General features: G+C 34.4%; 6 protein-coding genes and 1 non-coding gene across 8 annotated transcripts; 2 read left to right on the top strand and 5 right to left on the bottom strand.

Annotated features, from left to right (window-relative positions):
• The first annotated feature begins 18,141 nt into the window (after positions 1-18,141).
• Positions 18,142-25,422, top strand: LOC131626060 (uncharacterized). The gene is made up of 10 exons (XM_058896876.1): positions 18,142-18,622; positions 19,653-19,811; positions 20,964-21,047; positions 21,156-21,239; positions 21,703-21,798; positions 22,020-22,112; positions 22,190-22,333; positions 23,851-23,958; positions 24,216-24,267; positions 24,363-25,422. The coding sequence occupies exons 1-10, from the start codon at positions 18,293-18,295 to the stop codon at positions 24,383-24,385; spliced, it is 1,173 nt and encodes a 390-aa protein (XP_058752859.1). The 5' UTR covers positions 18,142-18,292; the 3' UTR covers positions 24,386-25,422.
• A 369-nt stretch (positions 25,423-25,791) lies between these two features.
• Positions 25,792-25,865, top strand: TRNAN-GUU (transfer RNA asparagine (anticodon GUU)). The gene has a single exon. It is a non-coding gene; the product is annotated as a tRNA-Asn (tRNA).
• An 89-nt stretch (positions 25,866-25,954) lies between these two features.
• LOC131626061 (protein PLASTID REDOX INSENSITIVE 2, chloroplastic-like) lies at positions 25,955-27,943 on the bottom strand. The gene is made up of 3 exons (XM_058896877.1): positions 27,665-27,943; positions 27,482-27,577; positions 25,955-26,322 (listed from the first exon to the last, which is right to left on the bottom strand). The coding sequence occupies exons 1-3, from the start codon at positions 27,887-27,889 to the stop codon at positions 26,125-26,127; spliced, it is 519 nt and encodes a 172-aa protein (XP_058752860.1). The 5' UTR covers positions 27,890-27,943; the 3' UTR covers positions 25,955-26,124.
• A 4,108-nt stretch (positions 27,944-32,051) lies between these two features.
• On the bottom strand, positions 32,052-32,516 carry LOC131626048 (uncharacterized mitochondrial protein AtMg00810-like). The gene has a single exon (XM_058896865.1). It carries the CDS (start codon positions 32,514-32,516, stop codon positions 32,052-32,054), a length of 465 nt encoding a protein of 154 aa, XP_058752848.1.
• Positions 32,517-38,350: 5,834 nt separating this feature from the next.
• LOC131626038 (uncharacterized protein At4g14342-like) lies at positions 38,351-41,415 on the bottom strand. 2 transcript variants are annotated; one of them, XM_058896854.1, is made up of 4 exons: positions 41,126-41,415; positions 40,873-40,958; positions 40,645-40,768; positions 38,359-38,704 (listed from the first exon to the last, which is right to left on the bottom strand). In XM_058896854.1, the coding sequence occupies exons 1-4, from the start codon at positions 41,129-41,131 to the stop codon at positions 38,657-38,659; spliced, it is 264 nt and encodes an 87-aa protein (XP_058752837.1). In that variant the 5' UTR covers positions 41,132-41,415; the 3' UTR covers positions 38,359-38,656. The 2 variants fall into 2 exon arrangements, with proteins under 2 accessions (XP_058752838.1, XP_058752837.1); XM_058896855.1 differs by lacking the exon at positions 41,126-41,415 and having other exon boundaries at positions 38,351-38,704; positions 40,873-40,964.
• Positions 41,416-43,054: 1,639 nt separating this feature from the next.
• Positions 43,055-43,993, bottom strand: LOC131626047 (uncharacterized). Its single transcript, XM_058896863.1, has one exon. It carries the CDS (start codon positions 43,991-43,993, stop codon positions 43,055-43,057), a length of 939 nt encoding a protein of 312 aa, XP_058752846.1.
• A 453-nt stretch (positions 43,994-44,446) lies between these two features.
• LOC131626046 (uncharacterized) lies at positions 44,447-45,874 on the bottom strand. The gene has a single exon (XM_058896862.1). The coding sequence runs from the start codon at positions 45,872-45,874 to the stop codon at positions 44,447-44,449; it is 1,428 nt and encodes a 475-aa protein (XP_058752845.1).
• Positions 45,875-72,089: the final 26,215 nt, after the last annotated feature.

Here is a 72,089-nt window from a genome sequence, read left to right as displayed (position 1 = left end):
ACATTGATTCAAAGATCCATATTTCTATTCTTTTTGGACAATGTCAAATGAAAATGTGTTTTTTATCTAATTATTTCTTTTATCTTTATGTATTTATTGTTAAAAAAATTTATAGGGGCACCACTCTTTTGATTCGCCCAAGACACCAAAATTCAAAGGACCGGCCCTGAGTGAGGTTTATGAAGATGATGTTGAACTTAGTGTGTCAACCACTTTTGTATTGCTTATTGGATTAGTTATGTGTAATGTAATGGAGTAGTTCATTGAATTATGACAGTTTGTAAAAGTTATGTGTAATGAAGTAGCTTTTAAGAATGTTTGTGTGATGTGTAATGACATTTTAATGTGTAATACCATTGATTTAAATGAAATGCTTAATGACTGGTATTACAAACATTATAAAAAATAACTTATGGCATAACACAAAGTGTTTCATGATAGACATTTCAAACATAACAAAAATCAACTTAGGCATGACACATAGTTTTATGACAGAGATTACAAACATTACAAAAAAGTACTTCAACATGCTAAATCTAATCTTGGATTGGTTATGTAGGAGTTGGTGCCTGTGATGAAGAACAAATTTTCAGTTTCAGTGTTAGTCTTCTTGGCCTTTGTCTTCTTTGTCTTTTTTCCATCAGAGTTGGTCTTTGTCTTAGACTTTTTGGTCTGATTACCACCTTTTAGGATAGCCCTGTCAACATCTCTCTTTCCCTTACAACTCCTCATGTTATGTCCCGTGGCTCCATAATTGTGACATGTAACAGCTGCAAGTTTTCTTGATAGCACATGTGGGTTTCTTGGTTCATCATTAGTCTTGTTCCTTAGCTTTTTAGGATGTCCAACTACCCTTCTCATCAATGGTGGATGAAGTGGTAATTGACATGTAAAGGCCAAATTTATGATCCATTGGTTGGGTATATGATATGTGAATAAGTCTGTTGAAAATTTGTTTTCCCCACACAGATACAACACAATATTAACAACATACACAAGCATATACAAACTGCAATTATGATATGTTGGTCATTACAAATATATAATAAGCAGACATATAGTCCTTTGTTTTTTGTTTTGTTTTGCCAAATACATGGTATGGCATGGCAACTAGGGATCCCAAACAATTCTCATTTCCTACATGCACAAGTTTCCATTTTCAGATTGACACACTAGGTTTCAATGCCATTTGTAACTCCAAAAATGGCCAAGTCATCATCTCCATGCCATGTAGGAGTCCATCCTCCTGCGACTTTCTTGTTTTTTTCAAGTACCAATTGAATGCTATAGAAAATTTCTCTAGCATACTTGTTCATCATTTCCTTCTAACTAGTAATCCTTTTAGTTAGGTAATGTTTAATCCCTTTCAATATCGCAAACATTTCACATTTGTATATCCCTCTTTTTGAATCAATGACTCTAACTGCATATACGACGTGTAATCTATATCCCATTTTCAATTCATTTTTGACATTTCCACATCCACATACTACTTAACTGGTGTGTGTACAAGTTCATCCATGTGGTGTATTCTTAACCTAACACTATGACTCTTAGCTGGCCTGGATAACAATTGCAATACATATATCAAATTACACACTAGGAAACCTATTTCATATTAAATAATTAGTGTAAAAGGGATCACATTTTAAAATAAATAATTAGTGTAAAAGATTTCAGATTTAACATTTAGGGGAAAATGGGCCATATATCAGATTTATCAATTAGGGGAAATGTTTAACATTTTGGGGAAAAGGAAATACATTTCACGGCAATGGGACTACAAGTCAGATAAACCCTAAATGCATTGACTTCGATTTCTTAAAAAGGAACATGTAAATACATGAGACATAATTTGACATCTTTTTTGCTTTTCGATGATGTTGGAATATTCATTTCCAAACTGCTTGTTCTTGATTAAGCACAAAAATCAGCAACAGACACCTGAGCAAGTGCGAAGCAAAACAAAGATTACTCTTTGAAGAATATCAAATGTGAAGCGGAAAAAATAATACTGGTTGAAGAATATCATATGCAAAATAGATCGAAGAAGGTGATAATGATTACCTTAGAGATTCAGCTTTCGTTTGAGAGCGTTTAAGGCAAGAAGGATTAGAAATGACTTTTAATATTTTGAACTCCTTAATAATTTTTTTCTTTTTAATATTTAACCACAAATTAAATAAGTGTTAATTGTTTAGTTGAGAATAAAAATAAATTGAATAATGATGTGGCAATAATAAAAAAAATGATAACTCATAGGTTTCAATGTCACCTCTGCATATGCATATGAGTCTAACATGTGATATGAGACCATAAAAAAACATAAAATAAGGTATTAAGGGAACATAAAGCTGTTTTTCTAATGAGGACTAAAAAATTATAAAAATAAATATAGGGGACCAAAACTGCATTTAAACCTCTATTTTATAATTTTATTCTTTATGAGTATGAATTAAGACATAATTGTAATTCATTTAGTCGTTGTAAAATCTATCGAAAATAAAGGTTTGCGAAATATTATTATTTTTTATAGTTTTAATTTTCTTATAATTTATTAATTATAACTAGTATCGTGGAGGCTTTTTAAGGAACTATTTTGTTTTATAAATTTTTTGATAAATAAAAAATTCTTTGAAAGAAAAAATATATAAAAATCATATTTGTATTTGTCAAATTTCTTTTGAGACATTTATAGCTTTTTTTTAATAACCATGTATTGAAAAAAAATCACTAATAACTACGTTTTGAAGAAAATTACGCAAATAACCATGTTTCAGAGAAATTAACATGGAGGAGGCAAGTGAGATGGTAACACCACTTAATTTTTTAAAGGAGGCGTCAAATGAGATAGCTTCTAGGTGCATGTGATTTTGAATTAGCCATCTCAGATGGCGCCTAGATTCAATTTCCTTTTTTCTTTTCTTTTTTTGAAAATTTTTTTTGTTAAAAAAAGAGACCGATACATAATTAAACGACTCCATTAATAATTAAAGGAAAAATACCCTTTTTCGTCCCTTAACTTTATCTCATAGTCCATTTTAGTCCCTTAATTTTTAAAACGTTCAAATAGATCCCTTAAGTATTAAAAACAGACCACTTGACTCCTTTTCGTCTGTTTCCTCCAAACGGGCGTTTGTGAATGTCGATGTGGCAGATGACATGGCTGTTCTTCTTTGTTTTCCATTAAAAAATAACAAAATTTTGCCTAAAAAAAGAAACAAACTACATTTTGATACAGCAGTAAAAGAATAAATTGAAAAATAAGAGATGAGATAACAACCAACAAGGCCGCCCCACTGTTCATCATCATGTAATACAATAAATTTAAAAGAATAATATTTCTCCTCTCTTCATAGTGTAAATAATATTTGAAACCCTATAAATGTGTTTCCATCAAATTACTCTTAATCTTCAACTATTTCGATTTGAAACAACATTGTTGTTTCTGATATTTTCAATTTGAAACAACGTTGTTGTTTCTGAAGAGCGAGAGTCTCCGGGAAGAAGAAAAGCATGAGGCAAGCTTCAAAGATCTGTACAGATCCAGAACTTGTAGCCAGGTCTCAAACATGACCATAGCCTTTAAATTAGTCTACTTACCTTTGGAGTATGATTTTCCAGAAACTTCTTCATCAACCACTTGCGATGAATCGGATGCAGCAGAAACCTTAACATTTTTCTTCTTACTCGACAACGGCTTTTTCTTCTTCTTTTTAGCAGGATTAATTTTTCGAATCCTGTTTTCCCTAAATCCAAATGTTGAGTTATGTACTTATTTTCCCTAAATCCAAATATTATTAGTCAATGGATTTAATGGGATGCTGGGAAATTGAATCTTTTGAGGGTATCATTTTCTTCGTTTCTGGATTTTTGGATTTATCGGAAGATGATGAACAATATAGATAACAAAATCTTTTCTGAGTTTGATATTGGTTACGTTAAATTAAGATTACACCTCATAGGTTAAATAAATAATCACCAAAAGTAACATGGATTGGTGGTAACCCAACTTGTGCAGCAACTTAGGTGACCTCGATTTGAAACTTGGTTGAAGGAAAATTTTTAGAAATTTTTATAGAATTTTGATGACCTTTGTTACAAACATATGACACCTCATATGCCACACGTATTAAAATATGCCACATCAGATGCCACACATGCGAAAATAAACGCCGTTTGTGAGAATTGGACGGAAAGGATTTAAGTGGTGTTGTTTGAAGACATAAGAGACTAAATTGGTCTTTTTAAAAATTAAGAAATCAAAATGAACCCCAAGATAAAGTTAAGGGACTAAAAAAGGTATTTTTCCATAATTAAACGATTACATAATGAGAATAAAAGTTACATATTATTTAGTGGTCTCCCGGGACTCGATAATGACTCGTTGTTCCGCACATGTGTCCTCACCTAACTCGTGGTGCGTTTCGACGAATTTCCTATTGCGGTTGGGTCGAGCGTTGTTGCAGTTGGTTCGAAGGCCTTGCATAGTTGATGCATTCAGGATCCATGAAATTCGTCAGATCGTCATATCCGGAAGATCCGCTTTCGAACTGTCGGTTACCCATGCCCTCAAAGTTTGGTCGTATTGGTTGGGGGTGGAGTTTCATGAGTGGTCTATAGCACTGGTCGTATGAATAACAGGGGTGTATAAGAAATGAATCTTGTGGAGTTTAGTACTGTGATTTTTGAGTGTATTTGTAACACCTCAAATCTACCCCGCAATTAACAAGGAAAATCAGAGTGTAAAAACTTAAAAACAAACATCACATTTGAGGGGTCACATATTCGTCTAAAACAACATCGCAAACCATGCTCCTAATCATAGATACATAACACGTATACGGATGAGTTATACTTCATTAAACATCAAACTCAAATAGTTCATAATATTGCAGTGTAATTTAAATAGCAACCTAAATCCAAATCCTAACATCTTCTTCAGCATGGTTCTAACTATCCAACATGTCTCAATCAAAGAGAACAACAACAAAATCCGACCAGATAAAATGACATAATCAAAACATAACGATATAAAGCAAAAAGCTTTACAAACGTCCCCCAAGTGCTATGTATCAGAGCATAGACACACCGACTCGAGCTATAAGTTAAACGGCTACTCCACGTCGTTACCTGCATGTTACCAACCAAGGTTAACATTCAAATAGAAGGGGTGAGATATCAAACAGTATAAATGAGCGTATGATAATATCCAAAGCAAGGAAAAGATCATACATGGTTCACCACTTCTCAATACATAACACCTTATAACATTTTTCATCGCAAAACAACTTACCAATATAATACACTTTCAAAACGACAACAATGTTATTAATTTATTACGACAACATAATCAAATTCACAATTATAATGTCATCAAGTCACAACAAACATCTCATCATTTCAACAACTCAAACACAATTCAAATGCAATTCAAATGTGACTCGACTTATGCAAATGCATGTGGTATCATTTGGAGTAAAACTCCCACCGTCTCAAAATTTCCATTGGGCACACCGTCGCTATTTGCCATTAAGGCCACTGTCACTTTATGCATTGGATGTGACTCAATGAATGTGACATCCACACAAAACAACATACATCGCAAATCTCATCAAGAATCAAACATCATCAATTAAATGTCAAAATTCAACAACAACAACAAAATCATCACCAATCATGGTAATGCATCACGTCGCTATGTTGTATCATCATACAACAATACTTCACTTCACAACAACAATCACCACATTCAACGATACAATTCAAGAAAGGTTAAAAAAGGTTTCCAAAATTTTTCAAGTCATATACATTAGAAGGATATCGATTAGAGCTTCACGGAGGTTCAAACGGCGCTTAAAAAAGAGTTACGGATCAAAAGATACATCAATTAAAAGTTCCTAAGTCAGAATATTCAGCGCTAAGCGCCCTCGTACCCGCACGACGCGCACTATGTTCTGCCTAGAAGGTCTGCGCAGACTCAACAGCATGCTACGTGCGCTACACCGCACGATGTGCCCTGTGTGTTTTCTGCAGAATTTTCTCTGCGATGACAACAAACCCATTACCCCCATTTTCAACCCAAAATCATTTCCAGCTCGGTTTTCATCACGAATTTCATGCTTGTAACACATATATAAAACATAGAGTCAATGATAAACATCAAATCATAACACATAAAGTAATTTCATGGATTCTCTTAAAATCTCAAAGTTAGGGTTTCACCAACATTTACATTCACACATTAATACATAAGTTATTCACATACCCACTCACAATCTTGCATAGAATCGTCATCTTAAGGTAGATTTTTACATCATTGATGGATTAACATATCAATTTCATCCCAATTTTCAACACACATTCATGGATACTAGACATAAAATCAAAACCCCACCTTAAACATCATCATACAATCCCTTATCATGAAAGAATTTCACTCTTACCTTAGGTTTTGGATTCAAGACAACTCTAGCTTCAATCTTAGATTCTCCTCTTCTCTTCACCCTTCTCTTCTTTCTCCTCTTTTCCCAATTTTCACAAATAAGCTTCTAACTCTCTAATTCTCTAAAACCCTTGTTTTTGTTAAACCCTTACTATTTTCTCATTATGCTAATGGGCTCTAATTAGTACCCATCAATTACTAACACCGACTTAGGCCCAATAACTAATAGCCTCACTAACTTATAATATTTACTAAAAATGCCCCACAAAATAACATAAAACCAAATAAACACATAGTTATCACATAATCCACATAATTGTCAATTAATTCACATAACACACAATAACATAAATAATTAAAGTAAAAACGGGCGTTACAGTATTGGTATTGATATTGTTGATCGTAACTTGGGTTGGTTGGGGAATATTCTTCAGGTAGGCCAATGTCTAGGCTAGGGTGAGATGGGTGTATTGGTATTGTGATTGGGTGTGGGGCATATGGGTATATTTGTATTGAGGTTGTGATTGCGGTTGGGTGTGGGTCATATGGGTGTATTGGTATTGGGGTTGGGTGTTTGTGGATTTGTATCGTCATGGTTTTTGGTGGGAGGTTAATGTGTGTTGTGCTTGTTGTTGAGGTTGTTGTTGGGTGGTGTATGATTGTTGGTAGTGTTGTTGGCGATTTAAGGATTGTGCCCATTGTGTGTATGGGTCGATCAAATACCAGGGTTATTAACCAATATGTACCAATGGATATATTGATCTGTGTGTCGCATATTATTCCGGTGAGGAAAACAGGGAATTGTAAGACATATCGGTGACGCCTATGCCACATCTTACACCACGCGTTAGACATATCGTACAAAATTTCATGCGGGAGATCAAAGACAAAGCTCTTCGGAAAACAGTTATGAATGCGGGGTATGCATTAACACAGCCTTCGTTCCAACACTATCGCAAGGAGATCAGATTGTCAAATCCAAATGCAGGTAGGTGGGTTGATAATATTCTAGTGGAGAAATGGACGAGGTCATGCGATAATGGACAACGATGGGGCCACATGACAACCAATCTTATTGATTCAATGAATGGTGTCTTCAAAGGCATATGGAACCTCCTAGTAACCGCTTTGGTCAAATCAACATATTTTAGGATGACTTCATTGTTTGCAAAAAGAGGTGAAATATGGGATGCGGTGTTATAATCAGGACAACTATGGAGTAAAAGCATCATGAAATTTATTAAGGAAAAAAGTGCCAAAGCCCACACTCATCATGTGACAAGATTCCACCGACATAACCACAACTTCATTGTCAAAGAGACAATCGACCACAACGAGGGACTGCCAAGACAAGAGTATAGAATTATACTACCATCTCGTTGGTGCGATTGTGAAAAGTTTCAAGTCTTTCGTATGCCTTGCTCTCATGTCATTGCGGCATGTACATATGCTCATCAAGAAGTATTATTACTTCTATATCTCATTTACAAGGCAGAGACTTTGCTCAACGTATACAACAATGGCTTTCCACTGGTAGAAAAAACTAATTATTGGCCTGCGTACGAAGGGGAAATAGTTTGGCACAACGATCAAATGCGAAGGAAAAAAAGGGTCATCCCAAAAGCAAGTGTATCACAATTGAAATGGACTCCCTTGACAAACTAGAAATAAAGTGTGGTTTATGCCGTCAAGTCGGACACAATCGAAAAAATTGTCCCACTCGTGCTACTAGCTCGACAACATAAAAATTGTATTCACAATATCTACACTTTTTAATTATCTCAACAGAACGTTTTTCATTACAAACATTTGTTACATCATACCAAACACAAACAAGACATTAAATGCCATAAAGACTAAAACAACAACACAAACACCAGATAAACCAACACATACTAAGAAATTACAATCGTCAAAACAATTTCATCAGATTCGTGTATCATCAAGATTACGTCTTTGTCTTTTTTGACTTCCTCCAACCAACTACGAGGTTTTCCAGTTGCAAGTGAACTGGTTGTTCTTCTTCTCTGGATCCTTCTAATTTGTTCACCATCTTCGATGTCTCCGTCTAACCATCGCATCAATTCTCTCTTCAGACACTCAATGGAATGAATGTGCCAAAATTTCATTTTCATCGGAGGTTCGGTGGCCGAGAAAATAACATACCCGTCCCTCGTGAAAATTATTGGAGATGTCATGACGCAAAATAAGAAGAGAATGTGAGAATGTCTGAACAATGTTGGAGAAATAGGTGTTTTATTTATAGAAAATAAGATTGCACCTAGAAGTCATCTCAATTGGCTAATTCAAAATCACATGCACATAGGAACCATCTTATTTGGCGTCTCTTTTAAAAAATTAAGTGGTATCGTCATCTCACTTGGCTCCTCCATGTCAATGTTTTCTGAAATATGATTATTTGTGTAATTTTCTCCGAAACATGGTTATTTATGTTTTTTTTTCAATACTTGGATATTAAAAAAAAAATCACATTTAAAAACAGTCTTTTTCTCTAATTTTAAAAGTTATTTACAATTTTTAAAAAAAAATATTCTGTGTTTGTTTTTATTGGAGTTTGTTTTTTAATTTTAAAACAGAATCACCAAATTAAATTGTTGGATAGGTCTTTTTTTTATTAGCCTTGAGAATCATGGTTTGTTATTGTTGTTGATAGAACTTGAAACACAGTTTAAGGGGACAAAACTGTCTCTTCCGAATTTATTTATTTCCAATTCCAAAACTTAAACCTAAACCAAACACACAACAAAGTTGGAGAAATTGACATGTGAAAAGCATAAGCTTTTAATCTTTGTTAGCCGGCACATATAGAAAGCTATGACTTTAGATGGTGCCTATTGTGGAAGCATTGAGATATATGTTGAAATCAAGATCCTTATAATTTCAATTTTGATTTCTTGGCGTGTGGAATAATTGTGCTGGCATCATTGAAACAATTCTTGGTGGTTAATTTGCTGTTGGCCCAGCTGCAAAATAAAAGCTCTAGAAACTGCTACTTCATGTGTTGGAGTTAAAGGTTAGAAAAAATGGAACATGATGATCTAGTTTGTAACATAATGGGCTCTTTGGGACAGTCCAATACTTGAAAAAATGGGTCCGAAAAGCATGTTGAACTTTGACCCAAAAATAAAACTCATGAAGCTGGTTGGAAAAAAAAAACGTGCTAGACTGACGTAATAACCAACTGCACCGCAAAATCATTCATGTCACCTTAGTTAATTATCTAAACTTTATATTTTTATTTTGTTTGCGTAATTAGCATATGAGCAATAAAAGTTTGGTTTTTGCATTAGTTAAGTTTAAATTCTATATTTTCATTTTTGGGTAATCGCCCTCCATATTACAGAAAAAAATTCTATATTTTCATGTAAACATTTAATATATCAAATATAATAGGTAGTGTTTACATTAAGATTTTTACACTTTTTAAGAAAATAATTAATTAGATTGATTTCAATGATAAAATGAGTCGTATTTATTAAAATAACCTTATTAATAATAGATAATGAAATACTTAAATGAATTAAAATACAATAAATAAGGGTAAGTTAGTGGAAACAAATAATAAATATTACATTGATATTCTAAATGGACAAATAATTTGAGACAAATAAAAATTGGAAAAAAGACACCTATTGTAAGACGGAAGGAGTATCCTACACTTACTTTTCTATTTTTTTATATACAAAAATAATCTAAATTTATTTGTTAATGAAAAAGTGTTGAATGCAACTAGATGAATATTTTAAGAAAATGTAATTAATTTAAAAATTTGTTGTAGGATAAATTAATAATGGGTGTTTATGAGTGTGGGTCGAACCACAAATTCGTCTATTTAAATTTGACCAATTCACTAGTTTTTTTTTACTAAATAAAATATTCATTCATTCCAATCGATAGAGTACATTGTTGCAATACAAAAATTGTCAAAAACAAAAAAGATTAATCTGCAAACAAACTCACATAATCCATGTTAATAGCATAAAACAGCAAATTGCATATGCCTACGAATATAACTATGACTATATTGAAATGTTTGAAATATTCATGCCTCCAGATCTGTAGCGTTAATGGCACCAAAGTCATAGATATGATCTGCACTAGATCGAAACTCATCTTTCAACCTGAAACAAAAGAACACTGCGTACAACAACAGAAAAACAAAATACACCGCACAAAGACGGGAAATCAAAACAAACAACGACACACTAAAATGACGAATTCACGAAAAAAACACTAAATGTATGTGAAAACCACTTATTTAACTAATAGATAAACAAGAACGATTTGGAGGGGTGATTTTGGATCAAAATTGATCCTAAATCACCCCTCTCTAAGGGATACGGAAGAAGAAGAAGAAGAAAAGTGACGACAACTATGGTTGAGAGAATGGCTAGGGGGATTTTGGATCAAAATCAATCCTATTCACTAGTTATTTGAAACTATTTATTTACGGGTATATCTGACTCTACCTGTAACAATCCACATAACATTAATTCGGGTATTGAATGTTTTTGAATCTGTAAGCTTGTTAACCCAACTCGTGCAGATAGAATTAATACTTTTATATTTTTATTTTTACTTTAAATGAAAAAGTAAAATTAATAAATGACTACTAGCAACATCTTTTTTAATTTTTCATTCACTACCATTACTTCTACTAGATCAATATTGGACCAATAAACTTATGTAATTATGAGCTTTGTAAAATTTACTATTATTATTAAGTGTTATGACATATAGATAAATTTATTACACGTGGGTGTTATCAATTAAAACATATATTAATTACTTATACTTGCTAAAAGTACAATAGCGAGAGAACAAAAATTTGCTCATGCGATGATGGTAAGAAGCCGATTTGTGTATATCTTTAATCTTAGAGGTTTGAGGTATTTATAGAGACCCACGAGTTTAGTTAAGGTTGGATTTCATAACTAGTGGCGGAACCAAGAAAACAAATGCGGGTGGACCACTAAAATAAACGATAATATTTAGGGGGCATGTCTGCAAACAATATATTCAATAGTATAAAATTCTTATGACGATATATCTTTTTAAGGGTATTAAAAAAAATTGGGGTGGGTTGTGGCCCACCACAGCCCTTGATATCGCCACTGCCCATAACCAATTTATGGAGAGCATGGGATAGAGAGGGTTCTCTCTCCCCAGATCTTGGGGGATGATTTGCCCTCCTTGATACCATTCGACTATCATATTCATGGGACAAATAGGTCAGATTATGGGTGAGAGATTCAAATTCCAACTAACGATTAGCCATTACCATTCAGGAGGGCACGCCACTTCGGGCGCCCACGTCTGCTTTGGGCGACTAGCCCACCTTTTTTGTCTTTATCTTGGCTTTAGGCCCAAATGAATGATATCAATCTACAGATCCTCAAGCATGACGTATTAGGAAGGGCGGAGTGATTTAATTTAAGTGCATCGTCATTGCGAAGTTTCACAAATTTTCTCCAGCGGAGTATGGGGCGTGTCCCTCAAGTATAGCTTGAGGCAACTCCCTTAATTGTCACCGAAAATAGCACGCGCATAATAAAATTTCCCCAATGATGGATTCTTCTTAGGAAGACAAAATGGTTGAAAACCCTATCCACTATGCACGTGTCAGAGGTGCAATGAATCGATGAGGCACTCATGATCTACTCGACCTAGGCTCCACTTCTATAAGAATGAGGTTTTGATTCATTTTTCAAATACGTTATTTTACCATTCTACCTTTTTGGTGTAAGTTGTTCAAACCATTTAAAGTTCAAAGCCCACTTTGTTTCTTGCTCACAAGTATAATGCCTTTTTTTCTTCTTCTCACCCTTTCCTTTTGCCAAAATGTCTATTCTTAAGGAATAGACGAGAATGGTAATACCATAGAGCCTTCCAATAGTAATGAGCTTATGAAGTTATGCATATGTTATATAGAAAAAGTTAGGTGAGTTCATGAACCATCAACCATAGGGTCTTAGAAATTAGGATGTTTGAGAGATATGAAAGTACATTTAATCTAATAGTAATGATGAATATCTTTTTTCTTGTTATTTTTCAAGAAATCCAAAGAAATCAATAACAATCAACACTTCTAAATAAATAGGTGTTAGAGATTTCGAAACCCACTACCTCCATGAGGGAGGATTGGCTTATTTTCATAAATACAACAACCTTTTTGGTACGGATGATGAGGGTGATGCCATCATGGAACCTTGTTATAAAGAGGAATGGGCTAAGATGGCTTTCCTACTTAACTTGCCTTACCATTTCTTCTATATGCATGTACTAGTCTTCTATGACCTAGGAGTTTTAATTCTTTTCACTCTATCGAGTAAGAGGTTCTTACAACTATAAATGTCGCCCCTCATAAATAAAACCAAACAGACGGGCTTTCATTATGGCCTTCAAAATTATTTGTCGACGGATGGATGTCAACCTTATCATATGCATTTTATTCTCCTTCTGCGGTACTAATACATGGTTGTGAGGTGGTTGGGTGGGCCTGGGCGCCTTGGTTGGAAAAACATTGTCCAAACCCCGCTATAACCACTACAAGTACTAAAAGGACAAATTCGTGAGGGTAGGGAGAAGTGATGATGCCTCCATGGTTACTTTGGAGAGGATGACGTTTATCATTTTCTTTTATGTTATACGGAGGACCCAAGAGCTATAGGTCGCTTTGATTATGATTACCTCACAATTACATAGAGGGAGGTGGTTGACCTCTTGGATGAGTTTGCTATCATGTGCTCCAGAGATATGATGGAGATCAATCGGGGGAAAGGTATAAAAACTGACGACTATCTGCGTAAGTTTAATTTATGTAGGCGTTATTAGTTAAGGCTTTCTTAATCACCATTCACTTATTACCCTCCATTTTCTTTGTTTGTAGAAAGTATGTTATTTATTTCAATTGTTGAGAGCAAATATCGTATCGCCAAGAAGAAGTCCAAGTAAAACTAAAAATGGATTGATTATCCAAAGAGCCATTCAGACGGTCTCATGACCAAAGGGGAAAATAGAGGTGTCGCAGTGGGTGATATTGATAACCCGCATCCCCTTAATTCCATGAACCCATGGGGGCTTGGAGGGATTTTGTCCTCAACTCCTGACCATAAGGACAAATTTATCGACATTTTAAAAGATGTAAATGAGGGTGAGAAATGAGACAAAATATGTCCCATTGTTGGAATTCTATGTAAAGATGTAAAAAAAATTGTAATTTAAAATAATAACGCATATGTAACTAGAAATGTGCTACTTCATTATCAAAAGGAGTTATACATATTCATTTTCAAAATACTCAAAAGACATAATAATGAAAGATACATTAATTGTACAAAACCAAAACATAAACCCTCGTCACATGGTACTCACATCTCCATTAGTATATTATCTTCAGCTTTCAAACTTATCTTGGACAAAATCTATAAATATAGAAAAGAACACAACACAAAACATATAGGGATTTTACATACAAGAATTAAAAATGGGGATGAGGTATAAATTAGAAATATATACGCCAAACACAAGTAACATTCAAGCGTATTATTCTCCCATATTTATCTCCTAAATTTAGTCCATCTATACAACTACATTCCTTAACTATATGCAGACTTATGCCACTAAGCGTTATCATGGACATCCTACCAATTTACCAGGAGCAATGCGACCTGGCTTCACATGGAGTCCAAGTATTTTAAGTCAATCGCCCCTAATAAACCATACTAAGATCTCATCATCTTGCCAAGCATGCAGTAACAATCTTCAATAGGATTCAAGCAGCTGATCAACCTCGTGTGCCCATACATACGGCAGTGGACTTATACATTCCTAAATACAATCTACATGCACTCTCAACCTGATTATGGCGACTCTATCCCTAAGTAGTAATTTAATTTTTAATAATCCATCATTCCAGTTCTTACATATGCTAAGAACCTAGGTCGATTGCCAATTATCATCAATAACCTCATAGTATCTTTATTATTCTTTGCTCTCACAAACCTTACATATACACAATAAGTTTAATTTGACTTCCAAGAAAGAGAGGCAGACCGTAAATGACATAGTTGGTCAAGTAATTCCTTAGCCTGAACCCAACCGAATACAACTATTCAACGTATCCAATTTTCTTTATGTTGTTGATGATTTAACAGTTAATATCTAACGATTTTATTATTTCTCACCTCAAGGAGTAATATATCTTTTTCTTAGTCTAACAATCACAATCATTCAAATATAAATGAATAAATATTTAAACAATTAATCTATTAATGCAAGCATAACACAACCTCAAATTGTCATAGATTATTTTTTAAATTATGGAACTTACAAAACAGATGTCAAGAATGATGTCCTAACACCACACAATATCAAGACAGATGTTATAACATCTGGTGATAGACAACATAAATATCAAAACTGAAATAAATTGTAGAATGATAAATAACACAGTAAATTGTTAACCAAATTAAGTGCAACAACACCTAATATGGGGGCTACCAAGCCAGGAAGGAAATCCACTATAATAGTATTAGTTCAAAGCCTAAACAGTCCCAGTTTACAACTTCTCTCCTAATCACCACCCCTTGCAACTTCTACCTAGAAATCACCATTTAGATATGAGAAATCACCATCTCACTTCCAATCACCTCAGTGGTAAAGACAGGCACACACCTTGTGACCATAGGAACCAAATAGAAAGATTACACTGTCAAATAAACAGTATTTGATCTTGCTTAAAAGCTTCGATCAAGAAAAATATTCAAATCTTTTGCTTAAAAGCTTCAAGAGTGAGAACAAACAGTCAACCTCAATGTATCAGAAGATACATGAGTGACACAAAAACAGAAACATAGGAAAACCTTAAAAGACTCCCAAAACACCAACCCTTATTTGCATTCACGGTTTCTATTTATGAATGCTTGCAATACTAGGTTTAGCAAGTATCCTTTTATAGACTCTTGCAGTATGGGCTTGGACTTCTGAATAAAATCCAATCTTCTCGTTTTTCAATCAACTGCAAGATCTTCACAGAAAATATAAACAAATCAAATTAAATCTTAGTTTCCTAAAAAAAATCTCGATGACTCTTTTTCTGAAACCAAATGAAATATGCATTTGTCCTAGAAATCCTTGATCAGTTGCGCCTGTATGAGTGCCTGAATCTTCTAGAAAGTCACATTTTTCAATCAAATCTTCAAGGACTAAAATCTAGTCTGAACTGTCATGATGTTCTAGTATAGAATGTCACAACATCTGGCAGAACATCTGTAAAAACTCATGGCAGCAGAACCTGTCATGACAGTTGATCAAGATGTTTCAACATCAGTTAAGAACCATGTTTTAGCATAATTATGCCAATCACAAAACCATGGAACTAACTGTATCCCCTTTTGGAAAATTTTGGCTAAAACAACCAAAGCACAGTTAAGTCACGGAGATAGGAATAAAACCACAAACCCCAGCTACGTGACATGTAACCTTACATCAAACTGCAAACATAAATATATTTGAGATACACAACAGTTACACAAAAGTCTTCTTCTTCAAGGCTCTTCAAAATTCAGATGTCCATACATGTGGTCTGACATCATAGCTCTTTGGAGCTTGTACAATCAGACAGGTCCATTGCTCCTGATAATATTATTTAATTTAAATGATAATATTTATTTAATTTAAATAATAATATTTATTTAATTTAAATGTCAATTAAACTATACATTTATTTATATTTGATGGTTTTTAAAATTTACCCGAGAGCATACCCTTGATAATATTTTAAATAAATAAAATTATTTGAATATTATAACAAAAATAAAATAGTAGTTAAAATAAATAATATTAAAATGTTAAAATTAAAATTTACGCATTATAACAGTTTATCAGTAAAGAGAAAAAATATTATCTAAATTTTGCTAATTTTAGAATTTCATCCAAAATCTAAACAATACAAAAATTAGTTTTTTTTTTTTATATATTTTTCTATTTTTTTAAAGTTGTTGGTTTATAAGTATCAACAACTTGTTTACAAATAAATGCTACTACCAAGTATTGAACTCTGAATCAATAGCTTCCTTAACTCAATTAACAAGTGTCAACCAACTATCGAAAAACTAATTTATTTGAATGAATGAGAAATGAAGTGAGGGTGAATCCTCTATTTATACTACCATAAAAATAATATAAAATTATCTTAATGTACTTTAGTTTTTCCTTGCTTATCAAGTCTTGTCATCGCACTTTCATGCCACATTTTGTTTTCTTTGTTCATCAATGAGATGTTAAATTAAAGTATAAAATTAAGATCATCCATGTTCTAGATTTGTCTTAGCATATTTTATTAATAATAATAATCATATTTCTATCTTTTTGGTTTTTATAATAATAATAATAATAATAATAATAATAATAATAATAATAGTAATAATAATAATGTTAATGATCAAAATAATAATTAATAATATTAATAATAAATATATAAAATATTTGTTTCATCTAAAATTTTTAAAGCCAAATTAATAAAAAAATGAAGATGTTACAATATTACTTTCCTCGAAAGAAATTTCGTCTTAAAAATTTAATGACCTAAAATAAATGAGGATATTATTTTCACATCTCTTTTTCTCTTTCCCAAGTTTAATCGCTTGTAGCTTCGTCCCACATGATTCTAACCCACGATATTTCGTTTCCTCAAAATACCTTCACCATGTGGTCTAGAATCTTAATTGGTAAAGCTTTGTATTCCAAGTTATCCTTGAGTTCTAATGTTTCATATTTTATAATGTGGGATGACTTTGGATGATATTTTCTCATTTGAGAAACATGAAATACATAATAAATATTAGATAAATGAGATGGTAAAGTTATATGGTATGTTATTGGTCCAACTCGCTTTAATTTGGAAAGGCTCGATAAACCTTAGTGTGAACTTCTTGGCCTTAATCGCTCCTCCAATTCCTGTCCTAAGGGCGACTCTTATGAAAACATGATCTCCTATTTCAAATTCCAAAGATTTTATTCTTTTATCACTATAAATCTTTTGTATATTTTGTGTAGCCTGATTTTTATGTAATTGTGCCCGTCGAGGCCTTTTATGTACTCATTCTCTTAGTGAATTTATGCAATTACTTCCTTCGGGATTTTAATAATGAAATACTTACTCTTTTTGGCGATTCACTTCCTTATACTTGTGTGTATTTATTTTCTTGAGTAGCAAATTTAGGGAGTGTCTAGATCCTCGAGAAGCCTTTAGGGAGACGATGATTTTTTGTGGATCCATCATTCAATTGTCTTTTGGGAGACAATGATTCTTTAGTGAAAGTTCAAAATTTAATTAACTCATAGGGTAACAATAATCTTTTAATGAAGTTTCAACGTTTAATTACTTCGTAGAGCAACACAGATTCTTCAATGAAGATCCAACGTTTAATTAATCCGCAGGGCAGCAATCTAACGATTGTTATTGACTCACAGTGTAAATTTTTTTACATTGACAAAATTATATAATCTAAGTCCTCAAAATATAGCTTTTGGCAGTTACCTATTAAGAGTGTCTTAGAAAAACTAGTTGGGTGCTAATAGCAAAAAAAACCTTTCAGACCAAGGGCCCAAAACAAAGCCCGATTCAATTAACAGAAAAATCACACCCCTAGCGGTTAACAGCAACACCACTCATCGTTCTTCTTCAATCTTCATGTTCCAACTCCCAATTCTGCTCTACTAAACCACTAACCCCCGCAATTCAAATTCAACACTCCATTCCACAATGCATAAACCCAAAAAACCCTGATTCTGCGCTCATTCAATCTGGATAACTCTTCTGTCATGAACGGTTTGTTATCACAGCTCTCATCATTCACAGCCACCATACTCGGAAGAACCACTCGATTCGTCTCAAACAACGCCGCAACTCCTTCCAATTTCTCGTTCCCGATAAAATCACTTCATTCTTGTGTTAGGTCTGAATTCGCGTTGACAGGGACTCGCTGCTATTCCACTAGAAAACCTCGCAAAAGTGGTGTTTCTCAGCGGACGAAAGTTGAGGCGGAAACGACGATGGATAAGGAAAAGGATGCTTTTTATGTTGTCAGGAAAGGGGATGTTGTTGGGATTTATAATAGTCTCAGTGATTCTCAGGCTCAAGTTGGATCTTCGGTAATTTTCTTTAGAATGTTGTTTCTTTTTGTTAAATTCGTTATTGTTATTGAAATGTTGGTACTTTTTAGTTTTCACTGTTTTGAAGTTTTTGTTTTTATTGGTATCAAAGTTGAAGGTGAGCAGAAAAGTGTTTAGTTGAAAATGTAGAGAGTGGTAGGAGTGGGTGAGAGGGGTAGCTCACCTGAGGTTTAAAGGAGTTAGAGGTTTAGGGTTTAAGTCCTGGCAAGAGTATGAATATCTATGTAGCACTAATACCTCTGAAAAAAGTGTCTCAGTGTCCGTGTTCGAAACCAACATGACACTTGTTATTTCGTTTAATTTTATTTATTTTTCCAAATTATTATCGGTGTCGATGTGTCGGTGTGTGTTTCTGGTGTCTGTGCTTCATAGGTGAATACTCCTATATACTAACAGTTGACCACTAAGTGAGATAATAACTTCGATGTTTAACCTAGTTCACATACATGGTTAATGGATACATATAGCAAGGTCTAGAAATTTATTAACCACTGGACACAATTAATTACGATTTTTAGGTTTATATTTTAACACAATTTTAATTGATTAATATCATGTACGTTTGAACATCTGAGAATCAGGTATACTTGGACACGATTTGGATGTTCAGTGTATATTTGAACACCTATAAATTGTTGTTAATTATATTTGGTGGATGATTGATGAATTGCAACATGTTATGATTGTTAACCATCTATTGAATATAATTAACCACATATATCAAGTGCGATAACCATCCAAATTATTGTCTAATATGTGTGTTGAAATTGAAATATTATTTCTTATGCTTATGATCTTTATGGGCATGATCTGTTGCTACTGCTAGTATTGAAATTGCCTTTTTCTTTATTGTAAAAACTTAGTTGTTTGATTGGATGTAGTAATTATATGTGTAGTTATTGATTTGAGAGCATTGTTATGGTGTTTGTTGTTTCCATTTCCTTGTTTCAAAATCAAAAAGTAATCTTCAAAGGTTCTTAATGACATTTTGATGTTTCTGTTGTGTTAGGTATGTGATCCTCCTGTTAGTGTATTTAAGGGATATTCGTTGTCGAACGAAACAGAGGAATATCTTCTCTCGCATGGACTAAAGAATGCTTTATACACAATTAGAGCCTCTGATTTGAAAGAGGATTTGTTTGGATCACTTGTCCCATGTCCGTTCCAGGTAAATAGCAGTTTCAACGTGTTTGATTTTGTCTTTTTTGATGAATAATTTTCTCTAGAGAAATAGGAAGGGAAAAGGTTATCTGTGAGTTGAAAAACAAAGATGTTCAATTTTCTGAAAACTTTTATCAACTTCTTAGGGTGTGTTTGTTTGAAGAGAAGTTGACGAGAGAGAATAAGGGACGAGAGAAGTTGGTGAGAAACTGGACATTTATGTTGTTTGGATGGTCGAAGAAATGTAGAAGAGAGATTAAAACTGGTGGGGGCCACCACCTTTTCTTTTCTCTTCCAAATAGCGAAGAAAGGAGACTGAAGACACATTTTTGTTCTTTCTTCCATATATACCCTTTGCTAAGTTATACAATTTCTGACGTAGAGATGTTTAAATAGTAGTAGATGGTTGAAGGTAACTTATATTTTTCTCATAAATGATAATTTAATAACAAGTGGATATGGGTTGTTATTTTAGTGAGTGTCGGGTGTTAATTTAATTTATTAAAACAAAAATTAATTGAAATAAATTATTTTAACTTAAAAATTAAGTTTGTGTCAAACAATTTATTCATTTCAATTAACTAACCAACAAAAATAATATTAACTAAAGTAAATTAAATTTGATAAGAAATTGCATATAAGTTGAATTGTTATAAAATGAAACTTATTATTATTAAATTAATTAAAATAAAATAAAATAAGTTTAAATAATTGAAAAAATAAAATAATTAACCAAAAATAATTATTGATTTTGCGCTAAAATAAAAAATAAATATTGATAGAAAATAATCTCTAAATATTTTAAAAAAATTGTTAGCAAACATATCTTAAAAAATATTGTGTATTCATTTTTTAATTTAAGGGTATAATTGTCTTTACAAAAATAATTACACTTCTCTCTCTTCCATTTCTCTTTTACTTCTCTTAAAACAAACAATATATTCTTGATCTATAGCTGACACATTTCTGTTCCCTTAAAATAAGGTTTAAACGAAGATATAGTATTTTTTGTTAAAAAAATCTTTTTAAGATAGTATTCTTATTATAGCTGACACATTTCTGTTCCCTTGACATATATATGCTTTCTCCCTAGACACCTTTAATGTGGTTTTAGGTTTGTTTTTATAAATAAAATCAGAAGATTTACTATGTGTTTCAGGAACCTTCTTCTACCAAAGGGACCATATCAAATGCAGATACATCTAAAAAGAGAGCTATAGGAGTACTGGGACAAGATAATGTGGTAAGTTTAGCCCCATTTTGAATTTATAACATGTTTGTTTAGACACCTTTGATGTGGGGTTTTGGGTTTGTTTATGAAGAAAATCAGAAGATTTACTATGTGTTTCAGGATCCTTCTTCTACCAAAGGGACCACATCAAGTGCAGATACATCTAAAAGGAGAGCTATAGAAGTGCTAGGACAAGATTATGTGGTAAGTTTAGCACCATTTTGAATTTATAAATGCTTCTCAGGAAGGCAAAGATCCAAGATTATGTATTTGTATGCTAAGATTTTATGTTCTGATAGTTGTGTTATAAATCATCAATTTGTCATCATTTTCATATCGAAAATATATACTCACATTTTCAGCTTTAAACCTCCATTGAGTTTAATATTAGTCTAGATATGAAAAAATGTTGGTGGTGTTAGTAAGTAAGAACTTGTTTGGTTTGGGAGAATGTTTGGTTTCGAGAAACAGCAAAAGAAAAAGAAAAAGATTTTCATTATTTCATAAACCATTTTTTTAATCAAACATGCCAAAAATATAGTGGTTTGAATAGGTCAAAATTATGGGTATCTTTTCTTAATGTGTTGATTCTGCATAACTGGATGCACTAACCAACCTTTTTTGCGTGTAAATGTTTTAACATATAAGTTTCTTAACTGCATAGCAGAAATCAATTGGTTTGACATCCATCTCTGAAGATCCCTTCAAAAAGCAAGTCAAGTTAGATCGTTCTACCGTGAGCGAAGCATCTTCACTTGCAACTGTAAGCAGAAATCATATTAATGCTCATGTTCATCTATGCAAAATTATGTTTACTTAGGGTTCCCCTATTTCTACAACAATCACCGGTGCTATTATGTAACCATGCTATTATAGGGTGGTCATTGGAGGATCTCTAGTTGCTATTGTTGATCTGTATCGTTAGAGTTTGAATGAAATCTTTATGAATTATATACGTATTCATAGTCATCCATACTGCTGCAGAAGACTTGTATTGTTGAGTTCGACGGTGCGTCAAAAGGAAATCCTGGAAAAGCTGGTGCTGGGGCTATTCTGCGATCTAAAGATGGGAATGTGGTACGCATTTGATGTTTCTATGCATATGCATAATTGTCATCCAATTATTGATCTCTTTAACTATTATTATTTTAAAGATTCATAGGGTTCGTGAAGGCGTGGGTATAGCAACAAACAATTTTGCTGAATATCGTGCAGCGATACTGGGAATGAAATATGCTCTTAAAAAAGGATTCACCAATATCTGTATACAAGGGGACTCTAAACTTGTGTGCTTGCAGGTTGGCCATTTATATTCTTCTTTATGTTCAGTTTATTCTAACATAACTAAATGTTAATTATCATGGTATATTTTCATTGTTTCTTTAGTTTTTTCCTACGAAGCGCGGACACCTCTAGAAGTAGGCGTGTCGCGGTGTCCTACATTTGTATGACACCTGTACGACATGTGTCAGAAAAGTTAAACAAGTGTCGGAAAAGCCAGACAAGTGTCCCTAAAAAATTGATTTTTTCTTTGTTTTGACACATTTTGATCGGTGTCTGATACCCATATGACACGCATATAACACGTGTCCGATAATTCAGACATGTTTTCTTTAAAAAGATTGTGTTTTTCTTTTCCTCAACACACTTATATACATTTTCTAGACAAATCTCATGCACGATTAAATGGGTTAAACATGTATTGAAACAATGTTATCAATAAAGAATTAAAGACATTAATTTTGATTAGAATATATTTAACTCTTTTGATATTAGATGAATAAATGAAACTCATATACTATCACATATATGGCGGCGTCGGTGTCGGAGTGTCCGTGTCGTGTCGCAGTGTCCGTGTCGGAATCTGTCCTTCATAGGTTTTTGCATCTTATAAATCTTTTCCTTATTTTTGAGAATTTGGATTGAGCTTAACTCAACCAAACCAGCTTGTCAGGTGAGAGCTGCCCAAACTTTATAAACATTACACATGTCATATCTCTAAGCAATGTTATGTAAGATTAAATCCACCCCTTCACACCCAACATAATGTTCGTAGACGTTGCCTCTCTGCCAATGGCCTTATGGGACCTAGCATCCTTTGGAAGCACTTGATGCCATGTTTCATTTCCATTGGTAGCATTTAGCTGATGAGTTAGGTCAGACAAAATGTGTTATTAGTACAATTTAAAATAAAACAGAACTAGACATGCCGATGAAAAAGTAGTACACATTGGTTTTATTAAGAGTGGAAATGAGGAAAACATAATAGAAGAATACTTTGCCCCGTTAAATTCCCCGAGTAAAACATGCAGGAAGTCCTCATACTCACTTTGAGGCTTGGGCCAATCTTTCTTCATCCCCTCACCTGGTTTAACCACTTTCTTTGTAACCAAAATGTGGAAAACCTTTGCTCCTTGAAGCAATTAACAGCCTAGCCTTTACCGTTAACCCGTCTCCGTATTTCACCCTTTAAAAATTAAGTATGTTGTAAACATGGTATACTCACTCATTTGTTTGGATAGCCCCAAGTTTAAAATCTTAAGTATATTCAGAAAAACAGTAGGTTAGTTGTTACACTTTTTACTTTAATGTCGGACTTATCTTATGGGATCAACTTGACAAAGATGGTTTAAATTATCAAATTTGTCTTCTGATGTATTTAGTTATCAGAAAAACTTAAAACAGTCGCTCAACAATACATCTCTGCATTGTGTTATCATCTTTGAATAGAATAAATTACTGCTTTCTAGCATATTGTCACTGTTATTTTCTGTTTGTTCTCTCTTCAATTTTCCAATGCTACTGCATGAAACAGATTGATGGCTCATGGAAGGTCAAGAATGAGAGCTTGGCTACATTGTATAAGGTGGCCAAAGAACTCAAGGATAAATTTGCATCATTTCAGATCAGTCATGTTCTAAGGGTAGGTACACTTTACTGCTTTTGGTGTATTATGGAATTGTATTTGGCTTTATATTAGCAATTTTTTGGGTACTTAATCTTGCAAGTTATCTAAAGTTTGAGAAATGTGTGTTTTTGGTAAAACTAAAAAATGTGAATAGGAGATGACTTCTGAAACTTCTTAGTGTTATGATTTTCCCATGTACTTCAAAATTATTTTTTTATTTACACATACATGCTTTTACTTGTGCTTCAAAAATAACTGTTTCCTTTGTCAAGGAATTCAACTCCGAGGCTGATGCTCAAGCAAATTTGGCCGTCCATCTTGCTGGTGAGGCTTTCGAATCTTCAATATTTGTCCGGCTTTAATGGAATGTACCTTTTCATTTGTATGCACACGCGTTTAACCTTTCTCTGCATTTACAGATGGCCAAGTTCAGGAAGAGTAGTAGGTTAATTCATTCACCGGCAGTTAATGGTTATGAATTGGGTTTCAATTTACGGATTCCTGTCACTGTTCTTTCATTTATTGGTGTCAAATTATACAGCAATCAAAACCTCAAGAACGAACTATTTTGAACTATTTTGAACTTGTCCCTCAGCAGCCAGCAGTGCCAATGATAGTAATCTTTTGACATCAGAACTTTTCAATTTCTGTCAAAGATGGCAGAGTGAATGAAGGTGGATTTTATGATTTTCATTCTTGGGTATATGGTAGAGCAGAAGCTCTTTATTGTCTTCTGCACACTTGATTACTACTATTAAATTATTACAGTAATTATGTTTTTTTTTGGCCGAAATTGCTGTTTCATGTCTTGTAATAAAATCAATGTGGAAGACAGTGACACAAAAATGGAATAATCCTGTAAATTGTATTAAGACTTAGTAATGATTCAAATTAATCACAAAAATGGAATAATCCTACAAATATGAAATGATTCGAATTAATCACAGGTCTAGTAAATAATGTCTCCAATGTTGAATGGTAACGAGCAATGCCATAAGCTCTTTCTCATATACTGATTAAGACAGATGTTACCATCCGACAAAGCTTTGGTGAAAAAGGATATGAGATGCCTCTGCCGAAAAATGTTAAGACTCATGATTCTAATCACATTGCTACCTGATTCAAATCATACCGATTAGATTTGGCAAAGTTCATTTTCCCATGTGTCATGTGTGTAATGATTTTCAAAAGATGCAATGATATGAGAAATTTGATATGAGGGATACTTACAACAAGTCTAACTAGCAACCTATTGACTTCACTAAAAAAACCAAAGTAACTCCTAAAATTAGGAGACTGTCATGCACTCACCCTTCCCCTCGTACAAAAATTTATTTCTTACTCGATTCATGTAATGGTTTATGAATCTTGAAGACCTTGTCACCAGTCTCAACTTCACCCATCCATTGTTACACCTACTTCTTTTTCTTTTAAAAGAGACATTTTCAATTTTCCATTTATCTCATCAACGACTAAGAATAGAGAACAAGAGCACCAAATCAGCGGAATTAAAAAATCTAGACATTTTGAATTGGGGGTCAACAAAAGATGATAAGAACCAGGTGTAGAAATTCAGAGCAAAAATCATGTCATACATATGTCACCGAGTATATACATCTAACAAAATTAATTAGACTCTCAGCACTTTATAAATTAAAAATTGAAATTAAACAAAAATATTTAAATTGTGTCCAATATTTTGAGGATAACGTGAAAACAAATGTGTCTAAAGAAAACGCCGAACAGTCCAATAGTACATATTTATATAATTAAGGTGCAAATTAATGTCGATTTTGTTTCTACTAAAGAATTAAAATAAATTGTAATATTCTTATAACATACCAACAAGCTGGAATAGCTCAGTTGGTTAGAGCGTGTGGCTGTTAACCACAAGGTCGGAGGTTCAACCCCTCCTTCTAGCGGTTTTATTTTTTATTTTATTTCTATATGATACTGTTTTTAAAATATTGCTTGAAACATCACATATTTTGAATGTAAACACAAATAAAAATAAATGTCAAAATCTTCAAGCTCTATGTTCTCAGAGTAAGCAAATAATTAACTCTTCTATAAGTACTTCCCCCCTACAAAAATTCTAAACTTAGCACCAACATAAGCACCAGTGCACCACAACTGCTAGAGATCTAACTAAGTGCTCTACGACATACAAGAAGAGGTATTTTATTTGGTGCTATTACCACCCGTCCATTCGTTCCAGTCTATGTCGACATTAGCATGGGCCCATTTCATAGCACTACGTGCAGCTTGCGGTCCTCCAGGCAATCCCCGTTCGGTTACAATATCAGCCATGTCAATGAAAGGATCAACCAAGAGTGTACCAGGACCTCCATACTCGGAATGCAAGAAGGTATTGAAAATCTGTTCAATTCAATCATAATCACAGAATTCATAGGCAACAAGGTAAGTATGGACTTTATTTCAGAAATCAGATGAAGCTCGAGAATTAGTACCAGTGTACAAACAAATACACGCAAAAGAAGAAAGGACAGGTACTCATTTATTTCATGCCAACCAGAGGAAGAGAAGAAAGGACAGGTCTATATTGCATTTTGATATGATGTTTAACACAGTCATAGCTGTGTGTTGTTAATTAGAGATCGCGCAAGATACAATTTGTTCATATTCTCCTACACTGTCATGCTATAGTGTTACGATAACCTCTAACTGAAAAACTTTGTACTTAATACCGGATCACGAAACAATATTGATTTGTTCAAATTATGCTACATTGCACAATAGCACCACCATTGCGGCTATTTGACAACCTTGTATGAAAGAAAGACATCCAAACACTGCATAAGATATATTCTAAATTAACCTTTCAAATTACTAAAACAAGAAAATGTTGATATCATAGATAAAATCATATCTTCTTCTTCATCCCTTATTTTCTTTTTCTTGATTAGTTACATATGTTCAACTTGGATTACGAAAAGTTTTACAATCAGATAAATGCCTGTGTATGAACTAAGAGCATGCTATAAACTTGTGCATAACCAACCTTATTTTGTTGTCTATGACAAAGTAGTATGGTGCTCTATTGTAGTAAGAAATCAATTATAAATTTCTCTAACACAGACATACAAATCTCAAGCAAATTCAATAACATGTCTAAAACCTTATTTCAAATGCTGAGCTCAACCAACCTTATATTATCTCAGGCAACAAGAGTTGTCATCTCCGCTGGAAAAAGGTGTGTCTGTGTCAGTGTTCGAAACCAACACCGATACTTGTGATTATGTTTAATTTATTTATTTATTTTTCAAATTTTTTCTGGGGTCAATGTATCAGTGTCGGGTTTCCCGGGTCCTAATCACATTTTGTCATCACTCATCAGTTACAAAGTAGGGTATAAGGAATGCTAACAACGAGATTTTGAACATAAACAAAAAGACATTACTCAACTCAAGAAAGAGTAAAAACACAAACAAACAAAAACACAAATCTTGTAATCAATCAAACTAAACTAGCTAACACAAAGGGAAATGATAATAATACAAAAAAACAAAAAACCAACCTCAGTGCAAACTCCAACAACTTCTTCAACTGATTCTTCAAAAACATCTTTCTTTGAAAGCTTATCAAGAAGGTGCTTTTTGAATTTCTCGGTCTCCTGAAACCCACAAAAAGATTATTCACTTAAAAGAAATTATTCACGAGCAGATTAAAAAAATATTCAAAATTTGAAGAGAAAACTTACGGAATCTGCAAATTCAGGAATTGGGTCAGGGAATTTGTACTCAGCGGCTCTAGTAATGGAGCGTTTTGTGGATGAAAAGGGTAAAGTTGCGAGCTTTCTATTTAGAGAAGGAAATGAGAAACGGTGTTTGCATTTGATAGTGGTTTGGGATAAGCATAGCGAAGGAATTGAAGAAGAAGAAGAAGAAGGGATGAGGAAGAGTGAAAGGGACGAAGTTGAAGCCATACTTCAAAAACAGAAACCAAGGTGATGTTCCTTTATCCTGCTAGGCGCTAGCTATATATTATAAACAGATACCAAGATTAAGGGTTTTTTTTTTTTTAATAAGATGGAGGGTTTAAAGAAAAAAAAAAACTACATAGAGATAACTCAAGTCGCTAGCAAACAAGTTAATTAAATTCTTTGGATATTCATCAAACGCTTGAGGGCCTGGATCATGGTGAAAACTCTACTTAATCAATGTATCTGCGCATCGGTTGACTTCTCTGTAGACGTGAATGAACTTTACTAGAATATCGCCTAGAAACATTTGATTGATTTGGCTTAACAACCATTTTGTTGCTCCAATAAAGGATTTCTTCCCATTGATTTTATCAACCACCCTTTTGTTGTTTGATTGAATCTCCATTATGCTGAAACCTTTGCTCACTGCGAACTTAATTCCTTCTAGGATCCCCTAGGTTTCAGCTACCTCTATGTTGCAAGCACCAATGAATTTGGAGAAGTCTCTGCATCATTCTCCATTATCATTCCTCATAATTCCTCCACAAGCTGCCTTATAAGAATTGCTAACCATCCCATCAACATTTACACAAATCCAGCCCTGAGTTGGCATGTTCTAATTAATGTTCTTCACCTTCTGATGCCTTGCTAGGATTGTTCGATTAAGATTCTCGCAAACAAGATACTCATTAACTCTGTTATTGATCAGAAGGGGAAGGTTACTAGGCATGATGAGGTTTTCATCGTGTTTTCTCATGTTTCTCCAATGCCACACAGTGTGACAGGTAGTTGCCCAACATTCACCTGGTATCTTGTGCTCATCAGTATAAAACCGATTAGATAAGTTGCCATTTATCCAATCCTGCAGATTACACCTAAAGAAGACCTTCAAATGGTGTTCGCTGACAAGATGAAGCCACACAACTCTGGCCATGGAACAATCCTGCAACGCATGATTTATATCTTCTTCTACACCATCATGTTAGACGATAGGCTACGATCTAGAGAGGGGGTGAATAAATCACAAATGAAATTTTCTTAATAAAATTTTATTTTGAAAAATATTAAACTTTGGCGCGCAGAAACAATCTTGGATCGACAACCGCCTATCCCAAACCGTTATAAAAAAGATCAGCTATGCGTTAACCAATAGAGCGCATAGGTTAGATGAGAAACTTAATCAACATTTTTTCACAATAACATTTGAACAAAACCACACTATAGTAATTGATTTCCAATGAAATAACAATCATAAATTTACTTAAGAAATTTGTCGAACACTTGGTGTGCAATCAATTCAAACTAGATTTTTCTTTGATTTTGTTGATATGAGAAACCAATTACAATCACATAGATTATAATTAACTCAACAAAACAGTTTGAAGTATTAGACAAAGTAGTTATTTCTAAGTATCGATTGCATAATCAATGGTTACATAATTTGCAAGTAAACATATGAGAGAGAGAGAGAGAAGGATTTGTTTAGGCAGTTCCGTAATCGGCCTCACTATGGGTACGTCTTCCCCAAATTCCAAAGGAATTGAGATAATAAAATTAACCTTTGCAAATGTAGTTTACAAGATAAAAAGTAGCAATCTAACCTTTCAAACCCTATGGTTGATGTTGATCTTATCTTCTTATATTCCCTTGATCTTGAGCTCGATCAAGTAACCTTATACTTCCAATTTAATCCTCCAGTTTTCGTTACTCCTTTGGCATAATCCTTTTCTTCGATTCTTTCACTCGATTAAATCTAAATTGCGAACGTATCGTGACCCAAAATTACCAAAGTATTCCTCCGGTTACCATTATTCTTTTGATACAAACCCCCATTCTTCAAAGCTTTCACTCAGATGAATCCAAATTACAAAATATTGTGAAAAACTCCCAAATTAATCCTTGATCTTGGAAGAATGCCCTAAATGAATTTATCTTGAAACCCCCAAATAATTCTCAACCCAATTCAATTACAACAATCCTAAATGGACCTTATCAACCTAAATCTAGATGGCACCCAACAAAAATGACTATGTGTAATTATTGTGTGTATGCATAGAGAGAGGTTGAAGATGATGAGCAATGCTTTGTATATTTCTGGTTTCAATGTGTGAGAAATGATGTATGAATGGTATTTATATAATGTGTGTAAAGTGAGAAAGAACACAAAAAAACATATTAGAAAATTTTACAATTTTTCAAAACTAAAACATCATGTTTCGACCTAAAGATCCTATGTGTCGACCTATAGAGGCATTTTTACTTCTATATGTCGACCTATAAAACGTATGTGTCGACACATAATGGACAAATGTGAAAGTTCAAAATTTTGTTTAGGTATGTGTCGACCTATGGACTCTATGTGTCGACTTGAAATGGACATAATGCAATTTATCAAAATTGTTTCAGTATGTGTCGACCTGAAACACAGATGTGTCGACCTATAGACAAAAATTTTGTCTATGTGTCGACGTGTGTGATATATGTGTCGACCTGAAACATCCAAAATGCTTCCTTTTGTAAAGCATATATCATGTATCGATCTATGCATGCATGTGTTGACCTGTACACTAATTTTTCACATGAAAACTTAATTTTTGACTTGTAAGACAACTCTAACATGATTTTAAGTTTCCTAGTATGAAAATTCACATCTTAGACATAGAGAGAAAGGTTCAATGCACATAAATACTAAGTTTCCTAGTTTTGACATTCTAAACATTTCTACAAAAAGAATAGTGCACTCACATACTCCCCCTTTTTTATGAAGGCAAAACTTGTGAAGTATTTGTAGTCTTTGATCATAACTCCCCCTGAATATGTGCTTCTCCCTTCTTAGTTCTTGCATAACTTCTTCTCCGTTGACAACATCAAAAAGAAACAAAACCATAAAATGTAAGAAGCATCAGGTAAAATACACATCTACATGTATACCGCTCAGAGGCGTTGCAAAGATGAATTTGATCAACATTAACAACACTCACATAGAATGATATTAAAGTGAAATTGCATAGACATAAATAAGACATTCAATTCAGACAAAGAAGTATGAAATTCATTACAAATTAAGCATACAAAAGTCAGAATAGAACAACATAACATCATAAAATAGAAAGCATAATAATGCAACATAAGATCATGAAGTAAAATGTATGCAATAGTTTTTGAGCTGCTTCAAAAGCGTCACGTTTACGTGACACTTCCAGTTGGTGCTCCCGATTGTTGCACACACATGTGCTCTAATAAGAGGATAATTTTAGATACATCACCATAAAAACCAATATCATATATGATTCCATAAGGCATGCCATGGTTATTTCAAGAATTTTGTTACCATTTTAACATGTTCAAACATTTATTATGCACAAATATGTTAATAATATGCTCAAACACTAATAGCAGCAAAGATACTTTAAATGTGCGGAATTTATATCATGAGATACATATGATAATGAAATACAAATGATTAAAACATTAATTCACTATAAGCATATGAATTAAAAACACTCATGGGTTAACAACAAATTTTTTGAAAGTGAACATTCATGGGATTGCATCATACATCAATTATATCACATAAGCATACAATCAAATTTAAAGAGACATATATAAGCAACATAAGATATAAAAACTTACGAACAAAGAGATAAGTGAAACGATATTACCTCACCGAATGAGAAAGGAAGGATGCACTCACATGAAATGGAACTTTTGAAAGAAGGTTAAAACAATTTTGAATAGAGTGCATGCATAAAAATATTTAGGCAAAATTTGAGATATCGAGAATGCGCAGTTCCCGACGAATATTGAGAAATGGCTTAGTCGCAAGAGATTCTGTGAAAATATCCACAAGTTGATTTTTGCTATCAACATGCTCAAAAGCGACATCCCCATTTTCAACATGATCACGTAGGAAATGGTGACATATCTCAATATGTTTAGTACGAGAGTGTAGCATAATATTTTTAGTTAGGTTAATAGTACTAGTATTATCACAAATTATGGGAATACGTTGAAGTTTAATGTTAAAATTAAGTAATTGTCGTTTAATCCATAAAATTTGAGCATAACTACTACCCACTGTGACATATTCCGCCTCAGCAGTTGACAAGGCAACTGAGACTTGCTTCTTGCTAATCCAACTAACTAAAGAATTTGAAAATAAGTTTCAAGTTCCACTAGTGCTCTTCCTATCCAATTTGCAACCAGTAAAATCAGAATCGGAGTAACCAACTAAACTACAATCGCATCTTTTGGGATACCAAAACCCATATTTATAAGTACCATGAAGGTATCTAAGGATGCACTTAACAACTTTTAAATGGGATTCCTTAGAAGCAGATTGATATTGAACGCACATGCACTCACTAAACATAATGTCAGGCCTAGATGCAGTAAGATATAAGAAAGATCCAATTATACTTCTATACCTTTTCACGTCAACATCCTTACCATTTTCATATTTGTCCAAGTTTTCGTTTGTGGGTATTTGAGTGTCAATACAATTTGCATCTACCATTCCGAAGCATTTAAGAAACTTTTGGCAGTACTTGTTTTGATACACAAACGTCCCTTCCTTGAGTTGTTTGATTTGAAGTCCGAGAAAGTAGTTTAACTCTCCCATTAGACTCATTTCAAATTCTCCATCTTGCGTTCTTTTTGGACTTGTGAATGTGAGAGATATGAATGTGTGTGAGAGAGAGAGGGTGGAACATTTAAGAGGAAGAAGAGGGATGAATTTGGGAAAGAAAAATTTATTTCACAAAAAGCGATTCCGACCCTTGTAAGTACGAAGTGCGCCTAAGAGGGGGGTGAATTAGGTACTTTAAAACTTTATCGGTTTTTTGTGAAGATGGTAATATTTTTCTGGTTAATGGTGATGTTATGAAAGATGTAAAATGCAGAAAAATAAATGACACGACGATATATCCTGGTTCCCCTCACAGTCCGAGGGTACTCTAGTTCCCTTTCAAACACAAAAGAAATTTCACTATAGTTAGAATGATTGTACAGCCTATCCACACCAATTGTGATGCTTACTATCTAACCTATAGGAAGATCAAAAGCTCTTAAAACCTTTAAGATATTAATACTAAGTGCAAGAATAACAATCCTCTTCAATGCACACACTTGCTTCCAACAATCCTGGACAGCAAGAATACAACAAGTATTTTCTAAATTTTACAAGAGTTTTTGAATAGAGATATAATCTATCAATCACTTGATTGATCTTATTTTCAAGCAAAAAACTTTCTCAAGGATATACAACAAGTGTTCAAGGAATGATATGAATTTTTCTTAAGCTTTAATGAAAGAGCAATGCAGAAAAATTCACTTGAAAATTCTGATTTCAACACTTTGAAAATATTGAAAGATGAGATGATTTTAGAAAGTTAAAATATTTGTTGGAAAAAGGTGTTTTAAATTCTAAAAATAATAGGTTTTATACTTTCATAACACCTCTTCAAAAGTGTATAAAACATGAGAGAATGCAATGGTTGAAAATAAAAAGGTGTCAAGTTTTCATAAAATAACATGCAGTATATTTGCCACTGTTTCGTGTGTAACCGGTTACAGCATGGCTGCTACCCGGTTACATAAAGTAACGTTGCCTAGATTTTTGAATTTTTCACGTTGTAACCGGTTACAACATGGCTGCTACCCGCCAGTAGCCAAAAATACCTTTTGAAAAAGCTATTTTTTGTAACCTTTTGAAATCTTTTGAAACCAAAGCATATTATGATATGAACAAATATATTTGAACACTTGTATGCATATTTTGAGAGTTAAATGCTATACCTTTAATAAATTGATCAATCAAAGGAGTTTCTTCAAGACTTAGAAGATATTTGAAACTTGATGTGCTAGATGACTTGAGCCATTCCACTTTTTGCAATAATAGGTTGTCTTCATCAAAACAAGTGTGGAAGCTTGACTTCACAACCCTTTCCACTTTTAATTTGTTTTGTTTTTTTTATTTTAATTGAAAAAGTTTTGGACACGTGTCATCATGGTATTGGCGCTTAGATTTAAATGGAGGATGATCCTGTACAGGACATCCCCAGCATGCCCACTGTGGGCACGAATTTAATCATTCTATGATTTTGATCGTGTGGCTTAGATCAGGGAATCTTAACTGTATCATAAAATAAATCAAAACCGTTTGATCTTCATCAAACGGTCGGGAACGCCCCATGTCCCCTCCTTTGTTTTTTATTAGTTTTTGGGCCTTAAGCCCATTTGCTTCTTTTTCTTACTAACTTCCCCATTTATGCTTGCACCCCATTTTTCCTTTGTTTTTAATGTTTGATTCCATTAATTGTTTCAATTAATTAATTGATTAGTAGATTAATTTTTGAATTATCATAAACATGAATGTTAAAGTAAAAAAATTATATTTCTTTATTTTCAATTTAGAATCGAACTATTTTCGCAAGTTGAATCAAATATTTTTTTTCGAAATTAAACGGATTAAAAAAGAAAAATTGAGTGCACACTATTTTTATTCTCGAATAATCAAAAGAAAAGTGTAAACTTTATTCGAACCGATTATTCGTCTTCCACTAAACTTTTCGTAATAAAAAACCCGATTAAAAAGAAAATTGAGTGCACACTCTTTTTATCCTCGAATTATCAAAAGCAAAGTGTACATTTTGCTTGAACCGATTATTCATTTTCCGCCAAAAAATACAAAATCAAACTCAAATTAAAAAAGGAAAATCGGATGTACATGTGCAAGATTCTTGAGTAGTCAATCACACGGTTTACACTTTGTGTCTAAATCGATTACTCGTCTTCCACAAATATGATTTTAATAAATAATTGGATTAAAAAATGAAAATTGGGTGTACACTCTTTTCATCCTCGAATAATTGAACGAAAGGTGTACACTTTGTTTAATCGATTATTCGTCTTCTGCCTAATTAAAAGGTTCCCATTAAATACAACATATATGAGTGGTACTAATACCTTCCCCATGCATAATTGACTCCCAAATTTGAATTTGGTTGCGATGATCATATTTTGTTTTTTTAGGGTTTTATTGACGTTTTCCCTTTCATAAATAAACTTCGGTGACGACTTTATTAAGTTTTGAGCATTCATTCACCCAAGTATTTTTTCACCGTGACACGCCTCACTTTTTGAACAATAGTCCATGGTCCTATGCTACCATGTTTCCCTTCATTTAATTATTTCTCAGTTGCTTTTTCTCCCCGAACTTCGTTGTTTCTGTTCTCTGTCGTTGGATGATTTCTTTCCATACACCTTGTAGTTTTGTGCCCAAATATTCCATAGGGGAGGCACAAAATATGAAGCCTTTCATAGTTCACTTTGTATCATTTCCCTTTAATGGAAAACATGGCTAACAGAGGCGTCTTCAAGTTTACTTGCATGCACATGCAAGCGTATTTCCCTCGTTCTCTAAATAGAGTGGTTTGTCCACCTTAACAGTCTTGCCAATTCGATATCCTATGAATGAGAGATCCCGATGATCATAATATTCAATATGTAATCCTGATATTCTTACCTACATTGCAAGATTGTCTATAACAGCAGTATTAGGATAGAAGTTGGATCTCCATTCTTGCACCATAAGGTAGTGATCGTAGATTAGCCAAGGGCCATCCGAGAGCGCTTAATTCTGATCTTCTTCACACGTAAAGGTGACGAGGTGATAATCTTTCCTAAGTTCGAAAATGTTCAATGCTCCTCTTTTTGCCCATGATTGATGTAGTCTCATTTCCAACGCTTTGAAGTCGATTCTCCTTTCCATCAACTTTTAGTCCCCCTATTTTAAAATCCAAAAGACCAAAATTGCAATTAAGATATATATATATATATATATATATATATATATATATATATATATATATATAGGGCATATCATATGAGAATGACATATTTATATGAGAATATGAGAATGAATCCGAACCATTGGATTTTAAAATAAATGGTGGAGATTATGAGTGAATATTTTTTTCTCTCTCCTACTTCATTTATTTCAAGATACAGGAGTGAGAAAAAAAAGATTCACTCATAATCTCCACCATTTATTTTAAAATCCAATGGTTCAGATTCATTCTCACATTCTCATATAAATATGTCATTCTCATATGATATATATATATATATATATATATATATATATATATATATATATATATATATATATATATATATATATATATATATATATATATATATATATATATATATATATATATATATATATATAAGTCAGGATCCATTGACACAAGGCGTCAAACTTTAATTTGATATCAAATAATATCCATTGATTTTGTTTAATCTAATAATATATATTTACTCATTTAAGATGTCATATGATAAAAAGATTTGGTTTCCTCTCTCTTCCTTAAACATATCTTTTTATTTAATAGTTAATATCTTACAATATTTCAGATTTAAATGACCACATAATTTCAATTTTTTATAATAAAATTCTCAGCAATCAAATTATTTATATATAAATGTAAAACTATCATTAGATTGATTAAATGTAATAGATTGTAATTTCTATAAAAAAAATTAAATTACTTATAATTATTCTATATAGATTGAAAATTCTATAAGAAAGATTAAATTAATTATAATGATTCTAAATAGATTGAAAGTTATATAAAAAAATCACTTATAATTATTCTAAATAGATTGAAATTTCTATAAAAAAATCACTTATGATTATTCTCAAATTCAATCCCATATTTTTTTTTATTTTTAATATTTATTTTATTCTTGAATAATTAATTCTCCAAGGTTTATTTATTTACATTTCAATTCTACCATTGATATTTTTAGTTAAATATGTTTTTTTTTCATTTAGGTAGATATTTTTTTAATCCATATAATTTTTTTCTATTAATTTTTATTTTTATTTTTTCAAAAGAAATGTCATATTAAACATTTTTTGTAAATGGATTTTCTAATCTTCTGAAAAAAGTGTTAAAGATTTAATCGATTAATAAATTAAGTGTTCAAACTAAAGAAAAATATTATATAAAAAATTAAATAATTAAAATAATAATATTTTTAAGTCTTATTTATTTGGTTATTATTAGACACTATTAGGTTGCATAATATTTCAATTAATCAATTTAATAGACACTAATGAATAAAGAAAATAAAAAAAAATCATATTTAATTAAAATTATAAAATTAAAATAACAATGAAAGAAGAGAAATGTAACTAAATAAACCTTACATAATTAATTACAACAATAAAATGTATTTAGAATAATAATACATAAATATAATTAAAATAATATTATTCTATCTGAGAAATAGTATTCTTATAAATAAAATACATAATTATTTGTCTTATCCGAGAATTTTTGTCCAATTTTAAAAAATATTTTAATTATTATAAGAAATTGAAATTATGTGGTCATGATAGATTTTATTCAAATTTTCAATGATTTTTAAAATATTAAAAATATTAACTATTAAATAAAAAAATATGTTTAAGGATGAGAGAGAATCTAAATCTTTTTATCACGAGACAAACAATAATTAAATATATACTATGAGTTTAAACAAAATCAACTAATATTATTTGGTGTCAAATTAAAATTTGACACATGATGTGAATCGATCTGACTCATAAATATATATAATTTTTATTTATATTTTATTCTACCAAATGTATCCTTAACATAAATCTTAATATGTGTATTCATGCATAAATCTTTATATAACTAATAAATATTAATGAAATAATTTAAACTCAATCAAAAGATTTTTTTTTTGGCTTTATACCACCGATTTAGTCCGGTTCGGGGGATCGAACCGTGGTTCTCCCTACCAAGTCCAACGCCATTCACCACGGACCAACTAACGATTGGTCAATCAAAAGATTTTTAATAGAGTTGAAGTTGAAATTTGAAAAGTATTTCATACCAAATAAATCGGATTCTCTTTTAAAAGAAAAATAAAATGAAAAATAAATCAAAATCCAAATGTGTCTGATTTTAAAATTATCAATCTGGTTTTTAAAAGAGAACCAACATTTGTTTTTATCTTCTAAAAATCTATCTATCTATGGCTCCAAACTATATTCCAAATAACCTTGTTTTTTCTATTCTCTCTAAACTTCCGTTTAAATCTCTAAAGCGTTTTTCTTGTGTTTGTAAATCATGGTCTTTTTTATTCGAAAATTTCATTTTTCTTAACATGTTCCACAACAATCTTATTTCCAAATCCCATTCACTATATGATGAAGATGTTGATGAGTGTTTCATCTTCAACTGGCGTACAGGTTTAGTGAAGTTGTCTTTCTTCACAGGTGAGAAATTAGAGATCGAGATTCAATTCAATCCTCCACGTCCATTCCACTCTCAATCAAACGATCTCTTTCAACATAGTTGTATTCTTGTCTTAAGTTCTGCAGTTAATGGCATTCTTTGTATATACGATAATACAAATATAGCATTTTGGAATCCAGCTACTAAAGAAGTTAAGGTCATTCCTCCTGATTTTGGTGAGTTTTCAAATAGTCTTGACGAGTTTATAACTATCTTTACTCCACTAAAATTCATTAAAAAAAATACAAACTTTTTTACAAATCTCGTGATCTAGTTTTCAAAGCTCCATCCAATAATAACAGCCAAACCTAAGCAACTACAAACTGAAGAAAAATGATGGAACAATCTCTAAACAAACACAACATGTGTTTCTTCAATCAGATTATAAAGTACAACAAACAGTCAAAAGCTTAAATTCTCCAACGACGATCCTTTGGCAATCCCAATTATAATTCTAGTCTTCTTCTCTTTCGGGTGGCAGACCACAAGGCAATAGCATTTTCTGCGCAATAGGTAGAATTTGTCAAATAAGAATATAGAGAGCAAGGTGAAATCATAAAGTATAAAATAATGTTACTCATTTCAATCAATCAAAAGTTCAACTCCTCATGGCCTGTTAACAACAACGAATTGCACTGCAGGAAAATGCACAGCAACAACTTTTAGCATCACCTCAGACTCCAAATTCTCTTCTCTATTTCACTATTGCCTGCTATAACAGCACTATTGACAACACGGGTATTGAGAATGTAATCAACATGAACAAAACAGCCAACTACAAGTTGATGTGTGTCAGTCAGAATCCATTTGATATCTTTATTGCTAAATACCATGTCAAACTTGCAATCTTAACTTAACCAGGTTACTTACCTCACAAAGGAAAGTTCTTCCATTAAAAAACTATCATGTGTATTGATAAGCATCTTACAGCAACCATATTTTGACATGAATTTTACTGCTTAATTCAAAAAGTGTAAAAAATCTTGCCTAAGCTTCTTGAGAGAAAATACTAACCATCTAGCCATTCAACATCCTTATTCTATCTCCTCAGAGTGAAATATCAGACAGAAAATGTTGGCTTCTCTTCAAGGTTAGATCATACCGACATCTGTTATGCTAGTATAGTAGGCTAATGACATGATCTGTTTCTATATTGACCGGGGTCACACACCGATGATCAAACCCTTCCAACTGTGTTGAGTTTCCCTCCATGCTAAAATAGTCCGACTAAATAATGCTTTCTCTTTTTTAATTCCCTCTAATCATAACGACTTTGCAGTGGTTACTTCTCCCCTGAACAATGGGGTGGAAATATGAATCTCTCAATACATTTTCCACTTTTGCACAATGTGTCATTGGGCATATACAGCACGGTGAACACCTTCGATAGTGACACCTCACATGTTACATCCAATAACTAAACCTAGTTGAGCCCAATTTCAATCTTACAAAGTCCCCAAGACCAGTTCTGACCTCTTTGCATCAATGTGCTAATACCGAAAGGGTTAATCAGACTGTCAAAAAACCTCAACTGTTCTGAAACCCAGTGTCTTTCAATGTTAACTGGGACTTCAATAGTTTTGTTAATTAATCAATTTTACCTACTAGTATAGACACCAAACAGGTAGTCAATGAGTGATCTCGATTCTCAACCATTCTTTTAAACCAGTATTGTCCATGATGGATGGCGGTCCATGGCGGAGAGCCAAAATCCCGCCATATTGTACGCTTTGAAGCGCCGTCATAGCAAATCATGGCAGAAAACCCCACAATTTTGGCCTATATGTATTACCATTGCGGCGAGCCCAAAAACCAGCATTGGCATGTATATATCTGCCATATCGCCACAATTGCGGATATTTGATAACACTGTTTTAAACTATTAAATGTAAAGTAAGTTTTGGTGGTATACAGTGCACTCACGAACCACATGACAAAGTGGTCTTCTCTAGAAGCCACCCTTCTTACTAGCTCATTTGTGATATAACTCCCCATAGAAAAAAAAGGAAAGAAAGAAACTTGTGCTACACAAATTCCACAAACTCGTGTATTCTGAGTACGATCTATCTGTTTCCAATCTATACAAAATACCAAGCTAGTGAAATAGAAGCTTAAGCATATGTTTGGTTTTGAGGTGAAAATAATAGATTTTGAGTAAATTGATTATGGTTAAAAAAGAGTTGAATGTAAAGTGATTTATGTATGGGTAACTTTATGCAAAATTGAATTGAACAAGTAAATTTCAATGTAAAAATTCCGGTTAAATTCAATAGCTACACATTCTAGCTTCAAGTAGAATCAACTCAGGAGACAGAATCAACTCTACTTTAGAAGAACCTAACAACTCAATCATTTCAAAATCAATTCTACACGTCTAAAATTGCTTTTAACTCTTCCAAAAACTAAATCAAACATACACTAAGTTGAGTTTGAAAAAAGTACCTGCATAAAAGTGTAGCGTTGTCTTCCAATAGGTTCATTTTCAGCAATTGAAAAATAGGAAAGTAAAGGATAATGCCCAATATATGATGCATAGCTATCACGCTGAATGTTCACCGCCCATTCACTGCACACACAAAAAAAAACAACAACAAATTGAACAAAAATTTGGGAAAAAAAACTGATTTGAAAGAACAATAACAAAAAAAAGAAAAAAAGAAAGAAACCTACAATCTGTTCATATCAGCATGGCCAGTTCCAACATATTTAGCTTGAAGATGTTCGAGTTGGGAATTGATGTTAAACCTATCACTCGCCTGCATCACAAAACGCAAAAATCGTTTGCATGATTGAAATATTATTATAATTCAGCAGGATTAGGGATTGCAGACAAATTGAAATGAAAATGAAGAACAGAAGAAAGATTGTAATGAATGAAGGAATAAGAAGATGAAGAGAAAGGATTGGAGGATAATGGAAATACCTGCATATTGACTCTTGTTCAGAGAGACCTTACTCGCGTGATGGTCCAGAGTTCGAACTAAGCTAGCAGGTTTCACAATCAGGTTAACGATTTTTACACGTGTTTTGTAAATTTTTATTTTTTTGAAAAATGAATTTGAAATTTAGATTAATTTTGCTTGATGTTGTAAATATTCAACAAAATTCTTTAACCAACATCTTTGTATTTTAATAAGCAAAGATCTTATATCAGAAAATAAGAGTGTACATAGGATACTCAACCCTCAAAAGACAAGGAAACTATTCATTTTTATAAGAGGAGAAGTGTATCAATCATTCATATTTATAAGAGGAGAAGTGTATCAATCGTAGTAACTATAAAAGCTGAAATTATTATAACCCAATTAGTAAGAGACCCGTGCTGGAGTATGGGTATTTGTTTGTTTGATGTTGTATATTTTGAATGATATCAAAGTCAATATTAAATGCCAAACAATTTTATCATTAAATAGAATAAAGCAAAATGAGTATTTTGGTAAGTTTGCCATTTGTCAAAAAAAATAAACCCTTACTATATTTATGTTTCCTATTTATAGAAATGTTTCTATTATTATCAATATTATTAATATTATAATTAATGAATATTTTAATTATTATTTTCAAATTGTTTAAATTTATTATATTTAATGTTATGCGAATTGACATTCACTTTGATTTCTTTATAATGGGAAAACGTTTTCCCCTATCAAAATACACTAAACGGCGCACCTTCACTATCCTTTTTCAATTCACAGACTATTATTACTATTATTCATTCTACATTAATCAATAATATTTAATAGTTAATTAAATTGGGCCATTGAAAACACAAACAAAATGGGTATCCATTCACATCCCATTTACATTAGCGATACATTAGCTACCGTCAAAATAAACCAAATTGTTATATTTTTTTTTTTTTAAGCAAGGATTAATTGATAGAGAGTACTAGGGGTACTCTAACCCTGATACAAAAGGAGGAAGAGCTAAAAGAAAAATTACAAGAACCAAAATTTAGACAAGGTATTGCAAAGGTTCTTTGCAAAAATTGTAAAAAATGCTATTGGTATTAGTAATATCCCCTACCGAGAGCCACTTCCAAGCGTAAATCTTAATGTTCCATCTTAAATCCGACCAAGAGAAAGATTCTTGTTTAAAAACGATAGCGTTGCGATAGTTCCAAATATTCCAACACACCACTAGCCAAATATATCCTTCCTTTCCTTCCTTAATTTTCTTGTTTTTGAAGAAGTCGAACCAAAAATTGTAGCTACTACTTATGGATAAATCATGATCAACTGTAACATCAAACCATAAACCAATATCCTCCCATATCTTCTTGACAAAAGGGCAACTTAAAAGGATATGCTGAAGGGATTCTCCAGCCGTGGAACAGAAGCAGCAGGAATGGTCCATAGAATTATCTATACAACCTCTCAATAAAAGCTGATCCTTTGTTGCCAACCTGTTCCAAAAACACCGCCATCCAAACGCCTTAACTCTATGCGGTATCTTCGTTCTCCAGAGTCTTTCAAAAACATTGAGTTGAGCAGCCTCCGTAACAATCGCGATAGGAATAGGCGGAACGTACAGAATGCTATAACCATCCTTAGCCGTGTAAACTTCGCTAGATAGGTTTCTCCACAAGATTCTATCTTGTTCTTCAATCCTAAGAGAAACAGCCTGCAAATCAGAAATTAAGTCTGCCATATTGTTAGATTCATCATAATTCAGAGGAAGAGCTATGCCGAGATTTCCCCACTTCCATTGATTATCGCAATCCTCCCCTGCTTCAGCAACACTCATGTTCTTCTTAGAACTAAGAGCAAACAGATTTGGATAAAGAGACTTCAAGGGAGCTTCTCTTAACCAAGCAATGTTCCAGAAAGATGCGGAAATACCGTTGCCCACCTTAAAATTGCAGCTGTTCACGAACAATGCTCCGCTGTACCCGGTTCTCCAGCTTCTTTATATCACTCCACCAAGCTGATGAACGTCTTCTACATCTCACTGGACTATCGATTTGCAGAGCCAATTGAATGTTCCCATACCTGGTAGAGAGGACCTCTTTCCATTTAGCTTGTTCACCTCCAAGAATCCTCCATTTCCACTTTAGCATCAAAGCCGAATTGAAATCCTCAATGTTTTTCAAACCTAAACCTCCGTCTTTCAAAGGGAGACAAGTATAATTCCATCCTATCCAATGTATCTTACGCTTGCTCTCTTCACCGCCCCATATGAATCGGTTTTGGATTGTGTTAAGTTGGCTGCACACCTTCTTCGGAGCCCTGAAAAACGAAAGATGAAAAATAGCCAAGCTATTAAGAAGAAATTTAGTTAGAGAGATTCTCCCACCGAGAGAGAGCAACCTTCTCTTCCAGCAGTTGAGACGGTCTTTAAATTTCTTCATTAAAGGTACCCAAGTAGTAATCCTTCTAGGATCGGCGCCTATGGGTAAACCGAGAAAATTAAAGTGTTTTTCTTCCTCCTTACAGCAAAGAAAATTAGCTGCAGCTGACAAGAAATGCGGACTAAGATTTATACCAATAAGTTTGCTCTTGTGATAATTGACTCCTAGTCCCGAAATCAATTCAAATCCTCTAAGGATTGACTTAAGGCACCAAATGTGCTTCCATCCTCCCTTTCCAATAAGTAAAGTATCGTTTGCGAACTGAAGGATGTCCACCGTGCACTCCTCATTAAACTGGAAACCGTTGAAATCTCCATTGGCAGTAGCTTTCCTAACCAAACTTGCAAGAGCTTCAGTCACCAAAATAAAAAGAAACGGAGATGTAGGGTCTCCTTGCCGAAGGCCTCTCTCGACAACGAATTCTTTCGTTGGACTCCCCATTCACAAGCACAGATAAATTGCTTGAGAATATAGTTGCTTCCATCCATCGTTTCCATCTCTCACCGAATCCCATTCTGTCCATCATATGTCTAAGGAATTGCCAGCTGACCCTGTCGTATGCTTTCTCAAAGTCGACCTTAAATAACAAACATTCTTTCTTCTCCTTTGAAGCGAAATCTACAACTTCATTCGCAATGACCACTCCATCCATTAACTGCCTACCCGGAACAAAGGCAGTTTGAGAAGGCGATATGATTCTGTCTAAGACCAGTTTAATTCTAGCTGCGAGCAATTTTGAGATAATCTTATAAAGACAACCAACCCAGACAGATGGGACGATAATCTTCCAGCCCAAGAGGAGTCTTCTTCTTCGGAATAAGAGTAAGGAAAGCAGATGAGATAGCTCTGGAGAGAACAGCTTTCTCATGAAAATCTTTAACAAAACGAAAAATATCATCTTTCAAGAAAGTCCAGCACTTCTTGATGAAAAAGAAATTGTATCCGTCCGGTCCCCGGACTTTTGGAACTGTTGCAAGCCCAAACTGCATCTTTGATTTCAGTTTCAGAAAAAGGCAGCTCCAAAGAGGAAGATTCCTCTGGAGACAAAGAATTAAAGAGCAAACCTTCGGGAACAGGGCGCTGATCTTCCTCTTCTTTGAACGCAGCCGTAAAGAAACTCAGAACTTCCGCCTTTACATCCAGAACCGAGTGAGCTATGCCAGAAGGAGTAGGCAATCCTCCTATAAAATTTCTTCTTCTCCTTTCCTTCAACAAACTATGAAAGTATCTGCTATTAATATCTCCTTCATTCTCCCACTTCGATCTAGATTTCTGAAAAATCAAGTTCTCCTTGACTCTGATGTCCTTCCACATACGGCTGGTAGCTTCACTGCGAATGGCTAGAATCTCTTCCGAAGCTTCCTCCCTGCAGGATTCAAGAAGTTTGTCTGCCTCATTAATGGCCCTTATGTCTTCTTCAATCTCCAAGTCCCTCTTGCCAAAGACTTCCTTGTTCCACACCATAAGCATACTCTTCAACAAACGCAGTTTTTCTTTAATAACGTAGTCTCCTCTTCCTACGATATTAATATTCTTCCATTCGCTTTCTACAAAAGAAAAGAAATCCTTGTTCTCAAACCAGTCATTATTAACACGATTAGGCTTAGGTCCCCAATTTGAGTCATCAATCATGAGCCATATAGGACAGTGATCTGAAATATTTCTATCTCCTATCCATTGCCCCACAATCTTCAAGCTAGCAATCAGGTTCTCAGAAACTAAGAAACGATCTAACCTGCTCATCGCTCCTCCTTTTCCACCGTACCAACTAAACCTTTTACCTTTCGTAGGGACATCAATCAAGTTACAATCTTCAATAAAACCTGAAAAACCAGTCATTTCAGAACGTCTAATGAGATGGCAGTTACCTTTTCTTTCCCTGCTATTAGACACAGAGTTAAAGTCTCCCGCAAGACACCATTCTCCATCAGAGAACTTAGCTTTAGCTTCTAAGAGATCCCTCCATAATTTCTTCTTTAAAGGCAAAGAGCAAGGAGAATAGATATTAACAATGTAGAAAGTGTAATCTCTCCATTTCACCTTAATGCCCAGAAAACCCTTCCCTTTAAAACTTAGAATGACTTCCACTGTGTTGGTATTCCAAAGAGTTATAATACCACCAGATCTGCCTTCTGAATCGATCGAAGACCAACCAACACTATCACAACTCCAGATGCTGTTAATCAAACTAGGACTCACTGTCTCCAATTTTGATTCTTGGATCAGAAAGACGTCTGCTCTTCCTTCCCTTATTATTTTACTAATTCTCTTTCGCTTAATCAAGCTACCACCTCCTCTGATATTGAAAGTTCCGATAATCATAGGAACTTTTTGACGGTCTCCTTCAAAGTCTGCTTTTTCTCCCTTGCTGCTTTTTCCATATCATCGATCTTCTTCTTATAGTCTCTCCCACCTTCGATATCCTTGATTCCTAACCTCCCCATAGCCTCCCAAACTTTAATTCCCACATTCGATTCAATGCAGTTCCAAAACCTGTTATTGCAATGGACCACATCAGAATCAGAGATGGGATCGCTGCAAAGTATAGCACCGGCTGAAAGGACCTCTTCTTCTTCTGATAAGCGCTTAGGAGGAACATCCAAATGCAAAATTGGGCCGGACTCTAGCTGCTCTTCATGACTATGGCTTAAAATGGTTCCAGGGCTAAGATTCTTCAAAATTCTCTTGATGGGCTTTGCCTTCTTAACTTTTGCCGGCCCAGTAAAATCATACACACATTTGGACTTAAGCTTTTTGGTGAAAGCCGTTGACTCCTTCTCTTGATTAAAAAAAGTATCTAAAGAACAGCTCACTTGAGTATCCTTAGGTACGCTGGATAGGTGGGACCCCTTTTCAAAAGGTAAAGCAGAAACTTTAGCCTTAGCCGCCCCCAGAGCCGCATCGAAACTACCATCAAGATCCGCAAAAGATTTTCCCAAGTCTAGATCAACTTCTGCTGAAAGAGCTTTCTGAACCTCCTCTCCAGATTTGACAGCGGAAAGGATGGGATTATTTCCTTCCATAGAGTTTGAGGAGAGAGCATCACTATCTGCCTGGAAATCTTCTACTTCATCATTCTCCTCTCCATCAGCATACTCAGAAGAAGAAGATGACCCTGATAAAGAATTTTGTTGTTTGACCAAACGTGAAGTAGAAATTCTCATCGGACCATAGGAATCCTCCGACATTTTGATAGTAAAAGAAAGACCATCAATAGAAACAGAGAAAGAATCGTTTAATTTCCTTTTTTTCATTCTCTATGTTATGTGTCTTGTTTACAATTTATTCCTCGTGGATATTGTTTCACATTTTAAGAGAATTTTCAATAATTAGAGCATAAGAGATATGTCTTGTGTCTGTGGGTCAAGAAAAAAATAGGCTCACTAACAAAAGAATAAAATCTAGACATGCAAAAGTGACTAGAAGATGATAAAAATAATGTTAAAAAGCACAAAGTCTTAGATTTCAAAGGATTATTATTTTTTCACGGAAATGGATCGAAGTTAAAATCGTGTATATGGACATTTTTTAAATTATTTTAAAGAAACACAGAAATATCTAAGATAATTCAGTCTATCTTTAAGTTTGCATAAGACAAATACAAATTAATGTAGGGAAGAGCAAAAGAAAAAATGTACAATGAAGAGGAGAGTTCAATTTGTGTGTTTTTTTCTAAATCTAAAGAAGTCTATTTATAGATTAAATGGTATTGTTTTACAAGGTAGCGGCCCTTAATAAACCACGTCATTTAACCAAGTATTACAACATCGGTCCCGGTCCTGGTTGTTGTATCTCAATTTTTGACCATTGAGATCCCCTCTATTCCCAAATAGTAGGATCATCATCATCATTATCATCATGCATACATCATTTGCTAACCAAAAATACCAAAAATTGTTGTTTGTTGCTTGTGTTCTAAGACAAGAGACTGGTCAAGAGGAGACTGAGCAAATTAGGATTTTTGAGGCCCACAAAGAAGTTCAAACATTCTCATATGTTCAAATGGTTCTCCCATGAAAATCAAAGCCCAAGGATGACCTAATTCAAGATCAACAACTTTCAAACTTGGTGCCCAAAATTAGGGTTTTGACCTAATTCACCTGGAGAGTTGACTTTGAATCAAGACATGGCTCCATGGCTCAAACTATGATTCAAGGGTCTCCAAATCAACATTATAATAGATTCATATCATTCATTTGAAGAGGAGAGCTTGATCCATGTGAAATCCACAAAACTACCGTTCATTTGGAAAAAGTCAACTGTGTGGGTCAACCTTTAACTTTTGAGAAAATTGGTCAACCATGGACTTTTGAAGATCAAAATCATCAACATATGATTATTAAAGTCATTTGATCAAGGAAAATCAAGAAAATCAATAAAGAATAAAAAAATCAACAAAAGTCAAAATTAGGATTTTAAGTGATTTTGACCTCATTTTGGGAACTTCAAATTTCACCTACAAACTCAAAAATCTCCCAACATGAAAGTTGTAGATTTTGATCAAACAAACAACTTTGTCACTTATAGCATTTCTTCAAAAAGTGATTAATCTGAGAGATATTGGATTAAGAAGTTTATGTTCAAAAAATTTAAAAGAAATTTTAGGTGCTTTAACATGAATTTCTTCCAACTTTGTGGCCATTTTTCACCATGATCCAAAAGGAGTTTGAGAAAATTTTTAACAAGTGGATTGAACTATGTAGCAAGGGCTCTTCAAAGAGACCATTAGCATGGAATTTCATCACTTGAGCTATGAGATATGATTTTGCAAATAGGGCACCATAACACTTGAATTCAAGCCATGAAAGTGAAGAACAAAGTTTGAATTTTGATTCAAATATGAAGAATCTTCAAAGTACAAGTCAACTTGCTTGTTTGCAACACCATAATCAGAAGATTGCACTCTCTTTTAAGCTATAATCCAAGTTTCTAATGCATTATCCAAGTGATCATTATATTAATGGCATAAAGATCACACTTCCATTCTTGAAAAGTAGCTTTAATCACCAAGAACTCTTCTCTTGAGCCACTACATTGTTTCTTCAGAACCAAAAGTAATACAAACACCACAAGTAAGCTCCTAATGTTCAGAATAAAGTCATTGCAAGCATGCTTGAACCTTGTAACTTTCATTGAAATCATAACTTTCATGTTTCTTCATGAAGAAGCAAAATGGTACAAGTATCACATGGGAACTCAAATGGATCCAATTTTTCCCTCCACAAACCCTAAATTATGCCTATAAATAGAGTGAAGGATATAAAAACACTTAGAAAGGGGGGGTTTGAATAAGTGTAGCTTTAAAACTTGTAAGATCAAAACAATTCGCACAATGATTTTTATCCTGGTTCGTTGTTAACTAAACTACTCCAGTCCACCCCCTTGGAGTGATTTACCTCACCTGAGGATTTAATCCACTAATCACACAAGATTACAATGGTTTTCCACTTAGACAACTTTTAAGTCTTCTAGAGTATACTGATCACAACCTGATCACTCTAGGAACAATCTGCTTAGATACCCTCTAAGACTTTCTAGAGTATACTGATCAACAACCTGATCACTCTAGTTCTTACAACTTAATGTAAACAAATTCTAAGAGTTACAATGCTTCTTATAAAGCTATTATCACAACTGTGATTTTCTCTTAAGTTTAAGCTTATTCTCACTAATATATTACAACAACAATGTAGTGAGGTTGAAGATGAAGTTTGAGAGCTTTTGATTTGAACAGCGTTTCAGCGTTTTTGGATCGAGTGTTATATTCAAGTTCGTAATCCGTAACATAGCTTCTCATCAGAACTTCATATTTATAGGCGTTTGAGAAGATGACCGTTGGGAGCATTTAATGCTTTGCGTGATCCATACAGCATTGCATTTAATGTTTCACTCTTTTGTCAACTACCTCGAGCCTTGCTTTCGTTGTGTCTACTGACATTGCCTTTAATAGCTTTCAACGTTCCTTTTGTCAGTCAGCATAGCCTGCCAGCTAGTACTTGCTTCTGATCTGATGTTTGTGTAAACAACGTTTGAATATCATCAGAGTCAAACAGCTTGGTGCAGAGCATCTTCTTGTCTTCTGACCTTGAAGTGCTTCTGAGCGTGATACCATGAGAACTTCAGTGCTTCTGCTTCTGATCTCAAACTCTTTTGATGCTTCCATAGACCATGTTCTGATTTTGCTTGACCATCTTCTGATATCTTGCTAGACCATGTTCTGATGTTGCATGCTGAACCTTCTGAGTCAGTGCTTCTTGCGCTGATTTTGTGCATACTCTTTATATAATTCCTGAAATGGAAATTGCATAGTATTAGAGTACCACATTATCTCATACAAAATTCATATACATTGTTATCATCAAAACTAAGAATATTGATCAGAACAAATCTTGTTCTAACAATCTCCCCCTTTTTGATGATGACAAAAACATATATAAATGATATGAATTTGCAATCAGAATATCAGACGGCTAAAGACAATTACACAGCTATAGAAAAAGCATATAAACATAGTGTGTGAATATGTCTCCCCCTGAGATTAACAATCTCCCCTGAGATAAATAATCTCCCCCTGAAATAAATACTGGAAGAAATTTATAAATAAAGGACTTCCCTGAGTATTTTCCATTTCAGTTGAGAGGATCACATATGCTTAGATCTTTAGAACATTCATAGTTTCTGATTCTTGCTTCCTTAGGACAGCTTCAGAGCTTGAATTTCTTCTTGAATCATTGCATGCTAGATTGTATCAGAACATTGTTGAATGTACCAGAGCATCATTAGAGCATCTCTACATCCTGAAATGTTACAGAACAAACTAAACGACAAAAGTCAGAGCATGAATGAATCAGACATAATATATGTATCAGAACATATAATATGTATCAGAGCAAAAACAATAATGTTTCAGAGCATATTTAGAACTAAAACATGCATCAGAACATATAAGGAATAAGAATGAGTTAGAGCATATTCTATCATCAGAATATCATAACATTCTTCCTTCTTGCTTCTGATCTTGAAGCTTTACAGCACTCAGCTTGCTTCAATTTCCATGAGCTTGATTCCATACAGAATTGCTTTTCCCCATGTCTTTGCTTCTCATGTTGAGCTTTTGAGAAGATCTCCACTTCCTGCAAAACACTCAAAAACACAGAACTTGCAATTTCTTGTTAGAAATGTGGAGACTTTCTCCCAGCAACTGATAATATAAATCAGATCATTTATCACAGTTTTCTCCCCCTTTTTGTCATAACATCAAAAACACAGAAGATTCAGATGAAAAACAAAACAATATGAGAGAAAAGAAGATAATTTTCATTGATTGCAAAAGGAGAATTGTCAGAAAGTACAAGGAAGATGCATAGAAGACAGATGCAAGAAACAAAGAGAAACTACTAAGACACAAAAGGACTAAGACGACCCTAGCTTAGACATAATCTTGGCCAGCATGTCATGAATCCCAGCATTGCTCTCAGTCTGCCTCTCCATGAAAGAGCGGAACTCGGCATTGGTGTCCTCTTGCTTGTTCATACGAGAAGCTAGCTCAGCTTGGTTCTTCTGAATAACCTCTAGAGTCTTCACCAGAAGAGAGGGTTCACCAGAAGAAGCTTCACAACTTCTGTTCAGAGGGACAACATTCTGAACTGCAGCTTCCATTGTAAGATCATCATCTTGATTTTCCTCAACAGGAATAGACTTAGCAGGATGATCTTCAGCATCAACTTCTCCCATATCAGCATCTTCTTCATACACAGGTGCAGGAAGATCAGAATCTCCATTCTCAAGAGCTTGAAGAATGGCAGCAAGATTCCTTGGGGCAGAAGGACCTTCAACTTCTGGCGGGTCAACAACTTCTGGAATGACCAAATTGGGGTCTTTCTCAGAAGGATTTTCCCTCAGAAGGTCAAACAAGGACTTGAAGTCTCCAGTCAGAACTGGATACTTAGGTCTCAGACCACAATATCCCTGCAAGGATTGTCTTCCATTTCCGCAGAAATTCGCGCTTCTACAAGTTCATCAATGAACTTCTTCTCTTCAAAGCAATATCTCCCTCCAAGACGACTGAACCAGAAGTCTTCATAGTTCCTCAGAATTCCACAAGGTCGTGGAGCAAGTTCTACACAAATTTCCTGAAGTTCTTCAAAATAAGCATCTGCTTTTCTTCGGAAGATTCTCCAGAATTTTCGCATAGCAACATCATTTAATCCAGCATCTTAAACTATTCTGAGAGTATCAAAGATTCTTCTGATATTCCTCTTTACCATTTCATAGATTACACCAATAGGGTATTCTTGGCAGGAGTTTATTTTGGTTATGGGAGAATCTGGGTTTGGGACGGAATAGGGTTGAGGCTCTCTATCCAAACAGAAGGATGATTCTGCTTCATTCTCAGATTCTAACACAACCAGCTCAGCTTCAGGACGAGGCTTGGGTGTGTAGTTGCAGTCACGGAGCAATTGCTCATGTGATGCAGAATCTGGAACATCTGATACAGAAGGATTATTTTGAGATGTGGAAGGAATGGGTTCATAGTTTGCATGAGGTGGGGGTTGAGAAGTGGATATATTTGTGTGAGGTGGAAAGAGAGTTTGAAGGGGTTGTATATCAAGGACAGGGTTTTCAAGGGCCTGGTCAGAAGCAAGGTTGGTTGTGGGTGGAGATGAAGGAATTGGAACATTTGTGATGGGTGAATGAGGAGGAGTAAGAGTTTTGGTTACAAGAGAAGAAGGAGGTGTGAGAACATGGACATTTATGGGTGATTCTGATGGGGCTTTTTCTGGTTGATTTACTGGTTCAGGGGTTTGAGCAACATTTATTGGTGCAACATCTAAATGTAAAGCAGGAACAGAATCAGGTTCAGAGAGATGTATACCTTTGGACACCTTCTGAATAGCTTCAAACACAGCCTCCAGTTTCCTCTGCTTCTTACTCTTCGGCTCTTCCACAATCTTTGCCTTCCCAAGAGAAATTTCTCTTCTTCTGGTAGATTCCAATTTCTCCTTCTCATTACCAACAGCCTTCTAACCTTCAACTACTAGAGTTGTTGGTCCTTGAATGATTCCTTCTGGCTGATTCACAGCTTCTGCTTGCTGATTCATAGCTACTTCTTCTTCATCCGAATCAACAATAATTAATCTTATTTTTCTTGTTTTCTTCTTTTCAACAGCCTTTTCACTTTCCACATTCTTATTTTTCATTTTTCTCTTTTTCTTCTTCTTCTTCTCAGCAGTCTCCTTTTCACTATCTTTATTTTCAACTACAACTTCCTGAACCTCTTCAGCAACAACTTCTTCTTGAGCAGCTTTCTCTACACCATCAGTAGCAGCAGCTACACTTTGGACTACCTTTTCCTGGTTAACAGAAGGATGATCAAATTTTCGCTTTGTCCTTCTTTCCTTCTTGACAACAGCATCAGGTGCAGCTTCTGAAACATCTTTTGAAGCAGCAGGCCTGGAAGTGGAAACTTTCTTGCGACCACCTTTAGCAGGAGCAACTTTGCCTTCTTCTTCCTTGAGTGAATTCAGATATATAGTTTTGACTTCTGGCAGCTCACTTCTGAAGAAGGACTCAAAGTCAGCAAGAACAGGATCTCTTCTGCTTCTTGCTCCAGGAAGAGGTTGAGGGGTTTGTATGACAACACCAATAATACTCATCTTTCTCAAGGTGAGAGCATTCAAGCAACTCCCAGTATCAACAACAAGATCTTTGATGGTCCCTTGAGCTTCCAGATCCTCAACAATCTTGGAGTGAACCAGAAGATTTGTAATAATTCTTCCAAAAGGAATAATAGCGCACTTTTTCTTTCTGAGAGCATTTCTGGAATCCCTCACAGCATTCCACATGTGGTTGAAGATTATGTAGATAATATCAACCTTCTTCTGAGTGGCAATGCAATACATAATGTATTTCTGCTCATTGTTTACAAAATCTGCAGAATGGGTTGCTTTCCTGTGATAGAAACACCCCAGAAGAATCTTGGTCCAGATTTTGTAGAGATCCTTCATGCCCTTGACACGATTGGTTTTCTTCACGTCTTTATAGAGAGTAGCCAGCACTTCATCCCAATCAGCCCTTAGATCAATTTCATGAGCACCCTCAGGGTTTCTTAGATTAAACATCATTCTCAGGATGTTTTCAGTAACGACCACAAACTTCCCATGAACAAAAGACAGAATAGATTTAGGAGCCACAACAGCGTGCACCCAAAATTCTTTTACAAGATCTGGGTAAATCGGTTCACAGAACTCAGCAAATAAAGAAGTCCATCCTTGAAATATGATATCTTCTTTAAGATGAAACTCATGTTCTTCAAGACTATCAAAGTCTACCATAAGTTCACAGATAACTTCCAACTCCTTTTTGGAAATAGAGCAGGCGATAACTGGAACAATTTGCTGATCTTCTTCTTGAAGATGGAGAGGAGCAGATGAACCAGCGTTGAGAGATGATGCGGCAGCCATTGAAACAGTACTGAGATTGCAAGAAATATTTCTGGGTTTGCGCTTAGGGTTAGAGAAAAGGGCAAAGAGGTTACAAAAGTGCATGCACAAGGAGAGAGAGAATGGGAGCGAAAAAGATAAACGTTATGATTTGAAATATATTTATAGAGGCGGATTTGAAAAAGAATGCAATAAAATTATGAGACTGAACAATTACAGAATCAAATGAAATCAACTGCATTAAATGATGAGTGACGTTAGGTGAGACAACGTGGTAATTGAAATGATTTACACAGTTACCTAGGGCGGTGTCCCATCAGATTCACTCACGCTTTTACCATTCGTGCAAACACGTGTTCACCATCAGAAACACTTGATGACAGCTGTGTTGCATTGCATTTGCTTCTGATGAAGAATAGAACTTTTCATCTTCTGATTCTGGTCACTGATTCTGACTACCATTCTTTAGAAATGATCTAGTTCTGATAGGATCATCTTTCTTTCCAAGGATCACATCTTCTGAGTCAGCTGAGATGAGTCTAGAAGATCTTCTGACTGTTGGTTCTTCAGAAATTCTGAGATTCTCTAAAGATGCAGCAACTTGATCTTCTGATTCTTTGCTTATGAGATTTTCAGCTTCTGAAACTTTGCTTCTTGGTTCTATAGCTTCTGATATATCAATATCTATATCTACAAAATTCTCAAACTGCTTAGGCTTTTCAAGACCAAGCTTATCATCAAATCTGATATTGATTGATTCTTCTACAACCAATGTTTCAGTATTGTATACTCTGTAGCCTTTAGAGCGTTCACAATATCCAAGAAGGAAACATTTTTGTGCCTTAGAATCAAACTTACCAAGATGATCTTTAGTATTCAGAATAAAACAAACACATCCAAAAGGATGAAAATATGAAATGTTGGGCTTTCTGTTCTTCCACAATTCATAAGGAGTCTTATTTAGAATAGGTCTTATAGAGATTCTATTCTGAATATAACATGCAGTGTTTATTGCTTCTGCCCAGAAGTGTTTGGCCATATTGGTTTCATTGATCATGGTTCTGGCCATTTCTTGTAGAGTCCTATTCTTTTGCTCTACAATTCCATTTTGCTGTGGAGTTCTAGGGCAAGAGAAATCATGGGCAATACCATTTTCTTTGAAGAACTCCTCAAAGAATCTGTTCTCAATTTCACCACCATGATCACTTCTGACCTTTATGATTTTGCACTCCTTCTCAGATTGAATCTGAGTGCAGAATTCAAAGAACACTGAATGAGACTCATCCTCGTGTTTTAAGAACTTTACCCATGTCCAGCGGCTATAATCATCTACGATGACTAATCCATATTTCTTCCCTCTGACAGATGTTGTTTTGACTGGTCCAAACAGATCAATGTGCAGAAGTTCTAACGGCCTTGAGGAAGAGACAACATTCTTAGATTTGAATGCAGGTCTGGAGAACTTGCCCTTCTGAAATACTTCACAAAGAGCATCTGATTTGTATTTCAGATTTGGGAGTCCTCTGACCAGATTTAGTTTGTTAATCTGAGAAATCTTTCTCAAACTAGCATGTCCTAATCTTCTGTGCCAGACCCATTGCTCTTCAGAAACAGACATAAGGCAAGTCACCTTCTGCTTCTCAAGATCTGAAAGATCAATCTTATAAATGTTGTTCTTTCTCTTGCCTATAAATAGGATTGAGCCATCCTTCTGACTTACAGCCTTGAAAGACTTTTGATTGAAGATTATGTCATAACCATTGTCACTTAATTGACTTATGGACAATAAGTTATGCGCTAATCCTTCTACAAGAAGTACATTAGTTATGGAAGGAGAGTTACCAATACTTATGGTTCCAGAGCCAATAATCTTGCCCTTATGATCTCCTCCAAACTTGACTTCTCCGCCAGATTTAAGCACCTGGTCTTGGAACATAGACCTTCTTCCCGTCATGTGTCGCGAGCACCCAGAGTCCAGGTACCATGACATTTTGTGCTTTGTCTTCTTTACTGCTAAGGATATCTGCAACAGAAATTATCTTCTTCTTAGGTACCCATAGTTTCTTGGGTCCTTTCTTGTTAGTTTTCCTCAAGTTCTGATTGAACTTGGGTTTAGCATGATAAGTAACAGAAGGAACATCATGATATTCTTTAGGTTTGGCAGCATGATATTTTTTAGGTTGTGTCACATGCTTCTTGGTATGTGAAGTGTTAAAACTTTTGGCATGTGAAGTGAGCCTAATATCATGTGAGTGGCCATATTTGAACTGATCATACAATGGCTTGTATGTGATTTTCAAATCATCAACAGGTTCAAATTTTTGTGAGGTATCACCCTCATAGCCAACGCCAATCCTTTTATTTCCAGAAACACCATATATCATAGAAGCAAGATGACTTCTGCCAATACTTCTAGATAGGAACTTTCTGAAGCTTGAGTCATATTCTTTTAGAATATGATTGAGACTAGGAATGGATTTTTCTGATTCAGAAGGAGATCCAATATCTTTGGATAATTTTAAAACTTTTTCCTTCAGTTCAGAATTTTCCACTTCCAACTTCTTAGTTTCAAATTCAAATAGCTTTTTCAGCTTTTTGTATTTGATACTAAGATGAGCCTTGAGTTCCAGAAGTTCAGTTAAACTGGAAACTAACTCTTCTCTAGAAAGTTCAGAAAATACCTCTTCAGAATCTGATTCTGATGTAGATTCTGATCCATCATCCACTGTGGCCATCAGTGCAAGGTCTTCCTGCTCACCTTCAGAGTCTGATTCTGATTCTGATTCTGAATCATCCCATGTTGCCATAAGACCTTTCTTCTTATGAAACTTCTTCTTGGGATTCTCCTTCTGAAGTTTTGGACATTAATTCTTGAAGTGTCCAGGCTCATTGCACTCATAGCAGATAAACTTTTTCTTGTCAGATCTTCTGCCTCTAGAAGATTCTCCTCTTTCAGGCTTCTTTGAACTTCTGAAGCTCTTGAACATCCTTTGTTTGCTCTTCCAGAGATGGTTCACCCTTCTGGAGATCATAGACAGTTCATCTTCTTCTTCTGATTCTGATTCTTCAGAATCTACTTCTTCAGCCTGAAAAGCGTTAGTGCATTTTTTATAATTAGATTTTAATGCAATAGACTTACCTTTCTTCTGAGGTTCATTAGCATCCAGCTCTATCTCATGGCTTCTCAAGGCACTGATTAGCTCTTCCAAAGAGACTTCATTCAGATTCTTTGCTATCTTGAATGCAGTCACCATTGGACCCCATCTTCTGGGCAAGCTTCTGATGATCTTCTTTACATGATCAGCCTTGGTGTAGCCTTTGTCCAGAACTCTTAATCCAGCAGTTAGCGTTTGAAATCTTGAGAACATCTTCTCAATATTTTCATCGTTCTCCATCTTGAAGGCTTCATATTTCTGGATTAGGGCAAGAGCTTTGGTTTTCTTGACTTGAGCATTTCCTTCATGGGTGATTTTCAATGACTCATATATATCATAGGCAGTTTCCCTGTTAGATATCTTCTCATACTCAGCATGAGAGATGGCATTCAGCAAAACAGTCCTACATTTATGATGATTTTTGAATAGCTTCTTTTGATCATCATTCATTTCTTGTCTTGTAAGCCTTACGCCAGTAGCCTTCACTGGATGTTTGTAACCATCCATCAGAAGATCCCATAAGTCACCATCTAGACCAAGGAAGTAACTTTCAAGTTTATCTTTCCAGTATTCAAAGTTTTCACCATCAAATACTGGTGGTCTAGTATAACCATTGTTACCATTTCCATTGTATTGCTCAGTAGAGCCAGATGTAGATGTATTTGTTAGATTTTCACCAGACATCTTGACTTAAGCGTTTTCTCTTCCTGAATCTTTTCTAAACACGGTTAAGTGCTTGCACCTTAGAACCGGCATTCTGATGCCAATTGAAGGATAGAAAACACTTAGAAAGGGGGGGTTGAATAAGTGTAGCTTTAAAACTTGTAAGATAAAAACAATTCACACAATGATTTTTATCCTGGTTCGTTGTTAATTAAACTACTCCAGTCTACCCCCTTGGAGTGATTTACCTCACCTGAGGATTTAATCCACTAATCACACAAGATTACAATGGTTTTCCACTTAGACAACTTCTAAGTCTTCAAGAGTATACTGATCACAACCTGATCACTCTAGGAACAATCTGCTTAGATACCCTCTAAGACTTTCTAGAGTATACTGATCAACAACCTGATCACTCTAGTTCTTACAACTTAATGTAAACAAATTCTAAGAGTTACAATGCTTCTTATAAAGCTATTATCACAACTGTGATTTTCTCTTAAGTTTAAGCTTATTCTCACTAATATATTATAACAGCAATGTAGTGAGGTTGAAGATGAAGTTTGAGAGCTTTTGATTTGAACAGCGTTTCAGCGTTTTTGGATCGAGTGTTATATTCAAGTTCGTAATCCGTAACATAGCTTCTCATCAGAACTTCATATTTATAGGCGTTTGAGAAGATGACCGTTGGGAGCATTTAATGCTTTGCGTGATCCGTACAGCATTGCATTTAATGTTTCACTCTTTTGTCAACTACCTCGAGCCTTGCTTTCGCTGTGTCTACTGACGTTGCCTTTAATAGCTTTCAACGTTCCTTTTGTCAGTCAGCGTAGCCTGCCAGCTAGTACTTGCTTCTGATCTGATGTTTGTGTAAACAACGTTTGGATATCATCAGAGTCAAACAGCTTGGTGCAGAGCATCTTCTTGTCTTCTGACCTTGAAGTGCTTCTGAGCGTGATACCATGAGAACTTCAGTGCTTCTGCTTCTGATCTCAAGTTCTTCTGATGCTTCCATAGACCATGTTCTGGTTCTGCTTGACCATCTTCTGATGTCTTGCCAGACCATGTTCTGACGTTGCATGCTGAACCTTCTGAGTCAGTGCTTCTTGCGCTAATTTTGTGCATACTCTTTATATAATTCCTGAAATGGAAATTGCATAGTATTAGAGTATCACATTATCTCATACAAAATTCATATACATTGTTATCATCAAAACTAAGAATATTGATCAGAACAAATCTTGTTCTAACATAGAGAGCATTTCTCTTGATATCAACGACACCCAAATTCTCCAAGTCACAATCCAACTTGAAATTCTCCATTTTCTCATCTTTGCATTTCACTAGTCATTTTGAGTTTCATAAGTTCTGAGTGTCAAACAACTTTTGAGACAACTTATAATCATCATTTAGAAGCTGTCCAAGCCCAGTCACCACCCTCCAAAACACCCCAAACTCAAAATCATCACCAAACCTCCATTAAAGCACTCTTTGAAGCCTTAACCTTCACATTTCCATTCTATACACACATTGTCCAAACTTTTGATCCAAACACCTTCCCTACATCATATTGAAGTTGTCCAGACCATTAACCAACAACTGTAACACCTGGAATCCATTGTTGTATTTCAAATTTCTCTATTTGTAGGTACCATCGGGTTCATAGTTCCAGGCACTTTCAATCCATCCTAAGCATTCAAGTAGCATCATTGGAAGTTAGTGAAGCTATCCAAGTCACTAACATACTCCTGTAACATCTCCAAGGCCAAATCCGATCACTTGCTCAAAGGTACATTTCTGGAACTTGAATTCATTCATTTAAGTACTCATTTGCATAAAGCTCGATACCAATTGACTCAGAATCATGTAGGGAGTAAAAACCCTAAGGTTTTAGGGATTAATCATGCGTGTTAATCATTTAATTTTAAATTGAAAAATTAGGGTTCTTAAGCATTTTACATAAAATCATGTGTTTGAGTTTAAATAAATGAATGTTACTTATATGGTTGGATTCGTGTTTGAATGCTGAGTAGAATGCACTTTTGTTTTGTCCAAAATGATCAACATTTGAAAAAGTTTGAATTTGGCTCCCATGGCCTGAACCGAGGTTGAAGATGAAGTGGAAAATTTGAAATTTTAAAAATTTGTTTATTTTATATTTAATGGTTGTCATTCTATTAACGACTATATTGTTATAGCCCATTTGGTTGTGTGTGTTTGAAGCGTGTCCCATACGTTTGGGGTTAGAATCCCCTTCGCCCCCAGACTTTTTGTGAATTCATTTTATTTTCCATTTTCAACTAAGTTTCACATATAATAGTGTGTTTGGGCCCAATGATCAGCACAACCACCTGACTCAGTGGCTAAGGTTTTGAGTTGCAACCTTGAGGGCAAGGGTTCAAACCCCATCAGCAACAAAACCTTAGTTTTTATCACTTGTTTATTTCAAATTTTTTACCAACTTTGAAAATTCATAAAAAATAGTAAAATTAATCTTTTTGACTTGATTTTTTTGTGTTGCTTATTTATGTTATCTATTTTTATACTATGATTTAAAAATTAAAAAATATTATTTATTTTACCATAAAAAAATTAATAAAAAATAAGTCCTTTTATGTGTTTAAAATACAAAAAAAAAATATATTTTCCTTTTAATGTTTTCTCTAAATAAATTGTTAATATTTTAATGAGAATTTTTCTAGGGTTAGGTCAATGTCCCTTGATTATACCATGAACCCTTAGACCAATTCTCTTTTAGAATTTGGTATTTTAATCATTAAAAAATCAATTAGGTTTAGGTGTGATTTCAAAACCCTAAGTTTCAAACCCCTAATTCAAAAACTTCTTGATCTTTGTTCATCCATGTTAAATTTGATTTGTTTGCTTTGATCATTGCTTTTGCTCATATACACATACTTGTTGAATGTCATCCATGTATTTGTACTTGTTATCATTGTATATAATTTGTTTACTTACCCACATGCATGAGATTCATACCCATCATCCATCATATTCATTCATACATGAAATGATATAAAGGTATTAAACATCTTTCACCCATTATCATTTGAGTTTATGTTGATGTTTGTCATACTCACTTGTTTGTCCTTTATGACACATGTTATCACACACACACACACACACACACTTGAGGTATCTATTGATTGATTACTTAAAGTTGTTGTTGAGAAATCTAAAGGAATAAGAATGGTATTGACTAAAATTGTCAAGGTACTCAATCTCATTTCCAAATATCTTTTATCTTTGTGCTTAGTATTGTTAAAACTTTGCACTTGTTTTAAAAATGATTTTGTATTGTTAAAGCTCAACCTTTTTAAACTCAACCCTTGGTTTTGTATTGTTAAAGCTCAACCAACCCCCTTTTTTAAACCTTGGTAATAAGAGGAGAATTATTCCCGGTGAAACTACTCTTAGTCCATTGACCTTGTTAAAGCTTGGTCCTTCTTTTATTAAACTTGTTAAGTATTGTTAAAGCTTAACATTTTAAAAAACCCGTTGAGTATTGTTAAATCTCAAGACCCAAAAAGATTTTGGCGACTTTGGCCCTTTTATTTTCCTTTTAAGAAGAACTACAAAATCTCTGACTTCCCTATTTTTAAAAGGGTATGTAGGTCTAAGATGCAATGTCTTATCGAGCTCACTTTCAAAAAAAAATTTCCCATCTCCCTACTCTATTTAAACAAGATCACATATGTATTTTATAAACAACAATAACAAAAAATAACAATATTTTCAAAGAGGTTCCTATGGGATACCATAGATGTGAGGGGTGCTTAAAACCTTCCCCTTGCATAACAAACCCTCCGTACCTAAATCTCTGTTTGTTTTATTTGTTTTAATTTTAAAAAATTCTTTGGATTTTATTCGATCTTTCTCCCATTTCCTTTGGAAACAATAAAGCATGGTGGCGACTCTTTTTTAAAACAAATGAGCTAAGTCTATTCAATGGCTTTAGTCTCGCCAAATTTCACCGCTACACTGGTGCCGGAGTCGGAGCCGACGTCGTTGTAAAGGAAGTGTGAAGGTGACAAGTTATATAAGACTTAGGACTACCATACATGTCATGTGGCACTTTCACCTCTTTAACTCCTTAATGAGTTAATAAATGCAACTCTATATAAGGAACATTAAAGTGAGTTAAACTTTCAATATCAGACTATTTCCCATACATATAATATTGATTAACTCACTTGCAATTTGTCTTTTATTATTGGAACACATCAATGGTTATGTATTAATTTCTATATTAATTACAATAATCTCCCACGTTGTCTAATAATTACAATTAATACAGTTAAGTATCTTTCGAATTGAACTTAACCTTAGTAAAGACAACGCAATATCTAATCGAAACTTGACGAAGAAAGGCTTCGAACCTTTTATTCGTTATGATTAGATCGGTGTTACCTTACACAGACTCTTTAATGGTTCTTCACCTACATCTCTCGTATAATACCGTTTATAGCCATGTGCTTTTCCTGTTTCATGAATTTATCGTGAGAGAAACTTCAATTCTCACTTTGAGACGACACCATCTCAAAATTCACATAAGTGCGGTTCATATTGTATCTACTTTAATTGAGATGTATATTCTCAACATTGAACTTCATTAACAATTTAAGAAAATCATGTCTCAAAATGCAATAGTATATATTATTACATAATGTTGTACAAACATCCAAATCAACAATTTGTTGTTACCCATTTAATATAAGGTTGATGTTTTTTAATGTTAGATTGGGTTGCTATTGTTGTTGGAACGGTTACTCGAGGAATTTCAATCTCATCCTCTCGAGGTAGTCTTTATTAAGTCTCTGGTCAGTGTCTTAGTAAATGGATTAGATAAATTATAGCTTGAACATAGATATGTGAGTATAATTTCATTCTTAATCATTTTTTTCACGATTGAATGTCTAAGTCCTATGTGCCTAGACTTTCCATTATACAATTTGATGTATGCTCTAGCTAAAAATGCTTGACTATCACAATGTATAAACACCTTTAAAACACCGTCTTTGGTCAATGGAACTTCCAACAGAAGGTCCCTCAAACATCCAACTTCTTAATCAGCAGAAGCATGAGCCACAAACTCTTATTCCATGTTTGAGAGAGTGATACACATTTATTTATTTCTCTTCCGAGAAGTTACACCTTCAACCAGTGTAAATATCCATCCAATTATAGATTTATGATCTCGAACACTCGATATCAAACTCACATCAGTATATCATTCTAGTATAGGAGGAAATCTACAAACATGGAGGCCAAGATTTTTGGCTTTCAAAAGATAGCTGAAAATCCTTGTGATGGTCTTCCAATGCTTACCATTTGGATTGCTAGTAAATCTACTCATTTTACTAACTACAAATGTTAATCAGGTCTAGTACATTGCATTAAATCTAAAGTAGACATTCTTAGCAGCCAAGTCAAAACATCATTCATGGTACATAGACTCTGGAAGCTCACGACACATGTCAGGAAGAAGGCATATGTTCCGAAGTCTGGAACTTAATCCTAGAGGTTCTATATGTTTTAGAGGAGATAAGAAAGAAAAAACCATTATCTATGGAACTATTGGTAACGGTTCTCTACCCTCTATCTCTAATGTTCTGTTAGTTGAAGGTAAATTCATAATTTATTGTCCATAAGTCAATTAAGTGACAATGATTATGATATTATCTTTAATCAAGAGTCTTGTAAAGCTGTTAGTCAAATGGATGACTCTGTATTTTTCAAAGGTAAGAGGAAATACAATATTTATAAAATTAAACTTTCTGATTTAGAAAATTAAAATGTTAAATGCCTCATGTCTGTAAACTAAATGCAATGGATCTGGCACAGAAGGCTAGGCCATGTTAGCATGAGAAGAATCTCTAAGCTAAACAAGCTGAACCTGGTTAGAGGCCTTCCAAATATGAAGTTTACTTCATATTCTCTCTGTGATGCATATCAGAAGGCAAGTTTTTAAAAACACCTTTTAGAACTAAAATGTTGTTTCTACCTCTAGGCCTCTAGAGCTCTTACATATTAACATGTTTAGGCCTGTGAAAACAGCCTCTGTCAGTAGTAAGATGGTCATGGATAACATTTGTTAGATCCATGGTTTTATGATTTACATAAATTTTTCTAAAAGATAGTTCTTATTTGATGTTAAGCAAGATGTTGTAACATTTTTACCAACTTCCATGACAGGTTCTGCTATCATGTATTTATGACAAATGTTATGTCAGATGTTGAGAAATGTTACACCAGAACATCATGATATTATAGCAAGTTTAAATACTTGAATGTTTGGTTAGAAATATGATATCCTAGAAGATTTTGGTACTCATACGGGTGGAGCCAATCAACGATGTTTTAGGGATAATGCAGATTTAATTTTGTTTCATAAAATAGGATCTTGGAGACTTTTTAGGAAACTTTGATTTGATTTTATTTGTTCCTATTTTTTGTGAAGATCTTACAGCTCATTTAAAAGGAAAAGATTGGATTTGATTCAAGAGTCCAAGCCCATACTGCAAGAGTCTATAAATAAGGACTTGCTAAACCTAGAAAAGCAAGCATTCACAACAACAAACAGTGGGTGCAAAATAAAGGTTTAGGGTTTTGGGAGTCTTGTAAGTTTTGTGTGTTTTTCTTTGTATATCACTCATGTATCTTCTAATATATTTAGTTTGACTTATTGTTTTTACTCATGAGCTTTTAAGCAAAGAGTTGAGTATTGATCTTAGTTGAAGCTTTTAAGCAAAACTAAGTATTGTTTATTGGAAGTTTAATCTTCTGTTTTTTGGTCAACGGTTAGTGACTGATTTATCACTGAGGTGATTGGTTCTAGGAAGTGAGAGGGAATCTCATATCTAGAGGGTTCTAGGTAGAAGTCGCACAAGGTAGTGATTAGGCGAGAAGTTGTAAACTGAGATTGTTTAGGTTTTGAACTAATATTATCATAGTGGATTTCCTTCATGGCTTGGTAGCCCCTAGAGTGTAACACCCTATTTTAATTAGATTTTAATTAATTAATATTATTTGATAATTGGTATTGTTTGTGTGTTTATTTAATTATTGTTTGAGTAATAATTATTTGATTTTGTGGTAATATATTACTTAGCTAATTAATAAATGGTAGAATTTTATTAGAATTAGCTATTGGGCTTAATGGGAATTAGAAATGAGGATAATGGATGGGTTAAGCCCAATGAGATAATGAGAGTTAGAAGAGAATTTATGAGTTAACCTAAATTAGATAGAAAGATAGAAAGAAAACTAGAGAAGAGAAAAGAGGCAAAAGAATAGAAGAGAGAAGAGAAGAGGATTGTAGATTTCTTGAAGTTAGAAGGAAAAATTCAAGAGGTAGGGGTTTGAATCCAAGTTCTTATAGACTATATGATTGGGTAATGTGTGTTTGTGTAATCTTTCATCTCTTCATCTCATATTTTTTGAAAATGTTAGGGTTTATGATAAAACAATGAGATTTTATGATTTGTTCATGTTTAAAGTGTTGTATGAATGACCTATGGTTAGAAACATGATTAGGAACATCATATGTGTGCCAATTTTGCTTGTAATTGATGTATGGATTGTGTTTGGGTTAATGGGTGTTGTATGAGGGGAATGGGGAAGAAAATGGTGATTTTCTGAGTTTTACGCAGCATAGGTCGACCTACATAGAGGTTTGCGTCGACCTGTGCAGCCTAAAAGGCAAAAATCTGGGTTTCTGATGAATGCGTCGACCTATTGGGTCAGCGTGCACATACCCGAGGGTGGCAGGAGTTCAATGCGTCGACCTATGCTTTTCTTTGCGTCGACCTGTAGATTCCATTTTTGGTAGATTTTTGTAAAGGCCATAACTTTTGATCAGTAGCTCCGTTTTATGCGTCGTTCGAAGCGTTAGAAAGCTATCGTGATATTCTATATGATAGTATAGGATTTAATTGCACTTGATTGATTAATTGTGACGTTATTATATGGAATGACATGTAATTGTCTTATGTGTGTTATGTTTGTATGTGATGTATAACAATTGTTGGAACACTTTATGTAGATGTATGCATGATGTATGTGATTGGATATGTGATGGTTGTTATGCCTTGTTGCAATTGTTAGTTGTGTTTATGAATGTTGTGTACAATTGGCGGATAATTCATAGAGTTGGATTATGGTGATATGCGGTAAGTTAAGATTGATGAGATAATCTTAATTGCATAAATTGTGGGTATTTGTACATACATTCATAGCATGGTCGGCTTTATGGTGGAAGCGGTGAAACTTGGGTTCACATGGTAAGAGACGTTGATCCTTGAATGGAAATAGGCGTAGAAGACGTGATCCTTAATTGGAGATAGGCGTATTGGCTTTGATCTTGTCCGGATTGGGAGCGTGGCTTAGATTCTAAACATTGAATCGGAAAGCGGTGAAACATTGGATTCACATTGGGTACCACATGCATTGAGTCACATTTGTTGCATTTCGAGTCACATTGTGTGTTATGTGATTGTCTTGTATATATGTGATTTGTTTTGGAGTGATGATTGGTATATGATATGTGAATTGCTTAATTGAGAAGTGTGATGAATAGTAAAATGTATGCTTGTTTTATGTTTACATTTCCCATTATTATGTTTTCTATAAGAAGTTGAAATCTCACCCTTCTGTTTGAATGTTATCCTTCGTTGATAACGTGCAGGTTCTGACGAATAGTAGCTTGTCCGAGGACTTAGCCGAGGAGCTCCTGAGTTTGTTATTGGATTAGGTAGCGAGTCATATGCTCTGATCATGTAACACTTGGGGGGATTTTATTTAGACTTATGCTTATGTTTGGATATTGCTATTCCCTATGTTTTGTTGAATATTCGGATGTATTTGTTTGAGATCTCGGATATGTTGTTTAAGGCTATGTGGCCAAGATTGTGGACTTAAATGTTAATTCGAATTTGGTAGATGAATATAGTATGGGATATATTCATTGAAATTTTAATAGCAATTCAATTGTTTTTCCGCAAGCGTTTATGCATAATGTATGCAAGCATGAGATATACAATTGTGTTACAAATATGATCTTTGCGTATTAAGAGTGTTGGGATGTTTTGTTTTAGGTTTTCATTGTGATGAAAATAACATGTGACGCCCTTTTTCCTTTATGCATGCTTACTCTGCTTGATTTTATGGTATATTTGGGGTTAGAAAAGGGGTGTTACATTAGTGGTATCAGAGCCTGGTTGACCAGTCGGTCAGAGTCGTTAATGTCTTTATTTCCATTGTATTAGATTTGTGTATCTGACACGATCGATACTGTTTTGTCTGCTTTGGTTGTTGGTTGTCGTAGGACGATGGTTGCTGGAAGGAACGATGATGCCATTGCTGATGCATTGAGGATGTTGGCTGGATCTCTAGCTCAAATTCCTCAAGCTAATGCTGGAAATCGCAATGGTGATGATGATGAGTATCGTGCTTTGGGGAAGTTCCAGAGGAACAATCCTCCTACCTTTGAGGGAGAGCATGAGCCGGATAAAGCTCAAGCTTGGTGGAAGGCGATTGAGAAGATTTTTCGGGTCATGAATTGCACTGATGCTCAGAGAGTGCAGTTTGGTACTCACATGTTGGAAAAGGAAGCTGAAGATTGGTGGGGCAATATGGCTCAGAGATTTGATGAGGAGGGTACTCAAGTTACTTGGGATCTTTTCCGCGATGCGTTTTTGGAAAACTATTTTCCGGAAGATTGTCGTGGAAAGAAAGAAGTGGAATTCCTTGAGTTGAAGCAAGGAAATGGCATTGTTGCTGTATATGCTGCTAGATTTTAAGAGCTTATCAAGTATTGTCCTCACTATAATACTATGAATGCGGAGAGATCTAAGTGTTTGAAGTTTGTGAACGGTTTGAGACATGATATCAAGAAGGCGATTGGTTACCAACAAATTACTCGTTTTACGGAGTTGGTTACCAAGAGTCGTATCTATGATGAGGATAGTAGGGAGAGTGCTTCTCACTACAAGACTATGAATGAGAAGAAAGGTCAATTTCGTGGGAAACCGTATGATGACAAGAGGAAACAATTTGGTTTTGGCAAGAAATCAAGTGGGGGAGGAACTTATACTCCACTTAAGTGCTTCAAATGTGGTGGTAAAGGTCATCGTGCTGTTGATTGTGGTAAGGATTCCGTGACATGCTTCAAGTGTGGCAAGATTGGTCACAAGGCAAACAAGTGTGGAGTTGGTTCGAGTGTGACTTGTTACAACTGTGGTGAGCAAGGTCACATTAGCACCAAATGTGATAAGCCAAAGAAGGAACAAGCGAAAGGGAAAGTGTTTGCATTGTCTGGAGCGGAGGCTTCTACCGATGATAGGCTAATCCAAGGTACGTGCTTTATTAATGGTACACCTTTGATTGCTATTATTGATACCGGTGCAACGCATTCTTTCATTTCGTTGGATTGTGCTAGGAGATTAGATCTTGTGTTATGCGTAGAAGTATGGTTATTGATACACCTGCTATGGGTTATGTTTCTACTTCTTTTGTGTGTTTGAATTGTCCTTTGAGTATTTTTTGTAGAGATTTTGGGATTGATTTGGTTTGTCTTCCGTTAGAGCAACTTGATGTGATTTTGGGTATGAATTGGTTGGAATTTAATCGTGTGTATATCAACTGTTTTGATAAGACGGTTATCTTTCCTGAGATTGGTGTTAAGAACGATTTGTTTCTATCTGCTAAGCAAGTTGATGAATCTGTGAAAGATGGTGCTGAGTTGTTTATGTTATTGGCAACCTTAGATGTGCATGAGAAGAGAACTATTAAGGAATTTCCAATAGTTTGTGATTTTGCGGAGGTATTTCCTGAAGATGTAAGTGATTTACCGCCGGAACGTGAAGTTGAGTTTTCGATTGATTTAGTTCCTGGAACTAGTCCTATATCGATGGCTCCATATAGGATGTCTGCTTCTGAGTTGAAAGAGTTGAAGAGTCAACTTGAGGATTTATTGGAGAAGAAGTTTATTCGTCCTAGTGTATCACCGTGGGGTGCACCTGTTTTTTTGGTTAAGAAGAAGGAAGGTTCTATGAGACTTTGTGTTGATTATAGGCAATTGAACAAAGTGACGATTAAGAACAAGTATCCACTTCCAAGGATTGATGATTTGATGGATCAGTTGGTTGGAGCTTGTGTGTTTAGCAAGATTGATTTGAGGTCTGGGTATCATCAGATTCGTGTGAAGGCGGAGGATATTCAGAAGACTGCTTTTAGAACAAGGTATGGTCATTATGAGTATTCTGTTATGCCGTTTGGTGTGACTAATGCACCTGGTGTATTCATGGAGTATATGAATAGGATTTTTCATGATTATCTGGATAAGTTTGTGGTTGTGTTCATTGATGATATTTTGATCTATTCCAAGAGTGAAGATGATCATGCTGAGCATTTGAGAATTGTGTTATCAGTGTTGAAGGAGAAGAAGTTGTTTGCTAAGCTTTCTAAGTGCAAATTTTGGTTAAAGGAAGTGAGTTTTCTTGGCCATGTGATTTCTAGTGGAGGTATTTTTGTTGACCCGTCGAAGATTGAAGCTATATCTCAATGGGAAGCTCCTAAGTCTGTTTCTGAGATTAGAAGTTTTCTTGGTTTGGCTGGTTATTATAGGAAGTTCATTGAGGGATTTTCTAAGTTATCCTTGCCGTTGACGCTGTTGACTAGAAAGGGTCAAGCTTTCATTTGGACTTCGCAATTTGAATCGAATTTTCAAGAACTTAAGAGAAGATTGACTTCTGCTCCTATTTTGATTTTGCCAGATCCGTTTGAACCGTTTATGGTGTATTGTGATGCTTCATTATTGGGTTTGGGAGGTGTTTTGATGCAAAAAGGGCAAGTAGTAGCTTATGCTTCAAGGCAACTTAAAGTTCATGAGAGGAATTATCCGATACATGATTTAGAGTTGGCCGCCGTTATGTTTGTGTTGAAACTTTGGAGGCATTACTTGTTTGGATCAAGATTTGACGTTTTCAGTGATCACAAGAGTTTAAAGTATTTGTTTGATCAGAAAGAGTTGAATATGAGGCAACGAAGATGGTTGGAATTCTTGAAAGATTATGATTTTAGTTTGAACTACCATCCTGGAAAAGCGAATGTTGTAGCCGATGCATTGAGTAGGAAATCATTGCATATATCTATGTTGATGATTCGAGAATTGGAATTGTTGGAACAATTTAGAGATTTGAGTTTGGTTTGTGAAGCGACGACTACGTGTGTTAAGCTTGGTATGTTGAAGCTTACTAGTGGTATTTTGGATGAGATTAGAGAAGGTCAAAAATCGGATTTAAGATTGGTTGACATTATGACATTGATTAACCAAGGTGAAGGTGGTGATTTCCGGATTGACGAGAATGGTATTATGAGGTGTCAAGATCGAGTTTGTATTCCGGATGTTATGGATTTGAGAAAGAGAATTCTTGAGGAAGGGCATAGAAGTGGTTTGAGTATTCATCCCGGTGCTACTAAAATGTACCAAGATTTGAGGAAATTGTTTTGGTGGCAAGGTATGAAGAAGGATATAGCGGAGTTTGTTTATTCGTGTTTGACTTGTCAAAAGTCAAAGATTGAACATCAAAAGTCGTCTGGTCTGATGCAACCGTTATCTATTCCCGAGTGGAAGTGGGATAGTATCTCTATGGATTTTGTTTCGGGCTTGCCAAGAACATCGAGTAATTGTGAGGCAAATTGGGTCGTTGTAGATAGATTGACGAAATGTGCTCACTTTATTTCGATGAGGATGGACTATTCGATGGAAAGACTTGCTAAGTTATACATTGAGAAGATTGTGTGTTTACATGGTATTCCATCAAGTATCGTTTCGGATAAAGATCCAAGGTTCACTTCTAGATTTTTGGGAGGATTTGCAAAGTGCTTTGGGTACGAAGTTGCGTTTAAGTTCGGCGTATCATCCGCAAACTGATGGTCAATCGGAGAGGACTATTCAGTCGCTTGAAGATCTTTTGAGGTCATGTGTTTTGGAACAAGGAGGAAATTGGGATAGTTTCTTACCTTTGGTTAATTTTACTTATAACAACAGTTTTCATTCGAGTATTGGAATGGCACCTTTTGAGGCTCTTTATGGTAGAAGGTGTAGAACTCCTTTGTGTTGGTATGAATCGGGAGAGAGTGTTGTGGTTGGACCCGAGTTAATTCAAGAGACTACGGATAAGATTAAGATGATTCAAGAGAAGATGAAGGCTTCTCAAATTCGTCAGAAGAGTTACCATGATAAGAGGAGGAAGGCTCTTGAGTTTGAGAATGATGAACATGTGTTTCTTCGAGTTACGCCAATAATGGGTGTTTAGGGTTTTGGGAGTCTTGTAAGTTTTGTAAGTTTTGTGTGTTTTTCTTTGTATATCACTCATGTATCTTCTAATATATTTAGGTTGACTTATTGTTTTTACTCATGAGCTTTTAAGCAAAGAGTTGAGTATTGATCTTAGTTGAAGCTTTTAAGCAAAACTAAGTATTGTTTATTGGAAGTTTAATCTTCTGTTTTTTGGTCAACGGTTAGTGACTGATTTATCACTGAGGTGATTGGTTCTAGGAAGTGAGAGGGGATCTCATATCTAGAGGGTTCTAGGTAGAAGTCGCACAAGGTAGTGATTAGGCGAGAAGTTGTAAACTGAGATTGTTTAGGTTTTGAACTAATATTATCATAGTGGATTTCCTTCATGGCTTGGTAGCCCCTAGAGCATGTGATGTTGCACCGAGCTGGGTTAACAATTGATTAGGATATTTCTTCTTCTACAATTTTATTCTTGCATAATCTCCTATTTTAGCAAGTTTTTCTATCAACAGATGATATCATAACATCTTTCTTGACATTGTGTTGGTGTTGGGAAATCTGTATTGCAAGTGCCAGAATTTCAAAATTCTAAAGACACAAGGATGATTCATATTCTGCTCTCAATTACGGAATGAAAAGGATTGTTAAATTGGTAGAGTCAAAAGTGATAAAGGTGGAGAATTTAAAAATAAAGATTTTGAAAAACTTTTTGATAAAAATGGCATTTCTCATGATTTCTCTTGTTCTAGAACTCCTTAACAGAAGGGAGCTGTAGAAAGAAAAAATCGTACTCTACAAGAAATGGCTAGAACCATGATTAATGAGACAAATATGGAAAAATACTTATGGGCATAAGCAGTTAGCATAACATGTTATATTCAGAACATAATCTATGTAAGAACTATTGTGAATAACATTCCATATGAATTGTGGAAGAATAGTTTGATTATAAGGTA

This window comes from Vicia villosa, unplaced genomic scaffold (assembly GCF_029867415.1).
Source record: "Vicia villosa cultivar HV-30 ecotype Madison, WI unplaced genomic scaffold, Vvil1.0 ctg.000256F_1_1, whole genome shotgun sequence".
Lineage (NCBI taxonomy): Eukaryota > Viridiplantae > Streptophyta > Magnoliopsida > Fabales > Fabaceae > Vicia > Vicia villosa.
Note: the sequence above shows the minus strand (reverse complement) of the source record. Positions and strands in the feature narration are given on the sequence as shown.

Excerpts from the sequence above, each read along its gene's own strand:
- LOC131626047 (XM_058896863.1), bottom strand. The coding sequence starts at position 43,993 with ATGGGGAGTCCAACGAAAGAATTCGTTGTCGAGAGAGGCCTTCGGCAA.
- LOC131626046 (XM_058896862.1), bottom strand. The coding sequence starts at position 45,874 with ATGATTATCGGAACTTTCAATATCAGAGGAGGTGGTAGCTTGATTAAG.
- LOC131626061 (XM_058896877.1), bottom strand. The coding sequence starts at position 27,889 with ATGGCTTCAACTTCGTCCCTTTCACTCTTCCTCATCCCTTCTTCTTCT. Across the intron at positions 27,578-27,664 it reads TTCCTGAATTTGCAGATTCC|GAGACCGAGAAATTCAAAAA; the intron begins GTAAGTTTTCTC and ends TGTGGGTTTCAG. Across the intron at positions 26,323-27,481 it reads TTGTTGGAGTTTGCACTGAG|ATTTTCAATACCTTCTTGCA; the intron begins GTTGGTTTTTTG and ends TGAATTGAACAG.
- LOC131626060 (XM_058896876.1), top strand. The coding sequence starts at position 18,293 with ATGAACGGTTTGTTATCACAGCTCTCATCATTCACAGCCACCATACTC. Across the intron at positions 18,623-19,652 it reads AGGCTCAAGTTGGATCTTCG|GTATGTGATCCTCCTGTTAG; the intron begins GTAATTTTCTTT and ends CTGTTGTGTTAG. Across the intron at positions 22,113-22,189 it reads GATCTAAAGATGGGAATGTG|ATTCATAGGGTTCGTGAAGG; the intron begins GTACGCATTTGA and ends ATTATTTTAAAG.
- LOC131626038 (XM_058896854.1), bottom strand. Across the intron at positions 40,769-40,872 it reads CATGCTGATATGAACAGATT|TGAATGGGCGGTGAACATTC; the intron begins GTAGGTTTCTTT and ends TTGTGTGTGCAG. Across the intron at positions 38,705-40,644 it reads AACGCTACACTTTTATGCAG|AAAATGCTATTGCCTTGTGG; the intron begins GTACTTTTTTCA and ends CCTATTGCGCAG.
- LOC131626048 (XM_058896865.1), bottom strand. The coding sequence starts at position 32,516 with ATGAGTCTAATGGGAGAGTTAAACTACTTTCTCGGACTTCAAATCAAA.